Source organism: Camellia sinensis, unplaced genomic scaffold (genome assembly GCF_055761805.1).
Source record: "Camellia sinensis isolate YWXY unplaced genomic scaffold, ASM5576180v1 Unanchor12, whole genome shotgun sequence".
NCBI lineage: Eukaryota > Viridiplantae > Streptophyta > Magnoliopsida > Ericales > Theaceae > Camellia > Camellia sinensis.
Genome location: NW_028128998.1, coordinates 4,161,387 through 4,233,475, shown reverse-complemented (window position 1 = coordinate 4,233,475; position 72,089 = coordinate 4,161,387). Strand labels below are relative to the sequence as shown.

The window sequence follows — 72,089 nt, the reverse complement described above, 5'->3', positions numbered from 1 at the left end:
AATGACGACTCCTTACTTAATTAACCTTAAAAAAAATTAAAGAAAAGACTACTATTAGCACCTATCTTTTTACTTTGGCCCGCTAATTCTTTGAATCACCACCCGGCAAAATGAGTCCTCACTATTTTCCCTTTGAACCCCCACCTTAATACCAACTATACTCTTAACTCCAAACCCAAACCCAAACCCAAACCCAAATCCAAACCCTAGCCCCTACTCTTAACTACCACCTTCGGCACCACTGCAGTTGCCTCCGACAACCAATCCACAACTCACCTTCGACCCGTCTTCTTCTTCTTTTTCTTCTTCCTTCTTTTTCACCCCTTCTGTCTTAGCTTCGACAAACCAGCATTGCACCACCGCAATTTGAATCCACCAGTCACTTCCACAACCACCCACTCATCTGCTTCCTCTCTTCTTCTTCTTCTTCAGATCGTGACCCAGCCATTACCAGTTCTCCCATTCCTACACCTCCAGCCTCTCATTCTCTTTCCCACCAGCTCTTCCTTTGACCTCCTCTCTTCTTCTTCTTCTTCTTCTTCTTCTTTCCTCAAAACCCTAGATTTGAAAATGGAAATCAGGCCGCGATGGTGGTGTGCTGTGACGGTGGTAACAGTGATAACGAGGTAGATCGCAATGGCTTGTAGATGTAAGGGTTGCGATGGCGATGGTCAACGATCTCTCTCTCTCTCTCTCTCTCTCTCACACACACACACACACACACGCACATACACACACATACACACACACACATACACACACATACACACGCACACTCTCCGATAGATGATGGCAGCAATAACAGTGACGCTGGAGGTGGAGTGGTGACCAAAACTCAATATGAAGCTTACAGTGGCGTCGACAATGATGGTTGGTGACAACGCCGCTGATGGAATTAGGGTTAGGATTTGGGAAATTTGGGTTAAAAAGTTAGGAATAAGGGTAGAAATGAAATTTTATGTTTGAACAAAATTGGAATTAAAAAAAAAAAAAAGGAAGAGAGGAGGGTCCTAAGAAAATAGTTAGATGCTAATAGCAATCCAAAAAAAAAATTTAAGTTCCAATAAATTACACTGATCTCCCTGAGAGATTTAAAAGAAGAAAAAAATATGGCAAGTTTAATATTTTTGGTATAATTACACTGACTTCCATTTGAATTTGGGTAAAGTGACTGAAATAATGCAGACGATATAAAGACAAAAAGATAAATGAAATAAAATTTGTATTTAGCATAAAAGATATGACAATACTATTTTTTTGGGCAAATTACCAACACCCGCCTCAAGATTTGACTAAAATATAGACTCCCCCTGAGGTTTGAGAAATTACAAATTGCCCCCTGAGACTTATATTTGCATAACAAATGAGGGGACAATTTGTTATGCAAATATAAACCTCATGGGACAATTTGTTATGCAAATATAAATCTCAAGGGGCGAGATATAATTTCTCAAACCTCAGGGGGGAATTCGTATTTTAGTCAAATCTCGAGGAGGGTGTTGGTAATTTGCCCTATTTTTTTTTCTATTCATATGATTAACGTATTATTGACAATATGAATTAAAATTTTAGTAGTGTCAAAAATAATCAACAATGATTCAGAGAACTAAAAAAAAAAAACAAACAAACAAACAAACAAACCAAAACCAAAATATCACATCACAGTAGAATTAGAGCTGGCTTTAGAACTCAAGATTTAGAGCTCCAAACCATTTTCCCAGTATAATTATTTCAAATTTATATGATTTATTATATTATTTTCAAATATCACGAGAGATCCATGTATTGACAATTGGCTAAAATAGAAAAAAATAATCAAAAAAATTAATACAAAAATTTAACTTATTCTTTTTTTATATATCTTTTCATAATAAATCAAAAAAATTATTAAAAAATCAGTTCCCAAATAAATTCTTACCAAAAAAAATCAAATTTGAAACAAAAATCGTGTATAACAGGGGTAGAAAATTAGTACAGGCAAGTAGACAATAGGCATTATCATAGAAAGTGCATAGTCGGAAAAAGTTTTACTACCATGACTTGTTAATCGGTGGGTCAACATATAAAGAAGAATTAATAAAAATTTAAAAAGACTAATTTGTGGCATGCATATGTGCATCATGCATGGTCGACTTATGACTTACTCTGATTTTTTGTGGGGTTTGGTTTTTTAAAAAAAAAATTATCATTTAAAAAAAAGGTACAATTTTTAATTGGATGGTAACTTTTCATATTTAACTTAAAATTCAATTTTCAACTTAGTAAAATGTCAACAATGAGTGAAATCTTACATCATGCAATGCTTGAAAGGTGCAAAATTCATAGGTGACTTGACCATTAGATCAATTAAACTGTCGACTAAGGTCCATTAGAAAATTTTCAAAAAAAATTTAGTGTTGGAGACTTTAATTTTTTAAAGACTTATTTAGATAAAATTTTATTTTGATATTCAGTTTAAGAAATCTAATAATCTTGAGTCGCTAGTGTTAATATCATAAAATTTCTCAAATTAGTATTTACAAAAATAGGATAACTTTTACAAGTGTGGAATGATTTTTATCATGTGGTGGGTCAAACTCAAAAGAAAATAATGATAAGAAAGTTTAAATGCTATGTCTGTGCAAGTGCAGTGGACCATGGAAATTCTAGAGTTGAATATATATATATATATATATATATATAAATTAATGCCACAGGACTTTTATAACTTTGTTCACACGCACGTTTTATTGGTGGAATAATACACAAAGTATAATTAGTATAAAAATTTAAACTTCATATTTAAAGCAATGTAATGATTTTATCTTACTCTCCGTTTATTTGAGTGAAAAATATTTTTAAATGGTGGTGAAATGAAGAAAATATTTTTTAAAATATTTTTTTTTTTTTATATTTAGTAATGGTGGTGAAAGGAAAATGGAGGTGGAGGTGGAGGTTGTGGCATGGTGGCTGGACGGCGGCGGTTAAGTGGCCATGATGATGGTGGTGTGGTGTGGTACTGGAGGTGAGAGTGGCAGTGGAATGTGATGACATTAGTAAGAGTTTTGTTCGAAAAATGTTTTTAAAAGTGAAAAATATTTTTTGCCTATGTAAACTTATTTTGTGTTGACCACAAAAAATGTTTTCCATTGACTTTTATTTTTCATTGTACCAAATATCAAAAAATATTTTTTTATCCAAATAAACGGACAGTAAAATGACAAATCTTTACTAGTTTATACCAAAAAATGTGTACTGTTGACATATACTCATACGGTGAACAAGTTCAGCTCTTTATCATGGTGGTGGGTCAATTTGGATGTAACATGTCATTTTGTTTTAAGCATAATTCAGACTCATTAAAAGTAACTAATCAACAATTTAAGATTGATTAAAATTTTGATTTGCAGTCCTATTTTTCAAAATGTGTGATCTATTTTGATTTTAAAATTTTTTACATTATTATATATTGAATTGTCTAAAATATTATATTATATTTAAATATTTTTAGATTTTAATTCTTTATACATTAGAAGATATATTTAAATAATATATGTTTTGTAAAGGAAGACATTTATAGAACAATTTTACTCACTATAAGAAATTAAGGTTTTAAAGACAAATTTTTAGGAACAAAAATAATTTATCAGCAAAAATTATACTTTTAAGGACAAAATGAAAGAATTTAAAAATATATATATATTTAATCATGTTAGTACATTTTCTAGACAAATTTATTTGGTTGTAAAAGGATCAGTCACTTTTACCTACAATTTTAGTTGGTCCCTAATAAACCCAATTCATATATTATTTTATTTTATATATTAATTTTTGAACTCAATAGTTGAGACTATCAAAAAAAAAAAAAAAAAAAGCATCCAGGTTTCATCACTCACTCTCTCTCTCTCTCTCTCTCTCTCTCAAAATCCCTAATTTCTTTTTCTCTCGCAAATGCAATGGTTCTTCTCTACGGATCTTGTTGATTGCTTCTGATCTCGGCAACAATTTCATCCCCGAGGAGTCTCGTGGCATCTCTCTCCAGGGCTGGATCACTCCATTGCCGCCTCATCTCTCCTCGATTCTTCGATTTCTTGGTGACTCTCCGGTAGCGATTCCAATCAGGTACCATGTATATATGTATATACATACATGTATGTATCTATACAATCGATTTGATATTTTAGCCCTCGGTTTCGTACATGGTTTTGTATACATGTATAGATTCATGTGTTTGTTCAATCAATCTATTTCAGTGAGATGTTTATAGTAATCGTCAACAATTAAGCATTTTTCGTTTTTAGGGTTGAGAGGGAGTTTTTATGTGTACTAGGGCCGAGCTAGGCCAAGGCGTGGTAATGGGCCGTTCTGTGGGCCGCGGTAAAAAGGGCAGAGTGAAAGGACATTGTAATTAGCTTGGTCCAAGAAGGATTGTAGTCACTACGGTTGGAGTGGTGATAATTAGCTCAGTCATGGAATTTGGAGCCGAGGTATCGTGGCTTCTTATGGTGGACCTCGCTCTGGTTAGCGCGGTCAAAGCTTGCTGTAAGTTAGCTCGATCTCAACAGACAAAACCGAGGTTCAAGTGAAAGGGGAGCCAAGCTATGTGTTGCATATGAAGGCATTGGATTAAGTATGACAAAGGGTCAGTGTTAACTCGGTCGTATTGTCATCCAACAGAGGTAAAACCATCTCACTTGGTTCAAGCAGTGAGGGGGGTGTTGAAGGATAAGCATTATCTTTCAGGAGTGTGATTCCTAGGAGGACTCTATATGGAGGAATAAGAGTCCTACTAGGATTATGCCATGCAGAACCCATAAAAGCTCACAACATAACCTATGTAGAAGTAACACAACTTTGATTCTCAGAATACACAGAGCTTTTTGTCTATTTGTCTATTTTGCTGACTTAGGCATCGGAGAGGTATCCAACACACACCCGCCGGCTAGCTCATGTTTGTGTTTTCAGGGGGCAAAGCGACGACGTACGGAGGAGCGCAGACTTGATCAACAGGATTATACGAGAACATTATTTCGTGCTCATACAATTGGCACCGTCTGTGGGAATTCCAGAACGAACGAAACCTCTTGGTCGAATTTTCCTCTCTAGTTAAAAGCAATAGCGCACAATGAAGACTTGCCGCAATCAGCCATTGATGGGCAGACCCCTGAGGGGGGTGGGAGGCACGAAGATTTGCCCTCTATCCCTCCCATGGCGGATCTAGAACCCCAGCGACAGAACCCCCGGAGGGATGCAAGGGGGAGGCGGGCTAACAGCCCCCGTCGCTCTCAAAGTCCTGAAAGATAGAGGCGGAGGATCGACCCTCAAGTTTTGGAGGATCACATGAAGGAGTAGGACAAATTAATAAGAAGGATGGCGGCAGACATGGAGTTGATGAAGCGCCAGATAAAAGGAAAAGGGGTGGCAACAGGAGAGGGGCGCAAAGGCAACACACCCCATCACCACTCGGAGGATCGTGATAGGCGTACCACACCATCGCAAGCAGAGAGTAGGAGCCTTAGAACAGGCGACACTCAATCAAGAACTTCCAGGACTCGTTACTCCAGGTCTGAAAGAACGAGAACTGAGAGGTCATATACTGAGGGACGCACCTATCGGCCCTCGTGCATGCACCAGACGTCATCTAGGTAGACGGAGTTGCCTAGATCGTCCGACTTGCGAACTGTGCTTGAAGAAAGGGCCCGATGGAAGGAGGATACCAGGGCACGTGACCCGCGCAGAGTTTCAGCCCTTCAGCGGTTAGCCCCTCAGACACATGGGAGCGTCGAGGTAGGAATGCCAATGTCGTACCTTGCTTACGAACCAGCAGACAAAGTCTTAGCAAGGCTACAAAGTTTGTCTTTCGTTCTGGCGATTGAGAACGCGCCATTACCTTCAGGCTTCCACCAGCCTAAGTTCATGACTTACGAGGGGAAGACAGACCCCTACATGCACCTAAGCCACTTTCACCAAGTTATGGCAGTATACCGACGGAACGAGGCCTTGATGTGTATCCTGTTCCCATCCAGCCTTGGTGACCTAGGTTTAACCTGGTTCGAAAGACTACCAGAAGGCAGCATCACCTCCTGGGTGCAATTTGCAGAGGCGTTCGTAACTAGGTTCAGAACGAACACCAAAACACCAGTGGAGATTGATCAGCTACTCTCCATTGACATGAGTGACTGTAGACACCCCATTTTCGATCGACCTTAAGACTCATACGTCATTGTTTGAGCGCTCAATGATGACACATGTTGTGCTCATTCTGAGGTTACAGAGTCTCGGCTGAGAGCCTTGCCTCCAAACCTCAGGACTCTTTTGTGCTTTGCCTCGGTTTGCAAACCAGGTTCTGTTTTCTCTTCCCGAAGGGAGGGAGAGGTCTTGTAGACCATCTCTCAATGGTCGTAGGCTACTTTTTGTGGTCATAGACCACTGTTCCTGTTTAGAGACCAGTTTTTGGTTTTCGGAGTCATCGGTCGTGCACCTCGGTTCGGGACCGCTTAACTTTCTCCGTTTGGCACGGTTTTTGGAGAGGTTGAACATTTTGAACCTTCATTTTAGCTTCTTAAGGCAGCTTGAACCTTTTAAACCCTTGTTTTAGCTTCTTGAGGAAGCTTGAACCTTTTGAACCCTTATTTTAGCTTTTTGATGAAGCTTGAACCTTTTGAACCTTCATATTAGCTTCTTGAGGAAGCTTGAACCTTTTGAACCCTTGTTTTAGCTTTTTGAAGAAGTTTGAACCTCTTGAACCTTTGCTCTAGCTTCTCCAAGAAGCTTGAACCCTCTTGTTTCTCTATAAGAGAGGGCCTCCATCTCCTTTAGAGAGGTTGAAAAAATTTGTCTGAGGAAAAGCACATATATCTCTCTATATCTCTACATTCTAGGCTTAGAAATGGTGTTTGTTCTTGGCCTTTGACACCACACCTCATAGCCACACACCTCATCCATTGATCTAAGGTTCTTAGAGGGTCTTGAGAGGCCTTAAAGAGCTGGTTTTTGGTCCAAGAAGCTGCTGGTTTTGCTGAAGCTACAAGGGTAACACACTATTCCCTCTTTTAAGTTTTATTTTTCTCCATCTTTTAGCTATACTTTCAAGCATATTTGAGCTTTGGTGTAAACTGAAAAAAGTCTTATTTTGAGGCCCTTAACATGTTTGTTTCAGATCATTTTTCTGTTGGGGGTCATCTACCCCCTTGCATGCTTCATTTTACCTTGTTTTGAGCCATGCCTTAGAGCATTTGTGTTGGCCTTTGTTTGGCCTTTTAGCCATTGAAATCTAGTGGATTTTCAGTGGCTACAATGTTGTTTTGAGTGCCAAAATCAGAGAGGGTGACCCTTTCTCTCCTTGTTTTGTTTTCTAGCATTTTTGGCCTTACAAAGGAGCCCTTATTTGCATGCTTCCAAGCCATGTTTCAGGCTATTTTCAATGAGTTTTAGGACCTTCATAGGCTCTGTCCAGAGCTTGTTTTGCCATATTGGGTGTCCATCTTGCATGCGTAGAATAACCCTCTTCATAGCCTATCAAAGGAGCATGTCATTCTTGCTTGCATTGACCATGTTTCAATTGGTTTTTGGGCTTTATTTGGCATGTCATACCTCTGTCTTATGCTAGTTTAGTGGCCTCTTGAATGCTTCGCATGCTTGTACTGTAAATCCTCTTCACTAGCTTGTAATGTATGTTGTTTTGGCCTTTGATTCTAGGATATTTTGGCCATGTTCTAAACTGATTTTGTGCATGTTTTGGACTGCCTTAGCTCTATTTTTAGGTCTCATGGTCGAATGATGTTTTCTATCCATGGTTGTAGTGCAATACCCTTGCCTAGCTTTGAGTTTTGAAGCCTATTGCATGCTTATATTGAGGTGTTTGCATGTTTTGGGGTCATTGTGCATGGTATTTTAGAGCATGTAAGGTTGCCATCTTCCCATGTTTATCACTCTTTAAGTGCATTTGAGAGTTGTGCTTGTATGCCCTATTTATGAGCCATTGCATGAGCTTCATTTTTACGCACTTCAATACATCATCTTAGTCCATTTCGCCACTGTTTTGGGCCTGCATAGGGACTGCTTGGGGCTGGTATGGTCATTTGTGCATTGCTTTGTATACCTCTAGTGTAATGTGCTTCACTAGTTTCGGTATTTGAGCCATCCAACATGCATTGTGTGAGTTGTTTGCATGATTCGGGACCATCTTGTATGCCATTTCAAAGATGGAACTTGTGCTATTGTATGCCCTATTTCATCCTTCCAATGCTCTTGTAGAGTTGTGCTTTGTGCCCTAAACTCGGAGCCATTGCACCTTGCGTGTTTGTGCGTGTGTTGTTGCCTCATTAACATCATGATTGGCCACTGATTTGGGTGTGGCTGAGGCCCATTCATTTTGGTTTAAGTCCATTTTTGCATTGAGTATGCCATTGTATTCCATAACATTGAGTATGCCATATTGTCGCATGATTGATCATTGCATTGTGCATGCGTTGTTCATCTCATTGTGTATGTTAGTTCTTAGGTGCATTGTGTATGCTAAGTACCACGCGCATTGAGTATGCCATTGTTAGTTCATAGCATTGTGTATGCTAGTTGCATGTTTGCATGTCATCCTTTGCATGTTTGCATCACTTAGTTGCATAGCATTTAGGTTGCATACTTAAAGTCGTATTGTGCATGCCAATGTTTGTTGCATTGTGTTCAGAATCGGAGTTAGTCCGAGCACGGGAAACGAGGGACGTTTCGTACTCAAAGTGACAAAACGTGTCTCGATTCCTGGTCGCTGACACTCTTGACTACCCATGACGAAGTTGTTGGCTCTAGTTGTTTATATGTGCATTCATGTCCCATTGAGTCGTGCAATCCGACTCCTCGGCCATCATGCATCGAGATATGTGATTGGTGGCACGAGGATCGAGGACTACACTCCCTGGAGCTTGTGCAATGATGGGGAGAGTGGTCATGCACACATATGTTGAAAATACTTTGCCATGCCCCTTTCTCGCTCTCTGTTGCAGCAAACAGGAAACCAGCAGCAAAAAATTGGTCAGCAGCCTTCTGGAGCTTTGTACAGTGTTCTGGGACCAGTTGCAAATAGAGGCAAATCAGGACATCACGATGGATTTCCCAACAAGGTGACTTGAGCATGTATACATCTATATCATTCGGAACAGAGCTGAGGCAATCCATTTTGTTTAATGTGCATGCTAGTTTCCTTCCTTACTTAGTTAATTCATTAATTAATTAATCTTGTGTAATAATTAGTTTAATTAGCTTAGATTAGCTAGTTTATTCTGTACTATTCATTCAGACCCTCCGAGGAGGGCAATGTTGTAACAAGTGTGCGTGTGTGTGTGATGCATGCCTTCCAACCCCACGTCTTTCTCCCTTTTATTTACCAGCTTATGATGGTTAGTTTAGGGCACATTTCAATTAGCATCCTTATGCTCGCATGTTTGCATCCATTTCATCTGTCTTGCATGCACAGGGCTCGGCGCCTCATATTAACTGCATTGTATTTCAATTCCAAGTTGAATACATGTTATCTGTTGCATTTCATATGCCATGTTTAGAATAGCCAAGCCTATCTTAGTTGCATTTTTGCATGTGTTGCATTAGGCATCCCAGCATAGTTAGGATTCATGCATGCTTTCTAATTAGCTTCTTTCTTTGGCTTGGAGTACTCGGTAAGTGTTTATGCTTTAGCATCCTTGCATGCGTGTGAGTGACTGCCATGATAGCATGCTTACCATGAGGCTATATGCTTATGTGATATAACCGTCTGAATGCCTGTGGGTGAAGGTTGGGTTGCTTGAATTGGAATAATTCGTCGAAACCCGTGTTTTAGCCTACTTACGAGTAGCAAACTTCAATCCATTTTCAAAACAAACGGATATGCGATGCTGTGTTCCAACTTAGGCAATCTAGTCTATACTTGTATGTTGTGCGCATCACATAGTAGTTCTAGGTTAATAACCGGAATAAGAGCACATGTGTTTTCAAAAACAAGATATCATGCTTAGTAGTGGCCGATTTTTGATCGGACGAGCGGGGGTGCTTATGAAATGACCTTCCCCAATCGTACCCAAGTTCCCGAGGCGAGGCAACTTTCGTGATGATGGACACGTGGCCTTAGGCACGAGTCAGGGTTTCCTAAATTTCCCCAAAATAAAATATTTAGGTGGCGACTCTGTATCTGGCAAAGCAGTCCATGTTTGGCACTTCTTTCTAAAAATTAGTTTTTCAAAATGATTTGCCAGATTTGGACTCTTTGATCATTCATCGGTCTTGCATTGCACTCCGCGAGATTAGATACAGGACCGTGACATTGAGTCCTGAACTGTAGTAAGCCTAAATGAACAAAACGGGATTTCTCACGGGACGTTCGGGGACGTCTATAGCGACAAGGAGACGTTGAGATCCTACAACAGTCGTTACTGGAAAACCTTCAACCAGATTGTGGATTACCCTACAAACCTTGCCATTACACAACACAAACGGGCGTCCCAGTCGGCAACAAATTGAGGGACTCGATTACTGTGACACCCCCTCTCACGATGGAGGCCTTAATGGAGAGAGTGCATCAACATATTCGCGTGGAGGAAGATAGCGCCCATGCTAAGACCAAACCTGGCACAACAGGAATACCAGATAAAAAGACTACAGCAAAAGTCAACACGGTAGAATGATCAAATAGGAATGGATGAGGCCGGCAGGCCAACAGAGAGGACCCAGACAAAAGGTGGTTAAGAGTTCGCATTGCCATTACCACGGTGTTTAAAAAACTGATCTACAAAATTCTCAGTGAAATACGCAATGAACCTTTCGTCAGATGGCCAGCAAAATTGGGAGAGGCACGAAAAGACTATGACGAGAGGTCCCGGTGCACCTTTCATGATGAAAAGGGGCACACTGAAAATTGCACACCGTTAAGGCAGCATTTGGAGGAGTTAGTGGCAGCTGGGCACCTAGACCAGTACATAGAAGGAGGAACACAGCTTGCCCCCCAGAACCACAACAACCCAAATGGGATGCCGATCGACGCTCCACCTCAAGGCGTAATAAATGTAATACATGGGATATTCGAACCTGAGCAGGTATGTGAGCTTAGGGGAATGATAAAAAAGGCTGAGCACTTAAGGGAGGTATTAAGTGCACAACCTGCCATAAAAAATGGGAGAACAGATGTAACAACCCTCACTCTACTCTAGTCATGCTTGCATATATTACACGATCTTGTCTTGATATGTTGCATTTTTGCAAAACCTTGATTTGTTTGCTTAAGTGTTCCTCGCATGTTTTGTACCTTGCTTGGTGTGAGTCTAGCTGAGGTCGTCTTCAGTCTAGAATTATCTTGGAACCACTTTGTTTGACCTCCACCTTCGCCCTGACATATTGGCCGAGATGTCATTATCTAGGCTGAGGTGTTCATCACCAAGGCCGAGATGTGTATTATCTAGGTCGAGATGTTACCTTTGCACCTAAGTGATCTTATCCTGGAGTGGTATGACCTAGACCAAGGTGTGGCACATCTAGGCCAAGGTGTGGCACAGCTTAGTCAAGTGTTGTCCTTCCTAGCCGAGATCATTGTTCCCTTACTTGCCGATGCCTTGTTATTAGCCGAGATCATTACCTGCCGGAGTGCCTATGCCATCTTGCTTGTAGAACACATTTTGTCATGGTCTTGTCTTTTCACTCAATAACCTTTTTCAGTAGAGCCAACCAGCCATTGCCACGTGTCCCAGCGGAGTGTTAAGTCAGCCAGCAGACCCAGAAATGTATCATTTACTATATGTCTTTGTTCTTGAGGAGAGAGAAGCTCTAGAAGAGGGAGAAGGAGTTCTTATAGGAGGAATAGATTTCCAAGCTTGATCCTTAGAGTTCAAACCGTTTGATTCGTGTTTTGAGGTTAGAATCTTAATCTACTCTTGTTGTTCTTATTGATCATCTAGCTGCATTACATGATCAAACCTGATTTGTAAGCCATGCATCGATTTAAAGTTTGGTTTTAGAAAGAGAAAGTGATACTCATGTGTTCTTGAATAGAAGCCTTGTTTGATCCGAAAGCTTGCATCAAGATTCATGTTTTTGTGTTTGTTTTCATGAAATCTTCGAGTATGGGTACCCAGGTCCATGTTTTCGAATTCATAGCATGAAATCTCAGATTTTGTAATGATAAGTTATGATCTTTGCATCCATGTTCTTCATGTTCATGTTCTTCAAGAAAGGGAAACCCAGATTTTCCCGACTTCATTTCCTTGAATGTGGCCATCGAGACCACACCTCGGCAAGGAGGTGTGGGACCTCGGCCAAGATCTGGTTGGTGCCCATTATGTTTTCCCGAGATGAGAAACAGTGTTTTGTTTTGGTTCGACTTAGTTTTGAAGGAATGCCGAAATCATTTGCATTCGTGTAAAGCTTGTTTGAAAGTGCATTCAACAGACTTTGCCATGTGTTTGTAGGACTTGGACTCTCGCTTGACCCCGACATTGAAGAACTATGTGAGTGGTATTTTAAATAAAGCTATGTTGTAAAGTTTTGATAAAGCTTTGCCTTGTTTTGAAAAGTATTTGTTAAGCATCAATGATTATCCCTATTTTGTGTATCAAGTGTTAGTCTCGTTTTGGATAACAACCTTTGAAAGTCCGTACGTGCTAGGGGACTATAAGCATTTGTAGCACAACCTTTGAAAGTCTGTGCGTGCTAGGGGACTATCAGCATTTGTAGCACAACCTTTGAAAGTCCGTACGTGCTAGGGGACTATAAGCATTTGTAGCACAACCTTTGAAAGTCCGTGCGTGCTTGGGGACTATAAGCATTTGTAGCACAACCTTTGAAAGTCCGTCCGTACTAGGGGACTATAAGCATTTGTAGCACAACCTTTGAAAGTCCGTGCGTGCTAGGGGACTATAAGCATTTGTAGCACAACCTTTGAAAGTCCGTATGTGCTAGTTGACTATAAGCATTTGTAGCACAACCTTTGAAAGTCCGTACGTGCTAGGGGACTATAAGGATTTGTAGCACAACCTTATTTAATGTCACCCCTTGAAACTTGAAAGCCTTGAAAGACTTTGATTGATGAAGCTTGAAAGACTTGTTAGCTGAACTTGTTTTGTCTTTGACTCTGTGCAAGATATAATGTGTATCGCTTTGATAAAGATCTCGTATATTATTCATGCAAACTCCTTTATTATTTGTACCATTCACTAAGTATCCAAGCTCACCCTCTCTATATATATGTAGGTGATGAGCAGGACGGCAGTGATGCCTAGATGTGCTTTGCAACTGGTTTTGGACTCGTATTTTGTAGCATCTTGAAGATCATGCTTCTTAGCTTGTAATTCATTGTGTTTTGTATATGATGGCTTGAGAAGCCTTTTAGTCAAGATGTATTTTTGTAGTTCATTTTATCGTACCCAAGTTGTAAAGCTATGTAAAGATATATGCCATTTCATGTGACTTATGCACAGCTCTTACGGACTAATTAGATCTAAATTTATTGCTTCCGCACATGTGAGCCCCATATATATACTCTGATTGTGTGTGAATTCTTGTAAGTTGGCCTTTGGTAATCTCGGATTACTGGCCATCACGGCACCATTCTACTAGGGGCGGAATGGGGTCGTGACAGATTGCTATCAGAGCACAAGTTCCTTATAGTACGCTATTCAAACACTTTGAGTCCTAAAGAGCATAGGATTTCCCTTAGAAAGATATTAGAATTGCATCTTATTGTTTGCTACTTGACAATGTGTGCATCATCTCGGTGTGACTATTTGTTATTTGCATGCATATTATTTGATCGTTTTGTTTTAAAGTCACATTTTGCATACTCTTAGCATCATGAGAAGGGGTAGACCACTAGTTGGCCGAGATCATCCCAAAGACAGATTGCACAGATTAGAGAGACTGGTCGAAGGTTTGGTCCGTGAGTTGAGACAACCTAGGCCATAAGACGCTAGTACTACTTCTACCCAGGCCGAGCAGACAAACGGCCAACATGCAGTTTCGCCTCCACCCCCTCCAACGCCGCAAGTGCCTCCACAGCAAGCTTTATATGGGGACGGCACCATAGCCCTGATCCGAGAGTTTAAGAAGATGAAACCGCCGAGATTCTTCGGGGGTATAGAGCCGATGAAAGCCGAGGCGTGGGTCTTGGAAATAGAGAAACTGTTTGAGATTTTTCCCAGCACCGACGCCCAGAAGGTGTCATTGGCCGCGTTCACATTAGACGACGATGCGCGAAGATGGTGGATGATGACCCGAGAGAGCAACCCATGTCTAACTTGGGCCAAATTTTTGGAGTTGTTTTACAACAAACACTTTCCCCTTAGCGTTCGAGACCGCAAGACTACAGAGTTTCAGACTCTAACACAAGGTAGCAGGACAGTGGCAGAATATGACCGTGCTTTTACCAAGTTGGCGAGGTTTGCACCTCACATGGTCGATGATGAATATAGAAAAGCCAAGAAGTTTGAAAGTGGGCTTCGTGGGCCGATACAAGATCGAGTTAACATGCTCAACATGCCGACTTACGCCGGAGTATTGGACAAGGCCATTCTTGCAGAAGCTAACTTGAACCAATACCAGAATTCAGGAGAGAGCCAGAGTAAGAGACAGAACTATGGCACTCGCCGAGTTCCGTTTAACACCAAGAAGAAAGCGAATGTGGGCAGCTCCAGCAACTCGAACCAGGAAGGTAATGCTAAGCCGACGTGTGCAAGTTATGGAAAACCGCATTCCGAAGTTTGCCGTTGGGCATCAGGAGCCTGTTTCGAATATGGCGAAATGGGTCATCGCGTGAAAGACTGTCCGAAGGCAAGGACTGATGATGGTAAGAAGAATGGGAATTCCTCGGGCTCTGCACAGAGAAATAACATCGGAAGGCCCCAGACGAGACAGGGCAGAGTTTTTGCATTGGTACCAAGAGACACTCAGAATGTTGAGACAGTCGTGTCAGGTATACTCCTAATCTGCTCTCAAGATGCATACATATTGATTGATTCGGGCTCTACACATTCATTCGTATCTGTTAAATTTGCCTAGAAGTTAAATAGAGAACAAGAACCCCTTGATTATGTGTTATATGTGTCTACTCCAACTGGGAGAACTATGATTGTTGTATCCATTTATAGGGCGTGTGTTGTTGTGATTGAGGGCGTAGAATCGTTAGTTGATTTAATGCCGTTAAGCATGACTCACTTTGATGTCATATTGGGAATGGACTGGTTAGTAATGAATCATGCATCTATTAACTGTGTTTCAAAGATTGTCACACTGAAACCCCCAAACCAAGCCGAGGTTATTTTCCGGGGTAAAGGAGTAGTACCCCCACCTTACTTAATCTCATCCATGAAAGCCTATAAGTTGATCCAAAAGGGGTGTCAAGGTTATCTGTGCAGTATACTAAGTGAATCGAATGGAAATGTTGAGTTAGCCAACATCCCAGTGGTTAGAGAATTCCCCGATGTCTTTCCAAATGAATTGCCTGGCCAGTCAGTGGATAGGGAAATAGAATTTACGGTTGATGTTATGTCAGGAACCCAACCTATCTCCAAAACACCCTATAGAATGGCCCCAGCCGAACTCAAGGAACTGAAACTACAATTACAAGAATTGTTGGACAAGGGATTTATTAGGCCGAGCACTTCACCTTGGGGAGCACCAGTTCTATTTGTCAAGAAAAAGGATGGTACACTTCGTCTTTGTGTCGACTACCGAGAACTAAATAAGTTGACCATTAAGAATAAATATCCATTGCCGAGGATTGATGATTTACTTGATCAACTACAAGGGGCACGGGTCTTTTCTAAGATTCATCTGAGGTCGGGCTACCATCAGCTGAAAGTTAAGGCCGAGGATGTCGAGAAGACTGCCTTTCGGACAAGGTATTGCCACTATGAATTTTTGGTGATGCCTTTCGGAGTGACCAACGCTCCTGCAGCATTCATGGATTTGATGAACAGAGTTTTTAAGCCGTACCTAGACGAGTTCGTGGTTGTTTTCATCAACGACATACTGATCTATTCCAAGAGTGGTGATGAGCATGAGCAGCATTTGAGACTAGCCTTACAAATCCTAAGAGATAGGAAATTATATGCCAAGCTTAGCAAGTGTGAATTTTGGCTTTCCAGCATTTCATTTTTGGGCCATGTGATTAATGAAGAAGGAATCTCTGTTGACCCAAGTAAGATTGAAGCCATCGTGAATTGGCCAGCGCCGACTAATGTTTCCGAGGTTCACAGCTTTCTGGGTTTAGCCGGCTATTACAGGAAGTTTGTGAAGGATTTTTCAAGGATTGCAGTACCACTGAGACAACTAACTCAGAAAAGAGTGGCGTATGAATGGACCGAGGATAGGGAATTAGCTTTTCAGGAGTTAAAGACGAGGTTAGTTACAGCACCGATACTTATACTACCGTCAGACAAATAAGAATTTCAAATTTATAGTGATGCTTCACATAAGAGATTGGGTTGCGTGTTAATGCAAGAAGGTAGGGTTATAGCGTATGCATCCCGTCAGTTGAAGCCTCATGAAAAGAATTATCCTACCCATGATTTAGAGCTAGCAGCTGTGGTGTTTGCTTTGAAGATTTGGCGACATCACTTGTATGGGGCTTCTTGTCAAGTTTTCACAGACCATCAGAGTTTAAAGTACTTATTCACTCAGAAGGAGTTAAATTTAAGACAGAGAAGATGGCTTGAGTTATTGAAAGACTACGACATGCAAATTCATTATCACCCAAGTAAAGCAAACTTAGTAGCCGATGCATTGAGCAGAAAATCAGTTGGAAGTCTAGCATGCTTAACCATGATTTCAGTGGAGCCGACCGTTATAGAGGAAGTGAAGGCCAGACAAATGGAAGACAGATTCTTCAAGAAAGTTGCCGAGGAGATTGTCACTAAGCCGAGGTCAGGGTACACTATTGAAGATCAGGTACTTAAGTTTGAAGGAAGATTGTACGTGGCCGACATCCCAGAGTTGAAAAGGAAGATTCTGCAGGAATCTCATGGTTCCAGATTTGCTGTTCATCCAGGGAACACTAAGATGTATCAAGATGTGAAACAAACTTTTTGGTGGCCGAATTTGAAAAGAGAAATAGCCGAGTTCGTATCCCAGTGTTTACACTGTCAACAAGTGAAAGCAGAACACCAGAGGCCAGCAGGACTACTTCGACCTTTGCCGATTCCTGAGTGGAAATGGGAACACATCTCCATGGACTTTGTGGTTGGTTTGCCGAGGACACAAAAAGGCATGGATTCAATTTGGGTTATCATTGACAGATTAACCAAGTCAGCACACTTCTTGCCTGTTCAAACTACATTCAATGCTGACCGACTTGTTGTACTGTATACGAATGAGATTGTGAGACTTCATGGAGTGTCGATGTCCATTGTGTCAGACCGAGATCCGAAGTTTGTTTCTAGACTTTGGCAGAGTTTACAAAGAGCTTTGGGAACCGAGTTGAAGTTTAGCACAACTTTTCATCCCCAGACCGATAGACAAACAGAGAGAACGATTCAAACACTCGAAGATATGCTCAAACTATGTGTGTTAGATTTCAAGGGAAGTTGGGAAGTACATCTACCGTTAGTGGAATTCGCTTACAACAACAGTTATCAAGCTAGCATTGGCATGGCGCCGTACGAAGATTTGTATGGAAGGAAGTGCAGATCACCGATATGTTGGACTGAAGTGGGAGATATAGCTTTGATTGGCCCCGAGCTAGTTCAAGTTACTACTGAGAAGATTAAACTCATTCGACAAAGAATCAAAACTGCTCAAAGTCGACAGAAGAGCTATGTCGACCAGAGAAGAAGAGAGTTGGAATTTGAAGTTGGGGATCATGTATTCCTGAAGGTTTCACCAATGAAAAGACTTCCAGATTTGGGAAGAAAGGTAAGTTAGCACCTCGTTACATCAGGCCGTTTGAAATACTTGAGAAGGTTTACCCAGCTGCCTATAGACTGGCTTTACCACCGGAACTAAGTCAAGTTCACAATGTGTTCCATATTTCGATGTTGAGGAAGTATATTCGGGATCCACTGCATGTAATTGATTATTCTGGGATTGTGGTTAATGAGGAATTAGGCTACGAGGAGAAGCCGATGAGAATTATTGACAGACAAGTGAGACAGTTGAGAAACAAGTCGATACCGATGGTAAAGATTGGACAGAAAGAGCATTACGGCAAGGTTGCTACGTGGGAAATGGAAGAAGAAATAAAAATCCATCATCCTGGGTTATTTGTAGAGCAAGGTAATTCAAGTTCGGGGACAAAACTTCTTTAAGGAGGGTAGGATGTAACAACCCTCACTCTACTCTAGTCATGCTTGCATATATTACACGATCTTGTCTTGATATGTTGCATTTTTGCAAAACCTTGATTTGTTTGCTTAAGTGTTCCTCGCTTGTTTTGTGCCTTGCTTGGCGTGAGTCTAGCCGAGGTCGTCTTCAGTCTAGATTTATCTTGGAACCACTTTGTTTGACCTCCACTCTCGCCCTGACATATTGGCCGAGATGTCATTATCTAGGCCGAGGTGTTCATCACCAAGGCTGAGATATGTATTATCTAGGCCGAGATGTTACCTTTGCACCTAAGTGATCTTGTCCTGGAGTGGTATGACCTAGACCGAGGTGTGTCACATCTAGGCTAAGGTGTGGCACAGCTTAGTCAAATGTTGTCCTTCCTAGCCGAGATCATTGTTCCCTTACTTGCCGATGTCTTGTTATTAGCCGAGATCATTACCGGACGGAGTGCCTATGCCATCTTGCTTGTAGAACACATTTTGTCATGGTCTTGTCTTTTCACTCAGTCACCTTTTTCAGCAGAGCCAACCAGCCATTGCCACGTGTTCCAGCTGAGCGTTAAGTCAGCCGGCAGACCTAGAAATGTATCATTTGCTACATGTCTTTGTTCTTGAGGAGAGAGAAGCTCTAGAAGAGGGAGAAGGAGTTCTTAGAGGAGGAATAAATTTCCAAGCTTGATCCTTAGAGTTCAAACCGTTTGATTCGTGTTTTGAGGTTAGAATCTTAATCTACTCTTGTTGTTCTTATTGATCATCTAGTTGCATTGCATGATCGAACCTGATTTGCAAGCCATGCATCGATTTAAAGTTTGATTTTAGAAAGAGAAAGTGAGATTCATGTGTTCTTGAATAGAAGCCTTGTTTGATCCGAAAGCTTGCATCAAGATTCATGTTTTTGTGTTTGTTTTCATGAAATCTTCGAGTATGGGTACCCAGGTCCATGTTTTTGAATTCATAGCATGAAATCTCAGATTTTGTAATGATAAGTTATGATCTTTGCATCCATGTTCTTCATGTTCATGTTCTTCAAGAAAGGGAAACCCAGATTTTCCGGAATTCATTTCCTTGAATGTGGCCATCGGGACCACACCTCGGCAAGGAGGTGTGGGACCTCGGCCAAGATCTGGTTGGTGCCCATTATGCTTTCCCGAGACGAGGAACAGTGTTTTGTTTTGGTTCGACTTAGTTTTGAAGGAATGCTGAAATCATTTGCATTCGTGTAAAGCTTGTTTGAAAGTGCATTCAATAGACTTTGCCATGTGTTTGTAGGACTTGGACTCTCGCTTGACCCCGACATTGAAGAACTATGTGAGTGGTATTTTTAATAAAATTATGTTGTAAAGTTTTGATAAAGCTTTGCCTTGTTTTGAAAAGTATTTGTTAAGCATGAATGATTATCCCTATTTTGTGTATCAAGTGTTAGTCTCGTTTTGGATAACAACCTTTGAAAGTCCGTACGTGCTAGGGGACTATAAGCATTTGTAGCACAACCTTTGAAAGTTCGTGCGTGCTAGGGGACTATAAGCATTTGTAGCACAACCTTTGAAATTCCGTACAAGCTAGGGGACTATAAGAATTTGTAGCACAACCTTTGAAAGTCCGTGCGTGCTAGGGGACTATAAGTATTTGTAGCACAACCTTTGAAAGTCCGTCTGTACTAGGGGACTATAAGCATTTGTAGCACAACCTTTGAAAGTCCGTACGTGCTAGGGGCCTATAAGCATTTGTAGCACAACCTTTGAAAGTCCGTACGTGCTAGGGGACTATAAGCATTTGTAGCACAACCTTATTTAATGTCACCCCTTGAAACTTGAAAGCCTTGAAAGACTTTGATTGATGAAGCTTGAAAGACTTGTTAGCTGAACTTGTTTTGTCTTTGACTCTGTGCATGACATAATGTGTATCGCTTTGATAAAGATCTCGGATATTATTCATGCAAACCCCTTTATTAGTTGTACCATTCACTGAGTATCCAAGCTCACCCTCTCTAGATATATGTAGGTGATGAGCAGGACGACGGTGACACCTAGATGTGCTTTGCAACTTGTTTTGGACTCGCATTTCGTAGCATCTTGAAGATCATGCTTCTTAGCTTGTAATTCATTGTGTTTTGTATATGATGGCTTGAGAAGCCTTTTGGTCAAGATGTATTTTTGTACTTCATTTTATCGTACCCAAGTTGTAAAGCTATGTAAAGATGTATGCCATTTCATTTGACTTATGCACTGCTCTTATGGACTAATTAGATCTAAATTTATTGCTTCCGCACATGTGAACCCCATATATATACTCTGATTGTGTGTGAATTCTTGTAAATTGGCCTTTGGTAATCTCGGATTGCTGGCCATCACGGCACCATTCTACTAGGGGCGGAATGGGGTCGTGACAACGGAGGCCACGAATGTCATATCTTTCTCAGATAAAGACTTAGCAAGGATATACTGCCCTCACAATGACGCACTAGTTGTCGCTTTACGCATCAAGAATTACGACATCAAACGGATTTTGATTGACCAAGGGAGCTCATGTGAGATAATGTATTACGAAACCTTCAAACAACTGAAACTAGAGGACAAAGATTTGGCACCTGCAACATCTCCCCTGATCGGATTCAACTCAATGCCAGAGTGGCCAGTGGGCAAGATAATCCTCCCAGCCAGAGCAAGAAGCATGACGAAATAGGTGGAATTCTGGATATTGAAAGTCCCTTCCACTTACAATATAATCTTGGAAAGAACATGGTTGCACGCCATGCGATCGGTAGCGTCAACCTACCATCAAGTATTACGGTTCCCCAACGAAACCAGAGTAATTGAAGAGGTCTTTGGAGACCAAATTTTGTCCAAACCATGCTTCGTCACAGTAAATGGCAGTCGCGCTGCCAAAGGGTATGTACAGATGGTGGAAGAACCTGAGAGCAATGAACTGTTCGCGGATGTTGGCAAGGCCACTGAACAGAAAACAGTGGAAGACTTGGTACAGGTAAGGATAGATAAAAAAGACCCAGAAAAGATCTTTTTGCTTGGCTTATCTTTGTCTAGCACTAAGAGAAAAGAGATTATGAATTCTTAACCTCTAACATCAAAGTGTTTGCCTGGACGCCATATGACATGCCTGGCATTGACCCAAACTTCATCTCTGGAATGAAGAATGCGACCGCGCCCTAGAAAGCTTGAAAGAATACATGTCCTCTCCACCATTACTAGTAACCCCAATACTTGGAGAAGAGCTCTTTTTGTACCTGGCAGTTTCACAGCACGCAGTCAGCGCAGTGTTGGTCCAAGCGGAAGGAATCCAACACCTGCCCATCTTTTATGTCAACAAGACCTTGCTGGGCACAGAAACCAGGTACTTACCATTGGAAAAACTGGCCTTAGCCTTGATGATGGCCTCTAGAAAGCTGTCGCATTACTTCCACACCCACACCATAATCAACCTAACAGCTTTCCCATTAAAAGCTTTGTTTGAGAGAGTGAACTTTTCTGGGCGAATCTTGAAGTGGGCGGTGGAATTGGGACAGTTTGATATGAAGTTTCAACCTAGAACTGCAATAAAAGCCCAAGCTTTGGCAGACTTTGTGGCAGAATTCACACCAGGAAGTCATCACATCTGCCCAGCCGACTTGACTGATACAACTGAAATGGGGACAGAAAGTGCCGCAGTAAATGCGCAACCCCTAATACAAGATACTCAGCCACGTTGCGAACCACACAAGCATGAAGATAAGCAGGAAGAGGAAGACCATGCTACACCAGGAATGACTCATCAACAAACAATAACTTAGTACAATCAGATAGTAAGGGGCAAACAGTAGGTGTGGATTTTGAAGAAAACATCGGCAACTCGCATGACCCCAAGACATCATCCGACCCCTCCACTTGCTGGAAGCTATTCGTTGGAGAGATGTGGAAGCTCTTTGTGGATGGAGCATCTAATAGGCACGGTGCAGGACTTGGCATAGTCCTCATCTCACCAGATGGCCTAGTAGTGGAACAAACAGTCAACCTTGGCTTCCCAGCATCAAACAACGAGGCAGAGTATGAAGCGCTCTTAGCAGGCCTGAAATCAGCACTTTTTATGAAGGCAACCGAGCTAATAGTTTACAGTGACTCCCAGCTGGTAGTGAACCAGATTTCAGGTGACTACGAGGCAAAACATGTGAGGATGGCTAAGTACCAAGAGTTAGTAAGAAGAGAGATCATGAAATTTGAAGTAGTGTGGATAGAACAGATCGGCCGAAAAGAAAACAATAGAGTAGACGAACTAGCAGGCTTTGTGTCGATGGCGGATACATCCGTCCCACATCCATTACTGATCGACTACCTACCAAGAGCAAGCATTGAAGAACCTGAAGCAACTGAAGTATGTTGCGCTGAACTAGGCCCTTCATGGATGGGTCCCATTATAGTATTCTTAAGAGACGGCGTCTTACCCGAAGAGAAGAAAGAGGCCAACAAAATAAGAGCCAAGTCACAGCGATTTTGGCTCTCCCCATCTATGGCCTTGTATAAGAAATCCTTCACAGGACCTTACCTAAAATGTGTTCGTCCCAGCAAAGTCGAAGCATTCTTGTTTGAGATACATGAAGGCGTATGCGGAAGCCACCAAGGAGGAAGATCATTGGCCTACAGAGCAATTTCACATGGATATTACTGGCCATACATGCAAGCAGATTCGGAGAAGTATGTCAAGAAATGCGAGAAGTGTCAAAAGTTCGCACACCAAATACATCAACCAGCTAGAGAACTTCTACCTTTAACTAGCCCATGGCCCTTCGTAATGTGGGGCTTGGACATAGTAGGACCACTTCAAATGGCACTCGGCAACAGAAAGTTCTTTTTTGCAGCAACAGACTACTTTACAAAATGGGTAGAAGCAAAAGCTCTCGCCTCAATAAAAGAGAAAGATGTGAAGAAGTTCATCTGGCAGAATATCATCACTCGGTTCGGCATACCCAAGGCTCTAATATCTGACAACGACACTCAGTTCGATGGCAAAATTTTTAGAGGCTTTTGTGAGGTGTACAAAATAGAATTCTACAACTCTACACCGGCGTACCCCTATGCAAACGGCCAGGCGGAAGCATCAAATAAAGTCGTCTTGGATGGATTGAAGAAAAGGTTAGAGAAAGCAAAAGGCAAGTGGGTTGAGGAGCTTCCTCATGTTTTATGGGCTTACCGTACCACTCCTCGACGGTCAACTGGAGAAACGCCATTCTCCTTAGCCTACGACATGGAGGCAGTAATCCCACTGGAAGTCGGCTCCCCCACAATTAGAAGTGAAAATTTTGACAAAGACTTAAATAGAGAAGCCATAGCCTTGGAACTCGACCTTGCGGAAGAAAGAAGAGAAAGAGCACTGGTTCACATTGCCTCATACCAGCAAGAGTTATCTAGAAAATATAACAGGACTGTACATCCAAGGCAATTCAAGATTGGAGATTGGGTGCTGTGCAAAGTAATGGGAAATACTCAGGTACCCGGAGATGGCAAGTTAGGGCCTAATTGGGAAGGACCTTACAAAGTGGTTGGATTAGCAGGAAAATAGGCATACCACTAGGAGGACGGAGACGGCAAGGCCATTCCCAGGCCATGGAACACTGCCAATCTCAAACAATTTTATTTGTAGCTTTTCTTTAAAGTACTTGTAATTTTTCCTTTTCAATAAAACAAGTAGTTTCCTTTTCAGCATAATTGTTTTCTTCTAAAAAAGTTATTTTAGTAAGCTAGGGGCATTGAAAGCAGAGTTGGCCGGAATAACCAACTTTGAGTTCTCTTCAAGCCAAGATCAGGATCTAGGCTGAAGAGGTTGGCTGGAAAAACCAACACTTACTTCTCCTAAGCCGAGATAAGGATCTAGGCTGCAGGAAGTTTGGCAGGAATAACCAAACACTTCACTCTAGGTTGGCAGGAATAACCAACTTTGAGCTCTCTTCAAGCCAAGATCAAGATCTAGGCTGAAGAGGTTGGCTGGAAAAACCAACACTTACTTCTCCTAAGTCGAGATAAGGATCTAGGCTGCAGGAAGTTGGCAGGTATGACCAACACTTCACTCTAGGTTGGCAGGAATAACCAAACTTTGAGCTCTCTTCAAGCCAAAATCAGGATCTAGGCTGAAGAGGTTGGCTGGAAAAACCAACACTTACTTCTCCTAAGCCGAGATAAGGATCTAGGCTGCAGGAAGTTGGCAGGTATGACCAACACTTATTTCTCTTCAACCAAAATAAGGATCTAGGTTGAAGAGTGGTTGGCTGGAATAACCAACTTTGAGTGCTCCTCAGCCGAGATAAGAATCTATGCTGAAGAGTGGTTGGCTGGAATAACCAACTCTGAGTACTCATCAGCCGAGATTAGGATCTAGGCTGAAGAGGTTTGCAGGTATAACCAAACAGATTACAAGGTCAAGACCGAGATAGGTATCTCGGCCAGAAAATGTTATACATCATGCATTTATGGTAAGAAAATAAGCACAAGCATAGAGTTAATCGAACAAATAGTTAAACAAAAGAAGATTTCATTGAAAATTCAAATCAAAGGTGCAAAAGATGGGGCCTCATCCCGGTTACACATTCTTTCCAAAGAAGTAAAAGGAATAAAATATGGGATCAAGAAAAAAGGTCGTTAAGATTCGCATCCAGATCAACTCGAAGCCCTGTTTTAGCAGGTAGCTCGGCCACATTTTCAACGAAGTCTTCCACCGGTCGCTCCACCCGAGCTGACTGAACAGCGGGATCATTAGCAACGACCGGGGCATTGTTGGGCTCTGATGTCTCTTCTTCATCCTCACCTTGAAGAAACTTTTTCTGAATGGCATTTGCATACTTTACCATATAGCTCGGTATAAAATGTGGAGGAGGGTTCAGGAAGACCTCGGTCTCTTGGCTATGACCGAGCTGCGCCACGGCTGCCTTCCACCCACATTTGAAAAATATATCCTTAGCAACTTCGCACTGCAGGATATAGGTGGCTTCCCCTTCTTTGTAACTGCGGTCTTCCATATCTTCCACCTTCTTCTCCAGCTTGGTTATCTCGGCGTTCATCATCTTCTCGACTTTAGCAAGCTCACGCAGATAACGGTCTTTCAACTCGGTCAAGGCCTTTTGTTTGTCCACCACTGCCGAATTTACTAGCCCGGTGAGTTAGCAACTTCTGATTGAAGCTCGACCATTTTTTGTTTGACTTCATTTAGCTCAGCCGTCTTACTATCGACCTTAGCCACGGCAAGCCTTGTCGTCTTGCGCAGCTCCAGCACACGCTTATGTGCAATATGGTTTTTCTGCATGGCCTGTATGAGGGCAGTAAGCAACTTTGAGTGAAAATCGAGCTAACAAATAGACAAAGGGAGAAAACAAAGGAAAAAGTACTCACCAACACCATCGATTTGGTGGCCGAGCAGATGGCTTTAAGCTCGGTGAGATGGTCATGATGTCCCATGTCAGGAGGCAAACACACGCTCTTGGCCAGGTTGAAAACGAGCGTGTGGTCTTTGTCTGCCACCATTGAATCTGTGTCTCTTATTGCTCGATTCCGATATGATAACTTCGGGGCCCACTCAGAAGAGCTAACCCGATCAGAATGCTCAGGTTCTGGGCTTGGCAAAGTGATTTGTGGAAACACGGTTTCATCCTCATCTATAAGGCGTGGCTCGGTTGTGGAAATCCGAGCACGCTTGCTTGGCCGAGATGATGATGGCTGAGAGGTTGGAAGAGCTACCACGGCCTCTTGTGTTTGGCCGGCTTGTGGTACCTCGGTTTGATGTGTCTTGGTAATAAGGGCCCTTACTGCTCTCTTCTTGGCCATTTCTTGTTCTGCAGTTAATGGGATCAGGTTGATTTGAGGAAGTGTTGGATCTAGTTCTAGAGAGGGTTCCAGAAGGAAATCTGTCACTCTGGTTTTCCTTCTACTACTGTATCTGTATGTCGGCTCAACGTTGAGTAGCTCGGCCCAACCTCGATCGTGATATCTTAGTGCGGCGCGGAGTGCATCAAGATTGGGGTAACTGTACTGCGACTTTAGATGGTTCAAGTCTGGATAAGGAAAAAAGGACAATGATTAGTTCGGTTCAAAATGAGACCAATGGAGTAAAGAAAGCACAAAACTGAGCCGAGGTATATATACCGGCTACTTCTTTATTCTAGTTAATCCAGTCTCCTGGTATTGGGGCTTCTTGGTCTTCGAAGTTGCCCGAGACCCAGAAAAAATCATCATCATTTACATCTTTGTCCGGGGTATTTTTGATTATTTTCTCTCGGCGACGTCTTATTCTTAAATAGTATACCCAGCCATCTTCATTCTGGCCGAGGGAGTACTGGTGAAAAAGCTCGGCTAAACCGAGGTTGAGGCCAAGCTGGCGGTTTAGCTCGGCGATGCCATTTATTATTCTGTGTGAATTTATGGAAATCTAGGTAGGGCAAAGTCTTGTTTGTCTGAGGAATTCACAAATAAAAGGCTCTACAGGGAATCGGAGTTTGGTTTCTACAATAGAAAGAAGGGTGAAGGGAACGAAGCCCGGTTTACCCCAGGGAGTAGTGTCTAGTTCGGCTAAACTAAGGTGAACATCATCGGGGATGTTGTAGTCCCTTCAGAACTCGGCCATAGCCCCTGGAGAGTTTACCAAGAATCTATACATCCCCATGTGGACTTAAATTACGTATAATTTAGCTCGATGCTGAGATGACCCTTAGTATCTCGGCTGAGCATGCAATGGTGTGCCTGGCCAACCTAGTCAGTCTGCAAAGTGAAAAGGAAAAGTGTTAAGCACAGATCGATGGACCGTGCTAAAAGAACCAAAGGCAAAATAAATGGATTCCTAGCTCGGCTACGTGCTATGCCATCTGTTCTTAGCTCGGTTGAGACGAAGGACTTCAACATGGTTAAGTGGAACGAGAGGTTCCTAGCCCGGTTGATGCTTAGGATGTGGTATTCTTGGTTCAGTTTTGACTAAGTCAAAGAGCTGGATTGGTCCCAAGTGATGGCCCGATCATTGGTTAAGGCTTTCTAGTTCGATAGTACGCACACCTAATACAGTTCCGTAGTTCGGCTAAGTGAAACAGAAAGTAAGACCTATTGGAACTTAATCTAGTTCGGCTGGGTGCACACCTTAAGTACAAACAGGTTCCTAGCTCAGTGGGAATTTTATTTTGGATCAAACGCGTCGTTCTTCAGATTGTTCGTGAATACAGTGGTTCTATTACGTAGTGTTTTCCTAGAAAAATGGAAGCAAAAATAGTATATGTGTTTTGAGAAGCGCACGAGTACTATGCTACATACTTCATAAACTATACAAACAAAAAGGAAGTGGGGTTGAGTTACTTACAGTTTGAAGACAAGAGGATGAAGATCGAGGTCGCAAAGAAGAGCTTCGCAGGCACTGAGTTTGGAAAAATGGAGGCTCAGAGAGAGAGAGAGAGAAGATGATGAATAGTAATGGTGGGTTCAAAACGTATGGTTTTTGTGTAAAGAGAGTGAAAAATGTGGGACTGTTCAAAATTCGCAAGATACAAAGTCGGCGTTGACAGCTGTACTTAACAAGTAGGGACCTGCCACGTGTCTATGGAATAGCAAGCGATTCAGATGACAATGTGGCTGAAGAGACGTTTTTTGACCGAACCAATCGGTAGCCCGGCAGCATTTAGCTCGGTTGAAAGGGTAAAGTTTTTAGCTCGGCTAGTAACAGGTAATCCCAATCATGCTATGCAGATGGAATTAAGGGGCAATTGAGAGGGAGTTTTTATGTGCACTAGGGCCGAGCTAGGCCAAGGCGTGGTAATGGGCCGTTCTGTGGGCCGCGGTAAAAAGGACAAAGTGAAAGGACATTGTAATTAGCTGGTCCAAGACGGATTGTAGTCACTATGGTTGGAGCGGTGATAATTAGCTTGGTCTTGGAATTAGGAGCCGAGGTATCATGGCTTCTTATAGTAGACCTCGCTCTGGTTAGCGTGGTCAAAGCTTGCTGTAAGTTAGCTCGGTCTCAACAGACAAAACTGAGGTACAAGTGAAAGGGGAGCCAAGCTCCATGTTGTATATGATGGTGTTGGATTAAGTATGACAAAGGTTCAGTGTTAGCTCGGTCGCATTGTCATCCAACCGAGGTAAAACCATCTCACTTGGTTTAAGCAGTGAGGGGGGTGTTGAAGGATAATCATTATCTTTCAGGAGTGTGATTCCTAGAAGGACTCTATATGGAGAAATAAGAGTCCTACTAGGATTATGCCATGCAGAACCCATAAAAGCTCACAACATAACCTTTGTAGAGGTAACACAACTTTGATTCTCGAAATACACAGAGCTTTTTGTCTATTTGTCTATTTTGTTGACTTAGGAAACGGAGAGGTATCCGGCACACACCCGCCGGCTAGCTCACGTTTGTGTTTTCCGGGGGCGAAGCGACGACGTACGAAGGAGCGCAGACTTGATCAACAGGATTATACGATAACATTATTTCATGCCCGTACACATAGTATAAGAAAATCTCTGAATCGTGCATTTTTTGATCTTATCACATCATTATCAGCATTTTGTTATCATACATTTTTTAGTGATCTTTTTATAGTGAATGTTGTTGTTATTAGAAGCAATCGTAATTTGTATTAGTTGATTAGTTTTCACAATTTTTTAACAGGGTGATGATATTTCATAGATCCTTGAAGGTGCATTTGATTTCTTTTGTATGTTGTAGGTCTGTTTTAGAATCATATGTTGCAAAAATGAGATAAATTTATATAAAACTAACAAATGAAAAGAGTGGGTTTGAGATGTGGAGTATAATTTTTTTTTTTTTTTTAACCATGGACCACAGAAGAACATCTTTTGAATATAAGATCCAAACAAGGCATATATAGTCGGTGATACTCCACTAATTATTTTTTTAGGGTATCACTTATTTATAATTTATGCTTTATTTAATATTTTTATTGTAGAAAATTTGATATAGATGCATTTGTGGATATGAATCATGTAAGAATTTGTAATTCTAGTTAGATTTTCCATAGAAAAGAAGTAGATGATAGTACTACATGGTTTGGGTATTTGTGTAAGGAAGTAGGAAGTAGGAAGTAGCTTTTTAAGTTGACATTTGTATTTGGAAAAGCTATGTATGAAGAATTCGTAGAATCTCTATATTGATGCTTAATCTGATGTTTCTTTTGCTTTGATGATATGGTCTGATCTAATCCTGATTTGTTTGATTGATTATATTTGTGTTATTTGGAAATGTAGATGCCAATTCAGTTGATTGCATTGTTCAATTTATTTTGATTCGCTTGTTTTATTAGAGTTGAAAATTCTAGCATCATATTTCTTATTTTTAGTATATCCTATTTTTTAAGCTTTTACCTTTTTTTCTTTTTTTTTTCCCCTCATTCTTCTTTAGTTCTTTTGCACCATGGATAGGAGTTGCCTGCAACTTCATAATAGAAGGTCACCTCAGTACATTGATGGGGTGAGGGAATTTATCTTGTTTGCTCATGATCATATAAAACCAAGGGCAGATAAGATTTGATGTCCATGTTATAGATGCAACAACCATATTCAAAAAACCATAGAGGAAGTTGAAATTCATTTGTACGCATATGGGGTGGTCACAAGTTACACTAGGTGGGTGTATCATAGGGAAGGTTTTGAGTTGAATGATAATGATGACTCACAAAATGAAAATGACGAATATCTCGACAATGTGACAGAGAAGTCAAATAACCCCAATACTGAGGTGCGAGAAGTTATTCATGACAAACGAAGTGGAACAACCATATTTGGTTATGTGGGAGAAGCATCTAGTAGTTGTATTTACTTAGTAGTTGTGGTGGAGAAACAAATAAATTTGCAAGATTAATGAGGGATGTAGAGCAAGATTTGTATCCGAATTGCCAACAATTCTCCAAACTATCATTCATGGTTAAGTTGCTACATCTAAAGATATTTAATAGATGGAGCAACAAATCACTCATGATGTTGCTGGAATTGTTGAAGGAGGCACTTCCTATTGGTGAAACACTTTCATGCTCTTACAATGAGGATAAACAAATAATGCAAGATTTGTGCCTCAACTATATCAAAAAATACATGCATGCAAGAACGATTACATACGTTTTTGGAAGGTGTATGAAAATAAAGATGAGTGTCCTACTTGCAAAGCACCAAAGGTTCTGCGATACTTTCCTTTAAAACCAAGGCTACAAAGGCTATTCATATCAAGGAAGACGGCTACTGATATGAAGTGGCACAAGGATAAATGTCTAGGTAGATATAACTTCAATTACAATCTATTCATTGAATAGTTGAATGCTACAAACAATGCTTATGACACTAACCTTAAAAATTGGAAATGATACTTTTGAAATCTCTGTTAGTTTATGATATACAATCAAGATATTACATACTAATGAATCATAGCATGGTATTTGTTTGTTATTGAAATATCTTTTGATTAAGCCTCTTTGAATGTGATGAGCATTTTTTTTTTCTCTTGGTGTAGTTGAATTTTAATTTGGAGATGAACACATGGTCTGGTGATGTGTTTCATATTTTATGTTTGGTTATTGTGAAATCAAGAAAGGAATATAAGTTGATGTTCAAACTAGTATTTTTAGAGTAATTGTTACAAAATCAAAAAGCCAAATAAATAAATAAATAAATAACTATCAAACTTTTAGAGACCAATTTTAGTTGTCTCAAAAAAATTATAACCTTTACACATCACTTTCATTTGTCCCAAAAAGTAAAACTTTTAGAGACCACTTTCATTTGTCCCAAAACCTAAAACTTTTAAAGACCAATTTATGTCATCTCAAAAATCAATTTTTTGTCTACATAACTACTTCATTTGCTCTGGACTGTAATTAGACTTTTAGAGACAAATTTTGATTGTCTCAAAATCAAAACTTTTTGCAACCACATATTTTTGTCTCTAAAAGTCTATTTATAGTAACAAATGCAAAATTTTGTCTCCAAAAGTCATTTTTTGACTTTTCCGGACAGGCCATTTGGGACAACTTCGCGAAAGGAAAAATTAGTTGGCTAAAGTTTTTTCCAACAAATATTACACTTTTAGGGACGGAACAAATTTGTCCCTAAAAAGCTGATTTCTTGCAATGACTCTTTTTTTTCTTTATTTATTTTCAAGGTAAAATTTTACAAATTTTTATAAAACCCGTTAAAATCTTGTGAATTATTTCTCTATACCAAATCAACAAAACTGAATGGTAGTATGTGGTGTATTTGAGTTTATTAACCAACAAAACCAAATGGTTGAATGGTTTGGTTCAATATTAAATTTTTTCTCTATTTGACCAAACTGAACCGCTTATGCCTTAATTCAAAGTTTAGATTTCAGATAGAATTAATTCAAATATATTAAGGTGATCTTGAAAAGCCAAAGGTGTATTTTGTGAGTTGGAAATTTTCTTTCTTTCTCAAGATTCATGTAATTTTTTCAATATATTTAGAACCTCTAGCTTCACTTATTTTTTTTTTAAGGTATACCATATCTATATTTTATATCTATGTATACACTATGTAAGAGGGGATTTTTAAGGAGAAGTATTCTCATAGCCCTAATGTCTCAAATTAAAATTCTTAAATTTTTATTTTAAATAATAAAAAAAAAATCTATTCGCTAGCTCTCATTTAAGCATTAAAGAAAACTCAATATTCCTTGATTTATGGCTTTTAGAAAAGTAATTTAATCTATTTCAAAATTAAAATTTGAGAGCTAATAAATATGACAAGTAACCTATTAATTTAAATTTAAAGTTAGCACAATATGAATTTAAAATTATAATGATCTATGTCATTATTTATGAGTTTTATAATGAACTAGATTTTAAAAAATAATAATAATAAACAATAAGATAAGATAAGTGTGTCAACTCTAGAAAAAATTTATATCAAAACCTCAAATTCACATCAAGTATGCATATTTGATTATTAAAATTGTCAAAATTAATGATTTTATTGATAATAAAAAAGTTCATTATATTCTAAAATAGAATATATGTATTTGTTTATTGGTGTAGAAAAAAAAATTCTTCATTTTTTGTTTTATTTATTTTTAAATCTTATTAGTTTGCCCATCAACCAATAAAATTTATAATTTATAATTGCCAACTCTATCACATAATTTATGGTTTGTATTGTGATTTATTTATGGATAAATTACACTTTGTCCTTTTTATGTTTGGCCATTTTCTTACTTTGGCCCTTCATATTTTAATTTACTCCAAAAGCTAATTTATATCTAAAATTAGACAAAAAAATGACGCATTAACAATCACGTGACATAAGAAAATTTTATTACTCAAATCCTAATCTCTATATAATAATATATTTTTTATGTTATGTGGTAGTTAACGTGGTAGTTAGGAGTAAATTGGAAAAAAAAAACCTTGAAACATAAAAGGTCAAAATGGGAAAAAATAAATTTCAACTGCTACAATAAAAAAATGACAAAACATAAAGGGACAAAGTGTTGCCCTTTATTTATTTAGAGCATTGCTATTAACCGCTACCTTTATTCTTTGAACCCCCACCTTCTTCATTTTTTTTTTTTTTTAATTCCAGTTTTGTCTGATTCTAAAATTCCACTTTTACTCTCATTCCTATTCTTCTAATCCTAATTTTCCAAACTCTAACTCTAATCCTAATCACCTCCAGCAATACCATCATCTTCGACAACTCCTCATCGCCGCAACCACCATCATCTCCAACCACCCCTCACTTTTACAACCACCACTCCCTCTGTCACAATCAGCCACTACCTCTAATGATAAGCATATAGCGACCTCGGTCTTTTCCCATTTGATTATTGTATCCGGACTTAGGTTCCGTAGATTCTGTCATTGTATAATTGTTGTTGTTGTCCTTTATTTTCTCATTTGGAGTTATAGGATGTGTTGGGCGGGTTTGTTTCAGGTTGGTTGGGTTTAGAAACCAAGTGTTGTTGTCCAGTATTTTGGATCTTCGCTCGAGCGAGGAGTTGTTCGCTCGAGTGAGCTGTTGTTTTTGGTTCTTCGCTCGAGCCGGGGTTTGATCGCTCGAGCGAGGGTTTGCGTCTGGTTTAGACCTGAGGGCAGGGCTTATTCGCTCGAGCGAGATTTTCTTCGCTCGAGCGAGCGAGGTGTATGTTTTCGAGTTCCTTGCTCGAGCGAGCATTCTGTCGCTCGAGCGTGCTCCAAGGTTGCAGACCTGAAGCATTGCATTCTTGGCTCAAGCGAGCATTTCGTCGCTCGAGCGATGTTCTCTTGTGTTTGGTCGCTCGAGCGACCATGTAATAATCAGCTCGACCCCCGTAATAATCAGCGAAGTGGCAATCTTGAAAGCATTAACATCACAAACTTCTCTGCATGGTTCGATTCGGGTTTGGATTCGCATCTAATAAACTCATAGCCTCACTGAAATAAAAGTGCAAAAATAAATACATCTGAAAGGAGTTTTGTCAAACGGGGTTGCCAAGAATAAAAACCTAACATATATGTTATGTGTTTACATACATTATTTGTGTGGGAGGAGATAGGGGATGTACTCCACAGTTTAGGGGAAGATAGGGGATGGACCTCTAAACCGGATTTTGTTTGGGAGGAGATAGGGGATGAACTCCATTAGCATCACTTTTATGTGTGCTTATTTATATAGAAGTGTTTTTATTGATACAACACTAAAATGTGTATCAATCTGGAAGTATGAAGTGTTTTGATTTGAGCTTGAGTCTCATTTGTTTGTTGACATTGGAAGAATGTGAATATGATATATATAATTCACTGTTGTAAGTTTGGCCAGGTTCTGAGCCATATTGATAAAGTTGGAAAGTAAAACGTGACTTTGACAATAGTGTCATGAGACTGTAAAATGAAGTAATTGATTATATTGGTTAGCCATCTGTTGAATGCTATTGCTTTATTCATTGCTTATATGTGGTTTAGTATATTTCTACTGGGCTGTGGCTCACCCTTTATGGGAACATCATTTTCAGGTTCAGGTGATAAGCTACCTCCAAGGACCTAGCTTGGAAGGACTTGGATTTTGAAGACTATTTCTAGTTATTTGTTTTTCATTGTTAGTACATGTAAACACTCAAGCCTAGGGCTTTATTTATATTTGAGATAGAACTCATACTTTTGTGTCCAAGTGTTGGCTTGGAAAGATGTAAGCCGTTAGGGCATTTAATTTGATGTTACATGTAATGCTTTTGTTTAGTAAGACTCTGATGAATATTATAAGGAATTATTAAAGTGTTTTCTTTAAATAATGCATGTCAATGATATATATAATGGGTTAATTTTTAGGGCGTTACAAAGCACCTCTAGCCCTACTGTAGATCTGAATTAGAGGAGAGAGATCGACCCATTCAGCACTGTGTTGCCAAATATTCAGGATTCGTTTAGCACCATGTTGTCGAACCCACTCTGCCATCGTGACCTTCCCATCTATTGGGAGAGTGAGTGAGCAAGAGAGAGAGAGAGAGAGAGAAAGAGAGAGAGAGAGAGAGAGAGAGAGAGAGATGAAAATCTAAGGTTTTCAAAAGAAAATAAAAAGAAAAGAGAGAAGAGAGAGAAGGAGAAGGGCAAGACATATGACCATGAAATCACTTGCCATAGCTTGTGATAGTGGTTTTAATAGGGGTGTACATGGTCTGGATTGGTTCGGTTCTGAGAAAATCCAAGAACTGAACCGATCCTAACGGTTCTGTGATTTTGAGAACTAGACTAGATCGTTACACTTGTAAAACTGGACCAGAACCAAACCGAAAAAACAGTTTGGTTTCGGTTTGGTTTACGGTTCCAAAAATTTTTATTTATAAGAATAAATTGTTAATATTAGCAAAATAATTTCTCAAACTATTTACATTTAACTCATGATAAAAACTAATAATATTAAGGCATTACTTAATATTACATATCTATACCATCCTAATATCATTAAAATTATAACAAACCAATTAATAAAAATAAAACTTGATATTTTATATATATATATCACTACAAGAAAAGTGGGCTTATGAGACGAAACCAAGGTTCTGAAAAGCAGTTGTGGTCGCTGTAACGGTAGCGGTGGCACGGTTGCGGTTGCGGGGGGTGTAAAGGCCGCAGCGTGACGGTTGCGGTTACTAGAACTGTGAATTTTTTTATTTTTCGCACAATTTGTAAAAAACTTACCGATACGCATATTTTTTTTTTTTAGAATCATATTTATTGAGTTTTAAAATAAATTTTGTTAAATTTTTCATAATTTTTAAGTATGATCCAATATATTTCATATTTTTAAATCACTAGAAAATGGATTTTTTAAAATTTTATTTCAATAATTAATGACTTTATATGTCATAAATCCATATTGCACTTGTGGCAATTTTTTTTTTTTATTGGACTTAGATGTATAAAATTATTTTTAATTATTATACTTGTGGAAGCATATGTACATTTTAACTCAAATAGTTTTTAAAAAGTATACATTCTTAATTGAAGAACTTGACAAAGTACATAACATCATAGCATAAATCACAAATAACAGAGAGTAAATTTTACATAATGTTATTACTAAAATTAGGACAATAATGCACTTGTCCTGCTTGATGTGCTAAATGTTGTTTGAAACGCGTAATCCCACCTTTAATGTGATGTCCACAAAATTTGCAAATAATACGATGCCTAGTGCCTTCAACTTGAGTTTCAAATTTCCAACCAATATCATCACTTGGGGGTTTATCATTGGCACCTTTTTGTCGTGGCATTTTTCAATTTCAATTCTGCATCATTGATACATTTTTTTAATTTATTTTAAATGTTTACAAAATTATTTTTCAGCAAAACTTGAACTAACTAAATAAACAATATTTACATTTATTAAATGAAATGATTGTAAAAAAAAATGCAATAATATTTAAAATTATTTATAAAAATTTATAAAATGCAATAATATTTTTAAATGAAATGATTGTAAAAAAATATTTAAAATTAAATACTAAGTAAAATAATTATAAAAAAATGCAACCACTATTTATACATTTGGATTTTACATGCCAATGTAATCATATAAAAATTAAAAAATAAATTATAAAGATATTTTTAAAAAAAGAAAATTTTGCCATAAAAATTGTTGTCACAACAAATTGTCATTAAAAAAAAATTGTTATCACAACACATTACAATAACAAAATAAAAAAATATTTATAATTAAATGTTAAATAAAATGATTATAAAAAAAATTCAACCATTATTTATACATTTGGATTTTACATGCTAATGCAATTAGGAATAAAGACATTTTTTATGGCATTGTTTGAGCTATTGTTTTTATTTTTATTTTTTTATTTTATAGAAAGACATTTTTTTAAAAAATAAAATAAATTTGTGCCATCAAAATTGTTGTCACAACACATTACAATAACAAAATTTTAAAAAAAATTATATTTCAAATTAAATACTAAATAAAATAGTTACAAAAAAATGCAACCACTATTTATACATTTCGATTTTACATGCTAATGTAATCATATAAAAATTAAAAAATGAATTATAAAGAATTTTTTTTGAGGTATTGATTTTTTTTTAGAAAAGATATTTTTAAAATGAAATTGTGCCTTTAACAATGTTGTAATAACAAAATAAAAAATATTTATAATTAAATATTAAATGAAATGATTATAAAAAAAAAATACAACCACTATTTATACATTTGGAGTTTACATACTAATATAATCATATAAAAAATAAAAAATAAATTATAAAGAATTTTTTTGAGGTATTGATTTTTTTTTTCTTTGAAAAGATATTTGAAAAAAAAAATAGTGACTTCAACATTGTTGTCACAACACATTACAATAACAAAATAAAAATATTTATAATTAAATATTAAATGAAATGATTATAAAAAAAATTACAATCACTATTTATACATTTGGAGTTTACATACTAATGTAATCATATAAAAATTAAAAAATAAATTATAAAGAAAAAAATTCATACATAATTGTTTTTTAAGCTTCAATCACTTCAGTATTTATTATCTTTTTGAATAACCTGCAAGAAAAAAAAAATCAATAAAAACTGACATATATACAATATATTAATACAATTATAGGTGTTATGATTTTTAGATATTATAAAAAAATCAATAACTAATTATTATATATAAAATACTAAAAATAAATACATAGCTCCATATATATATATATATATATATATATATATTTAAATTAAAATTGCTAAATATACTACATAAATTTTGTAAGTTTTACAAAATTTAAAACCCAAAAATCATTGTTAAAAACAAAAAAATAAAATAAAATAAAAATGGTCAGTTGGAGACCACGGTGGTCCACACAAAAAAAAAAACAAATGTTATATTATATATCTTCCAAGGTTAGCAAATGTGTATCTTCCCCAGGAAGGAAGCTGAACAAAAAAAAATTAAAAAAAAAAAAAAAAAAAAAAACCAGATCAGAGGCGCTTCGTTTTCAACACAAAGGGGCAGCCGGAGACCAGTGACTCTCAACACATAACAGAGGCAGCTTGAAGATTCAACACAGGTTCATCTCCTCTCTTTTCCCTCTTCTCTCTTCTCTCCTCCTCCCTCTTCCCTCTTCTCTCTTCTGTCTCTCTATTTCTCACTCATCCGTATTTCTAGATCTGAAAATTTGTGATGGAATCTCACCTCGAAGTGGTTCATGTGCTGTAAAGACAAAAGAGAAAAGCTCAACAAAGGTGTGTACCACATCTTCAGAACCTTACTACCACATCTTCTGCCTTTTCTTTTTCTTTTTCTTTTTTTAAATAATCAGTGAAAAAAGCCCCATAACGAGTGTAACGGGCCGTTACAGTTACGACCGCTACGTCGGCCGTAACGGCCGATACACTTGTGAATTTCAATCACACCGCAAAATCGGGGGTAACGCGTGGTGCCTATGGCTGAAACCGTTACGTAACACCGCATTTTTAAACCTTGGACGGAACTTTTTGCGACGGCACATTTGCCGTCGAAAAAAATAACTTTTTGCGACAGCATAACTTGCCGTCTCAAAAAATGTGACTTTTTGAGACGGCACAACTTGCCGTCGCCAAAAAATGTGACTTTTTGAGATGGCACAACTTGCCGTCACAAAAAATAGAGTATTTGCGACGGCAGAAATTGCTGTCGCAAAAAAAAAAAAAGAGTATTTGCGATGGTACCAGTTGCAGTCGCAAAAAAAAAAGAGTTTTTTGCGATTGTAATACATACCGTTGCAAATATATATATATATATATATATATTGTGGCTTTAAGACGGCTTCATATATATATAGTCATAAAATGGTTTAAATAAATGCAACAGTATTTTTCTGTTACAAAAAAAAAAATAAAAATGACGTCGTCGTACTCTTTTGAACATTTCTCTTTTTACCCATTTTTTCATCTTTCTATCTCTCTGACTCTGTCTCTCTTCTCCTTCTCTCTCTCACTCATAACTCTTCTTTGTCTGTTTGTCTATCTCTTTCTCTATGTGTCTCTGTCTCTCTTGTCTCTCTCTCTCTCACTCATCACTCTTCTTTGTCTGTCTGTCTCTTTCTTTCTCTCTGTCTCTGTCTCTCTCTCACTTATCACTCATCACTCTTTTTTGTCTGTATGTCTGTCTCTCTCTCTCTCTCTTTCTCTCTGTGTCTCTCGTCCATCTTTCTTCTCTTTATCTCTCTTCTCTCTCTGTCTCTCTTCTCTTTATCTCTTTCACTCTCTCGCTCATCTCTCTCTGTCTCTCTCTCTCTCTCTCTCTCTCTCTCTCTCTCTCTCTTTTCATCCATTTTTTCATCTTCCTTTCTCTCTTCTATTTCTCTCTCTCACTCATCACTCTTCTCTGTCTGTCTGTCTGTCTATCTGTCTCTCTCTCTCTCTATGTCTCTCGCTCATCTATTTCTTCTCTCATCTCTTTTCTCATCTCTTTTCTCTCTCTGTCTCTTTCGCTTATCTCTCTTCTCTTTATCTCTCTCACTCCTCTCTCATCTCTCTATCTCTCCCGCACTTTTAGCGACCACTTTCTCTCTTTCTCGCTTATCACTTTGTCTCTCTCTCTTTCTCTCTCTCTCTCTCTCCCCTATATGTCTCTCACTCATTTCTTTCTCTCACCACCCATCTCCTCTACCACCTTTACCACTACTACAAACGCCATTCCACCACCACCACCACTACTTCCACTGTCGCCACTTCACCTCTACGACTACCATTACTACTACCATCACCACCACTCCACTACCACCACTACCATTACTGCCACTACTACTATCATTACCTCTCTTTCACCCCTGCCACTCCATTTACACTACCACTATCACAACTTCACCACTAATCTCTTTCGCCATCGCCATCACCATCACCATCACTGCAACCATCATCTCTTATCCACAACCTTCACCACTACTACCGCTCCATTTCCTCTACCACAAAAAATTAGTTCTTGATTTTTAGTAACAAAAAAAAAAAAATAGGCCGCAGAAAAATGTTTTTCATTGACTATAGAAAATTAACTTTTATTTTAGTGGAAAATATTTTTCATTAAAATATTACCCCTACTTCTACCAAATAAAAAATAATAATATTTTTTTTAATTAAAATAAAAGTGAAACAAATAAATTTTCAATCTTAGTAACTAAAAAAAAGGGAATTTTTTTTAAAAAAATTCATTAACTACAAAAAAATATATATTTTAACAAAAAATAATTTTTTTTTACGACGGCAACCCTGTCGCAAAAAAAAAAAGAAAAAAAAATTAAAAGACATTATTTTATTATTTAAATTTCCTTTATGACTAAAAAAAATTTTATTTTTTATTCCCCTCCAACAAAAAATCCCCAATCTCTTCTTACCCCTCTCTCTCTCTCTCTCTCTCTCGCGCGCGCGCGCGCGCAATCGACGGCGAGCGGCGTCGGAGCAGCCCTGTTGTGAGGCCGACTCGTCACTCGATTGTTTGCGAGGCTGCTCCGAATAAGAAAGCCAATTCGGCTACGAAGAGAGCTCGTCAAGCAGAGAAGAGGCGTGTCGACAACAAAGCTCGGAAATCCGAGGCGAAGACTCGGATGAAGAAGGTATTTTATATGTGGGTTTGCTTGTTTCTTAATTGTAGACTAAAGTGGTATTTGATTATGTTGAGTTTTACAGGGTTATTTCAGTTTTGAATTCATGTTTAGGCTTCTTGATGATAATGTATTGAATTTGCTTTTGTGTGTGTGTGTGTGTGTGTGTGTGTTGGGGGGGCGCTTGGGGAAGTAGATTATTGGGGGTTTTGGCTCATTTTCTTTATGCAATTAGAGTGATTGAATAATTGTGCATTTGTTATAATGATGAATTGTAATTTTGGTGGCTTTCCTTTTGCTAAAAACTTGGATCTTGAATTTGTTATAAGGGGAAGGAAAAGTAAGGGGAAAAGAAAGGAAAAGGAAATGAAATGAGAGAAGCTAATTTCTTACTTTTGTTTGGTTGGCTGAGAAAATTACAAGAAATTGAATAAGCATTTGTTTGAAAATCCTTTTTTTATTTTTTATTTTTTTTTAATTTTTAAATTCTATTGCTCGATTAGCTCAGATCTAGCTCTGTTTTTCACTTTCCATACCTTTTTTTTTTGATAAATATGTATATGCTCTCTCTAAATGGATAATTCCATATTTAGTTGGATAAATGAAAGTCGAACTAATAATTCGGTCGAACTAATAATCTTTCATATTTATCAAATGGATTTAATTGATTTTTACTTAATGCATTTAATTTTTAGTATTGAATTAGGTTATAAAATATTACCTCAGTTGACATTTGACTCTTGTAATGGAATTAAATGAATAAGAATGAAAATTAGAGTTTTTAATAATAAAAAAATTAAAGCCTAGGTTATTTAGATTTCACTTAACATTTTAAAATTTAAGTCATGACAACTTGTGAGCACCTGAATTGAATTGAAGAGTTACTACACTCCATCTATACCTTCGCATAGGGCAGAATCAAGGGTGGAATTAGAAATTATACTTAGGAGGGGCCAAGGTAGAAATTTCACTCTCTCTTTGTTCTTTCTATATACATATATACTGGTACTGCTCCATATATATATATATATAGTGTTGATTCATTCAATATCTTATATATCCTGTTCATATCTTGATTCATTCAATTTATAGTGTTGAAAACACAAAAAATAGGGGACATTAATTTTGTTAGTGTTTTTTTTTTTTCTTTTAATTTGAATTGTTAAATTTACATTTGGTGTTTTGTGAAGGCTGGAGATTGAAAACTTTTGTTATCTTTCTTCTTGTTAGAGTTTAAAACATCAAAAGAAATGGAAGTCAGATCCAAATTATACCAAATCATGGTATGACAGAGGTGCAAAAATTTGTCAGGCTGAAAAGTTTAGGAAGGGTGCTTGTGAAAAGTAAGTGAAAGTTGCTTTCTTTCTCTTTATGTGTTCTCTATTCTTTTCATTAATTTTCGCAATGGCTAGTCATTGACACGAAGATGTAATCAATATAGATTTTAGTTGTAGAAGAGTTTCATGTAATCTGCTTGTTTCAGTACCAAGGTTTAAACTATGGAGGTTCTACCCTGCCTTATGGATGAGAACTCTGCCTTAGGGAGGGAAGAAGAGGTATTGGTGGGATGGGGATAGTGTGGCTGGGGTTGGTTGTGGTTAAGATATTTGTGTTAAAATTTTCAAGATATTTGTGTTTCTCAGGAGCTCTGTACGACTTTTGAGTCATACAACGCCACAAAGTTTTTAATTTTTCTTATTCACACAAACGTCATATTGAATTTTTCTATTGTTGACCTTCGAGTCGTACACCCCCATAAACCCTTAATTTATCTTATTTTCACACATCATATTGAGTTTTCTTATTGTTTTTTAGTACCCATCATGTTCTGTTAGCGTCCTAAACAGAATAAATTATTATTTTTCAACATGGTATTAGATTCTAACACATGGATATATAATCATGAATATATATATATATATATTGTATTTGTGTGTATATTCTTCTCATTTGTTTTTGTTCTCTCTAATAAACCAGCCTGGATTTCAATAGATTACCCATAATTCTATTACGCAACTGTTTTGGTTCAAAGCTGAATATTGTTTTTCAATTTAAAGATCGACATAAGAAGAACAAGAAGAATCAAAACCCAATAATTTTTACCTCGAAAGGTATCCCAAAAGTGAAGGAGTATAATGTAAATTTAAATTTGTGTAACATGAACTACATCTAAACTGATGTATTCCGCACATTTTCTAAGTAATTTTCCGAATAATTTTTCCAGGTACGTATTGTTGTTGAATTTGAAATGTGTTGGATCTATCTCTCAGGAATTAATGGAGGCATGGAACCACCTGAGGAACCACCTGCTGTCAATTTTGCATTTGTCAGTGTAAGTTCATATGTTGCATTTTTAATTCTAGTATCTACATGTAATTTCTTTTTTTGAGGAACGATTAATTTATGTGCTATGTAGGTGTGCAATGGAAGTTTGCTAATGAGTTTTGTGTTTTTTGAAGTCTGTGTTGCTTCCTGATGGAACACCGGATGTGCACTTTCGAGTAGCTTGTGGTGGGCAGAAACTTAGGGACATTATGTTGGATTCTAATATTGAATTGTATGGACCATATGTAAGTAAGGCCTCCCTCTCTCTTTTCACATTCTGCAACTACATTAACAAGTTTTGAAAGTGAAGAAAGGCTCAATCGTTTTGTTTTGAAAGTGAAAAAAAAAATGATTAATTATACCCACTGTTCCTATAATTTGCCTCTTGTGTCCATTTTGTCTTTGTAGTTCATTATATCAATTTTGCTTGTCAATTTATTCAAAGTGATACACTGAAAGTGCAGTGTTTGAGCTAATGAATAGCTGAAATATGGTTTATGCGTTTTGAATTTTCAGTCCAGACCTCTGCTAAATTTTGGAGAAGGAGGAACTTGTGGGACATGCATTGTAGAGGTGAGTTATTGATTTCGAATTTATTATTACTAACCAAGCAGAGTCCTAATCATAATTCTTAAAAAAAAAAAAAATAGCACAAAAAAGTAAATGTGTTGCCAAGTAAGATGAATTTGAAACACACATTGATTTTTTTGCGCACGTTTCTATAAAGTTGTGCATGTAGCATTATTACTTATAAAAATGATGTTATTATCACTGACATCATTTGGGTATAGTTTCATAATTGTTGGTGCAATCTCACGTGGAAGGTTAAGAAATGTGACAATGCATCACTTGTGTTGTGATGGTTTTTTATTTTTTATATTCTAAAGATTTTTTCTTTTTTTGTCTTTGTTAGGTTGTTGAAGGGAATGAGCTACTAAACCCTCGAACAGACAAAGAGAAGGAAAAACTTAAAAGGGTATTTAACAAATCATTTGCAGTCATCTAAATATACCACTAAAAATATGTAAAATAAAAAAAAACCTTTAATTCTATGAGTCTATGATGTTTGTGTTAGTTTACTTGGTTCGGCAAAAAACGTGTCTAATGTTTGTGCTAATTGTACACAACTAATTGCAGAATCCAAAAAATTGGAGGCTTGCTTGTCAGACTACAGTTGGAAAACCAGATTCGAGCGGCTTGGTTTGTAGTCCATTGTCTTCCATTTTTAATGAATTATTTGATTTTAAAACTTTAGTCTAAAGTGTATCTTATTTATTTTCTAAGAAAAAAAGATTTTCAAAATTTCACTGGATATTATTATAATTATTTTTATTTTATTTTAAATATAATTGTTGTTTTTGTTCTGTAGGTTGTAATCTAACAACTGCCTGAATGGAAAGGGCATGAATGGAATTATAACAAAGAACCTCCTTCAGAATCAGAACCCTGAGATTCATTCATTCATTCATTTAATTATGTACTTTCTTTTGTTTTACTAACTATATACTTAAATTTATGTAAATCTTCCTTTTAAAGAAAATGCACACTAACTAAATCTTTGTTTTCTTTTGCATCGGTTATTCTGTCATCGCAAATAGTATTTATAGTAGCTTAAGAGTGAACAAACAAAAATGTTAGACACAAAAATCACTTTTTTTGGGAAGTTCTCTTGTCGCCAAAGTTCTTCAATATTCCATTATTTCTCATCAATTTTAACGTATTTTGATAATGTATATATAGGGACGAAATCCAAATTTCATCATCAGAAAGGCAAAAAAAAAAAAAATTTATTATATCATATATACAAGCACATATATTTATCTAATATGATATATAAATTATTTTTTATTTTATTTTATTATTATTTTTTTGAGACGGCACCTTACTCACCGTCTCAAATAGGGGTTTTTTGCGACGGCAGTAATGCTGTCGCAAAAGATAGGGCATTTGGCTGAAAATGATGACTTTTAGCGACGGTGTAATTTGCCGTCACCAATAGTACTTTAGCGACGGCAACAAGTGCTGTCTCAAATAACCCTTTAGCGACGGTACTTGTGCTGTCGCAAATACCCCTTTTAGTGACGGCAAAACAGTGTCGTCTCAAAAAAAGTCAGATTTTCATGCGTTAATGGCGACGGCATTTTTCCGTCGCAAAAAGGTTTCTTCGCCGTCGCAAACCAAAGGCGACGGCGTCATACCGTCGCTAAAGCCTTTTTGCAACCCCCTCTATTGCGACCCCCCACGTGCCGTCGCAAAAGGCCACTTACAGTCGCAAAAAATCTTTTGAGACGGCGTTTTGGGTATTTGCGACGGCATTTTACCGTTGCAAAAAATCAATTTTTTTGTAGTGTATTTTTTAAAATTCGGTTCGATTCGGTTCGGTTCGGACCGCGGTCTTTTCATAAAATCCATTAACCGAACCGTTTTTACGGTTCTCATATTTCTTAATCCGAAACCAAACAAATTCTTAATAGAACTGAACCAAACCGTATGATTCGGTCTAGTTCGGTCCAGATTACCGGTTAAACGGATTTTTGAACAACCCTAGGTTTTAATTGTGGCCATTGTTGATGGGTGTTTCCTCTTGCTCTGTTTCTTACTCATACTTGATTGGAATGCAAGAAAACAAAGAAAGAACATAGAGTTGGGGTTTGGGTTTGGGTTTGGGTTTGAGTTTGGGTTTGGGTTTGGGGTTAGGGGTATAGTTAGTATTAAAATGGGGGTTCAAAGAGAAAATGAAAGGTTTCATTTTGTTGAGTGGGGGGTTCAAAAAAATGGGTGGGTCAAAGTAATTAGGTGGGGGCAAATAGTAGCCCTCTTTATTTATACATGTAAAATAGAAAAATCCAATATCTATCTATACCTATTTCACTATATGTAACTAATCTATGTCTCTATTTTTTTTCTCCGTTAGCCATCATCACTATCTGTAACTAATCAAACTATATTGAGGTGATGCTAATTTTTTAACAAAAATATAAAATAGATGAATCAATAGACAATATAGAAAGATTGGAAATGAAAGAATAGTGAGTAAAGTGGAAGTTAGAATGGGCAAGATTTAGACACGAATTTATGAAATTTACATTATTATTTTACAAGTTTGAAACAAATTTCACACATGAATTTTATCCATTGTTATCTATTTCATGCTTTCTGTATTTTTATTTTTAACCTCTCTCATTTTCGTTTTACTCATAATACATGATATTGTTTGCAAAAATACACACAAACAAATTCAATAAATTAAAAAAGAAAAAAAATACAACCATATTTCACACGAAGAAAGCAAAGATATTTTAAAAAAATTAAAAACAAATCTACAATTTGTTATTTGAGTTTACAATTTTTTTAATTTTTATATTAAAAAAAATACACATAACAACTCAATTTATTTATTTTGAGGTTTTTAGTTTAAAGTTCACTACAACAAAAAACACAAACGGCGACTAAAAAAAAAAAAATCGTCGCTGAAAGTGCATGAAATGGCGACTAAAATGGAATTAGTCGCCGAAAAGCAGGGTTTTAGCGACTAAAATGAAGTTTAGTCGCCGACTATAGGGTTTTTAGCGACTAAAGTTTGTTTCGTAGCCAAAAGTCACAGTTTTTGGCGACTAAAATACTTTAGTAGCGAAAAGTTATGGTTTTGGCGACAAAAAACAGGTTTAGTCGCTGATTATAGCAGTTTTGCCGACTAAAAACAATTTAGTCGCTGAAAGTGGGGGTTTTGCCGACGAAAATCCATTTTAGTCGCCCAAAGTAGTGGTTTTGGCGACGAAATTTCTGTTTAGTCGCCAAAAGTGCTGATTTTTATTTGAGGACTTTTTTTTTAGCGACAAATAAATAATTAGTAGCCCAAAATAATACAATTAGCGACTGAAAAATGGTTTTAGTCGCCAAAAGTCGCCTAATTTTTTTTTTAGAAAATGATTTATTTTTTGACAAAAATTATATTGAATTAAAAAAATTATATTTATAAATATTATTTTGTATTAATTGCGGTTAATATAGTATATAAATAATATATATTGCATATATGATCATGAGATGATGTACTGGCATAGTGGAGGGAGTGTTGTGCAAAGGGTTTGGCGTGTGCAAAGGGTTTGGCGCAAGTTCGAAACCTGTTGGGAGCAACAGCGGAGGCAAAAAAATTTTTTTTCCTGAAAATACTTTCAGCGACTAAAATGAATGGTCGCTAAAGGTATAAATAATAAAATAAAAATGAACTATTGGCGACTAACAGTTTAGTCGGCAAAGGTATAATTTCCAATAAAGAAATTGACTATTGGCGACGAAATCTTTAGTCGCTGAAGACATATATATTGGCGACTAACAGTGTTTTAGTCGCCAAAGGCATTCGCGACCGTTTATAGGCGACAACACGGGCGACTAAACTTTTTAGTCGGGAAAAGTGAAATTTTGACATTTGGCGACTAAAATAGGACCTTTGGCGACTAAAAATTTAGTCGCCAAAGGTGTTTTTTCTTGTAGTGGTTCCTGATATTAAGATTTTATAAAATCAAAGACATGCAAAATTTTCATAATAGTTGAGGTCCCTTAACATTTTCACAAAGAAATTTTTAGTACAGAGAAATTTTGAGCATAGAGAACTTTCGATTCACAGAGAAAAATCAGAGTGAATGAGAATTTTTTGTGTTATGATCACAGAAAAATTCAGAGAATTGTCACAGAAAAATTTCAAAAAATGAAGAATAGTGATAATGATAATAGCAAAAAATAGTAGATTTTTTTGTGTGCTTATTTTGGCTTTTTTATTTATTTTTTAGATTCTTCTACACAAGGGGGAAAAAAATTGACATAATTTTGAGAAAATATCACTAAAGACCAAAAAAAAAAAAAGAAAAAAGAAGTGTCTTATTTGGGATTTCCCATACAGCTGGCATTCTTTTCAACTATATAATTTAGGAGGGTCATTTTCATGAAATTCAAAAAAATTACTTAATTTTTTGAATTTATTCCATGAGATTACAAAGTACACGAAATTATATATATCTTGTTACATATTTTTTTAGCTATGTTGCGAATTTTTATAATAAATTTATCAAAAATAAAATTATACGTTTTGTAACAATATTGCATATTTTTATAGTAATCTTACACTTAAAATACACAAACCAAAAGGATTTCGATTTTAAAATCGTTTGTGTATGTAAACAAAACTTATTGTGTGCGCATTTTTTTTTTACCAAACAAAGGTGTGGGAACGTGAAAAACATTTGAAAGATAAGGACCCAAGATTCTCTCCAGTGATATTTCTAATAATAATTCTTGAAATAGTGATTTAAGGATTTGTTTGATTAGTAGAATTATAGTGTAAGATTGGAATTGTTAGTTTATGGACTCACATTTTCATATTTGGTTATATGTTAATCGAATTGTATATATGATGAGCATTCAATCTCATGAAATTGACAAATTTTTAATATTAAAAGGAGAGGGATCATATTCTCAGGCAAGAAAAAAAAAATGAATACATAAAAAATAATTATCTTACTAATATAATTGAATAACTAATCATATATTAATTCATGAGATTATTAATGTCTTTGCTGTGAATACCGCTAATCAAACAGGGCCTAAGAGTGGTTGTAATAAGGGTGATGTCAAATGCACTTTTTCATTGTCACGAAATCTCTGGATTTCACTTCACACCTCACCTTTATTCTATCTTCTTCTTCTTCTTCCCTTTCAGCTCTAAATGTATAGACATAGACCACCACCAATGGGCCTGTGTTGTTGTTGTTGTTGTTGTGGTTGTACTATTTATTATTATGTTGCTGCTCCTGCTGTTGCTATTATCACCTTTTTCACAGCCTCTTCACCCTTCAACAATGCCCAGCCTCTATCTTTATCTCCATCTTCATGTCCATCTCCAACAGCGAAGTTATCTACTTCTTGGATCAACGACCCTCAATTTACACCCAATTTGATGACTTACAACTGGCACCTGCCCTTGACCGATTATTCGGTGGCTCAGCCCCACAATTGGTCTGTGGCTTCTATTGCCATACTTAAGAAATTAATGCTTCATGCCTCTTTGGTGTTGTAATCTTCGACAGCGTTGATTATGGCACGATAAATGAACCGGAACTAGTTTGGTCTGCTAATCGGAACGACCTGTTTAAATTCACTCCACCTTACAATTCACTAAATATGGAGATTTGATCTTGGAGGACTCCGATGGCACTTTTGTATGGTCTACCAATACCTCAAGAAAGTCCATAGTCGGCTTGAAATTAACCGAATTGGGAAACTTGGTACTTATTGTGCAGACGTTGGTTCCTGGGTAGAAGCTCACCTCCAGCACTGCATCCAACTGGAGTCGCGGTTTGTATTCTCTTACAGTTCAGGATTACAGTTTATTGGCTTATGTGGAATCCAATCCACCCTTGCCCTATTTTGAATCATATTTATTTTTTTATAAATTATGTCAAATTCGAGAATGGAAGCTTCAACAGGCAGCTAATCACTGCTGCATCAACATCATCACCTTAGTTCATGCGGTTGGAACTGGATGGGCATTTGAAGGTGTATCAGTTAGTAGACTCGAATTGGACTATGGTGGCAGATCTGCTGGCATCACAAATTCGTAGCGGTGAGTGTGGGTATCCCATGCCGTGTGGCAATTACGGTATTTGTTCTTCAAATGGACAGTGCAGTTGTCTTGAGAAAGCCACTGGCAGCAGCACTTTCAAGCTAACAAATTATACGCAACCCAACCTCGGATGTTCCCTTGTTATACCCATTTCTTGCGACCATTCGCAATATCACACCCTTTTGGAGCTTAAGAATACTAGTTACTTCAACTCACTACTAAAATTTCAGCTTTTTGTGATGTGAAAATACCGTCGCTAATACTCTTAATGCCGTCACAAAAAACTTTTTGTGACAGCAAATAACTTTTTGCGACGGCAAGAGAGGAGTCCCAACTGGGGGCGTTGCAAAAGAGTTTTTGCGACGGCACAGTGCCGTCGCTAATGTTTTGCGATGGTATTTTTGCCTTTTGCGACGGCACTTTGCAGTCGCTAATAATGTCTGAAATTTGTTGACTTTTTGCGACGTCACTATTCCACCGTCGCTAAAAATGTTATTTGAGACAGCAAAAAATGCTGTCGCTAATAGTCTTTTTTTTGCAACAGCAAGAACACTATTTTTGCGACGGTGTGGTGCCGTCGCAAAAAATATTAAAAATATGAAATTTTCTATTTTTGCGACAGTGTACTACCGTCGCAAAAAGTATTAAAAAAATAATAAAATTTCTATTTTTTTCGACAGTTTAGTGCCGTCACAAAAAGTAAAGCTTGCAACAAAATCAATAAAAATATTAAAATTTTCTGTTTTTTGCGACGGTGTAGTACCGTTACAAAAAAGAAAAAAACATCCTGCCATAAAATTATTAAAAATATTAAAATTTCTCCATAATAATTACATAATAATATAAAAATTCCTGTATAAAAATAACAATTTCTCCATAATAAAATATTCTTCCATTCATAATTACACATCAACAAAATTATTCCACTACATAATGTTCCATAATACATATATAATGTTTCAATACATGATTTTGTTCATAATTCAAAATAACATAAACCAAAATTAAATGTTTTTCTCATCATTTTTCGTAGATAACAAAAACAAAAGTTCATCATGCTAATCCTTCTCTATTTGCTCTAACATCATCTCTAATCTTGCATTTTCTTGTCTCACTTCTATCATCTCAGCTTTTGCTGATTCAAGTTCATCATGCTAGACGAACAAAAAAATGTTATATATAAGGTAATCAATTATGGTAAATTCAAATGTATATTCCAAGTTTCCAACATACAATCTCACAAACCAGAAAAGAACTAGAGTATATATAAGAAGAACAGATTAATTTATGAGAAGTTAAAGAATTCAACACAAAAAAAAAAAAAATGTAATGAAAGACATCGTTTACCCTTTTTTACTTCGGCTACATAAAGAATTTAGTCCACAACTTATCTAATTTGTGTTTAGATGTTCCAAACACCTCCTTCCTTTCAAATTTTATAACCGAAAAGAGGTACTTTGGTTGAAATTTAGATAAAATTTGGATAGAAACAGAGTTGGAACCATTTAGATCAATTAAATTGACATAATTGAAATATTGTAAACCAAAATGAAACATAAGGCATATTTTAAGGACAGACTATATTTAAACATTTTTACTTTTGTGGTTTGCAATAAAATTTGAGGTATCAATCACTTGGGAAAGATAACCCTTCAATTTAATGCTTCAATTACTTATATCAATTTATCTAAAACTTGCCTAATGATTCAAACATCTATATAGAGTTGATGGGCTCTGAAGACCTAGGGATCCTAAGATCACAAGAATTCAAATCAAACAAATTTTTAATACACAAATTCAATATTCTTTTGGTGAAAAAAATGGGCACAAAAATTTGAAGTCATCACATGGCAAGACTAATTAGTATATTCATATTCCTAGAGCATTCAACAATGAGATACCAAGAAAAAGGGTAATCAATGGTTTTGGTCAATTATAACCTGCTGATAAATAAAATATGACACAATTCATAAATGTTAAGGTTTTTTTTATTGCAATTGAATCGGACTTTATCCATTTTGTCTAACTATTTTTTACCTATTATATTATCACAATGTTAAAACAAGTTCTTGATTAAGGCCCTTCTTGTCTTTTTTTTTAAACGCACATAACTAATTACAAAATGGATTACAGAATACTATAGTCATATACATCAGACACACGCCACGGAAAAGGTTCACTTCACCATTATGTTCCGTGATTCTGTGTCCATAGAATTATTGTTCCTCTTTCTTTTCTATCAATCTGCTTGTTACCTAAATTATGAAAACATGTAAATTTATTGTCTGATTTCAATAATTTGTTTAGGGTCTGTTTGAATAGAGTGAAAAATATGATGAAGAATGAAAGAAAATTTAATTTCACACGTGCATTTGGTTAAGATGAATTGTTTGTGAGAAAGTAGTAAGAAAATTGAGACGATAAGAACAAGCTAGAGAAGAAAAAATATATATGTTGGAAGAAACTAAAAGCCAAGTTACAAAGGCCAAACTTTCAAGTTCATTTTGAGGTTTAGTGAAGATGGTTTCGTGTCATTGTAATAGCAAATTCTGTGTTTAATTGCCTCTTTCCTAGTGCCTGAGCTCTTGAGATTTGGTGAAGATGACTTTGAAGTGCTTTCTTCACATAATTGTCCTCTAGTTCCACCCTGAAAACACGTAAATGAAAATTTTATGCCATTGATCTTCAAAACATTGATATACAAAGCACTTTCTTTTTTCCTTTTTTCTTTTTTTCTATTACAATTAGTAGAAAAGGAACAGGAAAAGAGAAAATTGCATCACTTCAAACGCACTTCAAATATACAACCTTTAAATAAGATGACAATTAAAAAAAATGAAATAAAAGACCTAGGAACAAGCAAGGAAGATTTTAACCGCCAACAACACGTTTGATGGGATCAATTTGTAATGTCTCTAATGAACGCAATGATAATTTCAAATTTAAATGGCCTTAAACATCAATCAGTGAGTCCATATCTAGTTTAAATGAAAATTTAAATTGAAGAAACAAAACCACTTAAAAATTTCAGAAGGATATATCATATTTTTTTAGATAACAATAGCAAAAAAAAGAGGAAATACCATGGAAACAGATATCTCTCCACCAAACATCTCATCCAAGGACACCGCAAAGACGATCCGCGGTTTTAAAAACCTTTCCCATAAGAATATATTTTCCATTCAATTGCAATCAACACATCCTGATTCAGCACATTAAGAAATTTCCTTATTGTCGTCAAATAGATTACTAAATGACATGGGGACAATAGTAATACATACCAGGTATAGTGGTGTGTAAGACATGCTCTTTTGACACCTTGTAACCCTTTGGTTTTGATTTTTTCGAACCCATGTTCGTTAAGAAAAGTTCTCACTTGCAAGTCATTGTCTAAGACATACTTGTCTCACAGTCAACACAAATCAAATGAAACAACTCCAAAAAAATAATAATAATAAATATTTTTTTTAAAAAAAAAAACACAGGAGTATGGATAGCATTTCATGGAAGCTGAAATGATTAGAAACTTCAGTGAAGTACCATATGGATAGCATTTCACAAGTATCTATCTTTACTTTTAATGTGAAATATAAATTTCACTTTTCTAAGACAGAATGAGCAACAAAGGAAGAGAAAAATACAAACTACCTCTTTGAGGTGCCATTCCCAAATGTGATTGAAAGAGATGATATAATAAAGCAAATATATTGTCTTTATCAAACAAATAATAAGAATCATAATAATTAAAAGACACATGCAGATAGTTGGAGTAAATGGAACACCCAAGTGTGAATATCATTGATACCCCTAGTATCATAAAGTTCACGGGTATTAGTACATGGAGAATTTGAACAAAAGAAGGGTATTTTGCAACTACCTAGAGTCCGGAAAATTTGAAGCTTTTTTATGGCATGTTTTGAGAGATAAGATTTAAAGATATAAAAAGGTTATCCATACATGACTCCACACTTGACGTCAATATTATGGGATAAAGTGATTGCAATATGAGTAAGAACTACCAAAACGGTGAAGAGTAACAAGCCAAAATATGAAGATGTAACCAGAAAATAGAGGAAAAAGAGATAATATTAACCAGAAAATAGAGGAAAAGGAGATAATATTAGTAATAAATACTTATCTATCAAGCTGTTCAAGTTTAAATTAACGATTTTGTTTTTTTCAGTAGCAGGTATCCTATCTTTGATGGATTTCAATGTGACTACAACATGACAAAAGAAAGTAACTGACCAAATAATGACCAGTAAGAGACTCCCTATGGGGGCTTGCAAGTTGCAGCAAAAAAACAAAGGTTACATTTTACAAAGATTTTAATGTAGACTAAAAACAATCTCACACTTGAAACAACATGCTGATCTCACTCTTTCCCAGAAAGAACAACAGGACAAACCAATGCAGTTCACACAAACTAAACTAGTCCAGTAACGCCTGCATCATAAAAAATATCCATTAACCAATTACAAAGTTTAGTACTAGCATAATGAAGGATCGTGCCCACTACTATACCCAATTCTAACAATATTAAGCTTCATCGGCTGGAACTCATTCATCCAGTTTGCAATAGACTGAACATTTTCGCAAAATTTTGCACCTGTAAAAGACACTTTCATCTGAATTGAGCAAATCAAGTTAAAAGCATACTTTGTTACAAATCCCTTGGTTGATAATATTATCACATTGTGTCTATGGGGTTGCCATAGTCAAAGATAAGCGAAGATGAAAACAAGCAATAGGCCGAATAATTACCGGACCTCATCCTCAAACCATTTCAGTTGTAACAGTCACAAATTATTATTCTAAGAAAAAACCAAATTTCCCCTTTTCTTGTTATCAAGTTAGTCTCAAATGTAATGCATATCAAAATGTACTTGTATTTATGCCTGTGTCAAGTAAAATTTCTGAGAAGAGGGACAAAGGTACTCACTTTAAACCACCAATTTTACACTACAAAATGCTTGACACCACCGAATGACCTCGCAACCTTACTCCAATACTTGTAATGCCTCCATTCGTCCCTTAAACCAAAGTCGGGGTCTGCTTGAAAGAATACCTTCCCATCTCAAAACAAACAATACTAATCGAATGGAGATTCGGAGTACAAATCTGAAACCACCCGAATTCGAACATCCCTAATTCAATCTGAAACCACCTTGTCTGTCAGGAAAACCTGATCGAGATACACTGATTGAATTGATGCGAATTGCATGGCAGACAAATTACCCCGTAAAATTTGGTTACCATCACAGAGTTTCAAAACCCTAACACAGCTATTTCTTAGGGCAGAGAAATCGAAAACATATAAGCAAACAATGACCAAATTGTGGGTAGTCTCCATTGATAGAGAAGTCAATATCGAGCTCAGCTGCGCTGTGAGAGAAATAGAGATATTCGCGGAAGTCAAACTGGAAGCAAAGCATGAGGAGGGGAGAGAGGGGTTGGCGAAAGATTAGTGCTTGGTCAACGAAGTTGGTGAAGAGACGACGGGTGTCGGAGGGAAAGTCGGAGGGAGGGAAGAGAGGGTAGTCGAAGTTGAGAGAGGAGAGAGAGAACCAGAGGTTTCGCCATTTGTGAGAGAGATAGGTGGTTCGAATGGCATCAAGAGTGGGGAGAAATGAGAGGATAAGGAGGAGGATGAGGTCCGGGAAGTCATTCAGGCTAGGAACGGTGGTGGAGTCACCGGTTGTCTCCGCCGCTTGCCGTCGATCGAGAGAGAGAGGGGGGTAAGAAGAGATAAGGGATTTTTGAGTTTGAGATTGGGGATTTTTTGGGTGGGTGGGGAATGGAAAAAAATGGAGCGGGAATGAAAAAAAAAAGGGCGGGAATAAAAAATTAAAGAAATATATATTTATTTATTTTTTTAAGATCAGAAATAAAATTTAAATAATAAAATAATGTCATTTAATTCTTTTTTTTTTTTTTTGTGATAGGGGTTGCTGTAGTCAAAAAATTTTAGTTTTTGTTAAAATATATATTTTTTTGTAGTTAATGAATTTTTTTAAAAAAAAATTCTTTTTTTTTTAGTTACTAAGATTGAAAATTTATTTGTTTCATTTTTATTTTAATGAAAAAAAATATTATTATTTTTTATTTGGTAGAAGTAAGAGTAATATTTTAATGAAAAATATTTTCCACTAAAATAAAAGTTAATTTTCTATGGTCAATGAAAAATATTTTTCTGCGGCCCATTTTTTTTGGTTATTAAAAATCATGAACTAATTTTTTGTGGTAGAGGAGAGGGAGCGGCAGTAGTGGTGAAAGTGGTGGATAAGAGATGATAACGGTGGTAGTGGCGATGGCGATGGCGATGGCGATGGCGATGGCGAAGGAGATTAGTGGTGAAGTTGTGGTAGTGGTAGAGTAGATGGAGTGGTAGGGGTGAAGGAGAGGTAATGGTAATAGTAGTGGCAGTAGTGGTAGTGGTGGTAGTGGAGTGGTGGCAATGGTAGTAGTAATAATGGTAGTCGTAGAGGTGAAGTGGCAATAGTGGAAGTAATGGTGGTAGTGGAATGGCGTTTGCAGTAGTGGTGAAGGTGGTAAAGGAGATGGATGGTGAAAGAGAGAGCGAGAGATGAGTGAGAGACAGATAGAGAAGAGAGAGAGAGAGAGAGAGAGAGAGAGAGAGAGAGACAGAGATAGAGTGATGAGCGAGCAAGAGAGAGACAAAGTAGTCGCTAAAAGTGCATTTTCCTGTAGTGGATAGATAAATCGAGAGGGAGCTCAGTAAATAGAGAAGACGAAAGGAAGAGAGTGAGCAACACGAACACAGTGGGAGAGAGAGAGAGAGAGAGAGAAAGATAAAGAGATAGAGAGTGAGAGACAGAAAAAGAGACAGAGAGAGAAGAGAGATGAACGAGAGAGAGAGAGAAAGAGATAGAGAGAAGAGAGATGAGCGAGAGAGACATAGAGAGAAGAGAGATGAATGAGAGAGACAGAGAGAGAGATAGAGAGAAGAGAGATGAGCGAGAGAGACATAAAGAGAAGAGAGATGAACGAGAGAGACAAAGAGAGAGATAGAGACAAGAGAGATGAGCGAGAGAGACAGAGAGAGATGAGAGATGAGAGAGATAGAGAGAAGAGAGATGAGCGAAAGAGACAGAGAGAGAAAAGAGATGAGAGAAGAGATAGATGAGTGAAAGACACACAGAGAGAGAGAGATAGATAGATAGATAAAAAGAAAAGAGTGATGAGTGAGAGAGAGAAAAAGAAGAGAGAGAGAGGAAGATGAAAAAATGGGTGAAAAGATATAGACAAAGAGAGAGAGAGAGAAAAAAAGAGCGAAAATAGATAAATGAGAGAGAGACAAAGAGAGATGAGCGAGAGAGTTAGAAGAGAGAGAGAATAGAGATGAGAGAGATAGACAGAAAAGAGATGGACGAGAGACACAAAGAGAAAGAGAGAGACAGATAGACAAAGAAGAGTGATGAGTGAGAAAGAGAAAAAGAAGACAGACAAAGACACAGAGAAAAACAGAGAGATAGACAGACAGAGAAGAGTGAAGAGTGATAAGTGAGAGAGAGAGAGATAGAGAGATAGAGAAGAGAGACAAAGACAGAGAGATAGGAAGATGAAAAAATGGGTGATAAGATAAATGTTCAAAAGAGTAAGACGACGTCATTTTTTTATTTATTATTTTTTTTAGTTTTTGTGACAAAAAAATACCGTTGCATTTATTTAAACCATTTTGTGACTATATATATATGAAGCCGTCTCAAAGCCACAATATATATATATGTATATTTTCTTTTTCTTTTTTTGAGCAATGGTACCTATTACGGTTGCAAAAAACTCTTCTTTTTTTTTTTGCAACTGCCGCTGGTACCATCGCAAAAACTCTATTTTTTGCGACAGCAATTTCTGCCATCGCAAATACTCTATTTTTTTGCGACAGCGTTTTATGCCGTCGCAAATACTCTATTTTTTGCGACGGCAAGTTGTGCCGTCTCAAAAAGTCACATTTTTTTTTTGCGACGGCAAGCTGTGCCGTCTCAAAAAGTCACATTTTTTTGCGACGGCAAGCTGTGCCATCTCAAAAACTCACATTTTTTGCGACGGCGAGTTGTGCCGTCTCAAAAGGTCACATTTTTTGCGACGATAAACTGTGCCATCTCAAAAAGTCACATTTTTTGCGACGGTAAGTTGTGCCGTCGCAAAAAGTTCCGTCTTTTAAGCCCACTTTTCTTGTAGTGACTTCAACTCAAAATACACATTCTCATACAACAACATTTACTACTTGGATGGAAAAACAGAGCTAGAGGATTATAAGATGAGTTGCTTGAAAAATTGTTCGTGCAAAGCCGCTTTCTTTGCGTATCATGTGGGATATGATTCAAAGAAAGGTTGTTTATTACTATCTGAAGTCTTATCGCTTATAAAAAATGATGGAGCAGTTGATAACATTACTGTATTTCTTAAAGTGCACAAATCTCAGGATACACAGTATCTTAATCCTTCTTCGCCAACAGATTCTCGTCAAAAGAAATCAAGGCATGTCAAAATCATATTGGGATCCAGTCTTGGAGCTTTCTTTGGTGTATTTTTTATGGTTGCCTTTTGCTTTTTCTTTTTCACAAACAAACAAGAATTCGAAGGATTTGATGAGTTCTTTGTCGATCAAGTATTTGGGATGCCTACTAGATTCTCCTACGAAGAGTTGAGAACCATGACAAGCAATTTCGATAAAAAGCTTGGAGAAGGGGGATTTGGGTCAGTGTTTCAAGGGACATTGATTGAAGGCACTAACATAGCAGTGAAGCGTCTCAATGGTTTTAGCCAAGTTAAGAAGTCATTCTTTGTTGAAGTTGAGACAATAGGCAACATTCACCATGTCAATTTGGTGAGATTAATTGGATTTTGTGTTGAAAAATCATATTGGCTTCTAGTTTACGAGTACATGTCCAATGGATCCTTGGATACATGGATCTTCCAAAGGCACCATGAGCTCACTCTTGGGTGGCAATCCAGAAGGAAGATCACTATGTATATAGCGAAGGGACTAACCTATCTCCATGAGGAATGTAGGCAAAAGATATTTCACCAGGATATCAAACCCCAAAACAACCTCTTAGATGAACTCTTCAATGCGAAAATTTCTAATTTTGGATTGTCAAAACTAATTGATAAGGACCAAAGCCAAGTTGTAACAATGATGAGGGGAACACCAGGCTATTTGGCTCCCGAATGGTTGAGCTCAATTATCACTGAAAAAGTAGATGTCTATAGCTTTGGTGTCGTGGTCTTGGGAATGTTGTGTGGGCACAAAAATTTGGATAGATCTCAACCTGAGAAAGATATGCATCTACTAGGTCTGTTTAAGAGGAACGACTTTTGGATATCGTTGATAAATACAATGATGACATGCAAACACATAGAGCAGAAGTTGTGGAGATGATGAGGGTTTCTGTGTGGTGTCTACAAAGTGATTTTTCCAGGAGGCCTTCTATGTCGGTGGTGGTGAAGGTCTTGAAAGGTTCTATAGATGTTCGAAGAAATTTGGATTATAGCTTTACAACTCCTGTTGCACCAAGGCAATCACAGTTGCTAGTAACCAAGAGGATCACATTGGTGCTGCTACTTCTTTATTTGCATCAGCTTTATTAGGACCAAGGTAAAGAAAGTAGACTACAAACAAATTTGAGTTGATAGTTTAAAGTTTTTCTTTTTCTCTCTCATTTTTTTGCTTTTGTTTTTCTGTTTCTTTTTCTTGGACTGATAAGTTTAGGATTTCGATTTACAAACATTACATTACAAGGGAAGAAAACTGTCAAAACATGCCATGAAGGCTTTGTAAAATTCCCTGTTCACACCATTCTAACTTAAGTCTTGTACAAATTTTACTAGTAAATCTTACAATCTAGTTGTGGTTTGAAATTTGTACAAAACTTATCTAAGAGTTGTATTTCTGCTTAATTTAGTGAAATGTCTTGGTAAAATTGCATGTTCACTCACCCAAATCCTCTAAGGTCTTTTATGTATATATATTGTGTAGTGAATATATACTTAGAGTGCCTAATTGGGTGCCTAAGTTGCCTACCCCTTGAACCACCACTAGTTTGCAGTAGATATGGTACGATAGCGTGGCCAGTGTGGATTGCACTTGCCCTATTTGATGAAGATAAATGATAAGCACCATAATCTTGGATGTTCTGAAATTACTCCTTTATCCTGTAAAGCTTCACAATGTCACAAGCTCATAGCGCTAAACAATGTTACCTACTATTACCCATATAATATACATAGTTTTTACAATTTTGGGGAGTGCAACCGCTCCCCTTTGCCCTCCCTAGATCCATCCATGTCAGGTCAAATACTATGAATACACAAACACGATGAGTAGTTCAAGCAACATGTTTAAGTAACTGCTCTTCCCAGGCTGCTCTGTTTTGAAGTGTGCAATAAAAATCCAAGTGGAAAATGCTCTATATATACTAACAGAGATGATCTCAATGAAGGTCAATATAAAATGCAGAGTCAACAATCAGATTTGTAATCAAACTGGTATCCAGCCTTGGAGCATTTTTCTTTTTCTTTTTCTTTTTTTTTTTTTTTGTTGCCCAGTCTATGTATCATATATAGTTTATGTCTGTGTTTTCCTTTTTCAAGAAAGAAAAGAGGAAGTGATGAACCTGAGAAGGATTATTTAGATAAAAAAGTGGCAGGAATGGTCATGAGATTCTCTTGGGATTGAGCTCAAAGTCACTGACTGATATAACTTCAAAAGGAAACTTTGGCAAGGATGATATGGATACTGGTCTTTGAAGGAACTCTCTTCTAGGCAATGGCAATAAAGCTGCAGTGAAGCATCTTGATGGCTTAGGCCATGTCAAGAAGTCTTTTTCTTGGCTGAACAAGTCGAGATAATAGGCAACACTCACCATTTGAACTTGGTAAGATTGGTGGAACATTGTGTCCAGAAATCACTGATTTCTAGTTTATGAATGACGCTATTTGGTGTAGTTTATGGCACTATTTATAGCTGTCTCTGTTTTATGTTGAAAGTTTATGTTTGTTTGGTACAGTTTTTACTTGCAACTTATAAGACAAACATAGCTTAAATAAGTTGGGTTTAAAAAAAAAAAATTATTATTATTATTATTATTATGAAGAAGCAAGGGGAAGGTGTCATGGTATTGGAAATCCTTTGTGAATGGACAAAATTAAGAGGGTGTACTTCTTGTTAATTCCACCAGTTGGCCAGTGCTGCCTGCTACTCACTTCATTGCTGTCATCTATGCTTTGCTACAAAATGTTGAGGGAAATTTTATACAATAAACCATAAATATTACTATGAAAAAATCAATAACTATATCGTAAATATGTAAATCAAAAGTAAAGTAAATAAATCTTGACTTGTGATTATGAGAAACACATAATCACTTTTCCAAAGTCGTTATTATCTACTTACGTGAATGTATTAACAGACACTAGACAACTAAGATACAACTCAAATTACTATTAGTCTTGCCGACGTTTGGGCACATTAAAAAGATTAATAAACCGTTTATGATAAGAAATATATATGAAAATAATCAAATAAACAAGAGATGAAACCCAAATTAATATGTTGAAAATTAAAGAACTTTAATGTCTTATATAGACATTGTCGTGTAATTTTATTAGGGACACATCCCTTAAGTTTTAAAAAAACATAATTATTTGTTTATGTCAAATTTATGTGACTTATTATATATATTTTTAAATGTCCCAAGAGATCCACATAATTTACACAAAAACAGGAATCAAATTTCAAACAAAATTCATGTATAACACGGATAAAAAATTACACAAGCAAGTAGAGATAGGCATTATCCTAGAAACTGCATAGTCGGAAAAAGTTTTGTTGCCATGACTTCTTGTTAATCAATGGGTCAACATTAAAAGAAAAATTAATAAAAATTTAAAAAGATTAGTTGGTAATGTGCATCTCTGCATCATGCATGGTCGACTCATGACTAGGGTTGACTTCTGACTTAGGGTTGGTTTGAGAAATAGTTTTTTAATAATTTTTTAATTAAAATATAAAGTAAAAAAATTAAAATGTTTGAGAATAACTATTTTGTTTTTTGTTTTTTTAAATGTACAAAAAGTAAAAAGAATGAAAATGAATTTTTAAATTTTTTATATGATTTTAATCTTTTAGTAATTTATTGACTAATTCAACCTATTACCACACGTAGCCTTTCTATGATTCTTTTTTTTGACAGTAGTAATGTGATGTTTGGTTTTAATTTTTTTTTTTATTATTAGAGAAATGTTAGGGGTCATGAAATTTTTTTCATGAAAATGATCATGAAAGATTTGTGACCCTTAGATTACCTTGATTAGTGTGTGGTGCTTTATTCTAAGTGTAATCCAAAGGTCATAAATCTTTCATGATTATTTTCATGAAAGACTTTTCATGATACCTAGCATTGTTGTTATTATTATATGTGATTAAAGTACAAATCAAAAGCACATGCAATCTTAATGCTAACCTAATTATTGAAGTCACCTCAATCAGGCAAATTAATATCATTAAATGAATTCGGGTCAAAACTCAGGAGAAGTGAGTCAACCAGAGGATTGAACCAGATCTGACCCAATTGGGCCAAATGGGTCGTGAGCAAAGTCCAAGAGAACTTGTTGAGGTGCTATTTGCCGTATAACGTTCCGGGTTTTGACCGACAGTTTTGTATCGTTGCTATTGTGTTTTTACCTCTTTCTCTTTCTGTTTTGTACTTTACTTTCTGCTGGGTGAGCATGAGAAGCCCTACATTGCTCATAGGAACAGACTACAGCATTTTTTTGATTTAGCTGGTCGCGCCCGCGGAAGGCCGCGGTAGGCCGCCATCAAAATGCACCTTCAGGTCCATGTATGGGGCAAAAGTGCGTGGGCCGTGAGCAGGCCGCAGGGGGGGCGCGAATGACACGGTCACACTTGCAACCATGTGGGTTGCCCCCGCGATGGAGCTAGTTGGGTAGCTCACGCCCACGAGCTCTAGTTCGCGTCTACGATGGCCTTCAGCCTATATAAACCTGTGTAACCCGAAAATATCTATTTTTCATCTCTTTCATCTCCCAAACTGCTCCAGACGCCATTTTCACCTTTTTAAATCTAGCTACACACATCTCCTACCCTACTCCTTAAGGCTTTTGTGTGGAGCGAAGTTGGGCTACGTATTAATCGAAAAATTTCTACTTTTCACTATCGTTGATTTTCGACTTCTCTTTGGTTGATTCTCGAACTCGAGGGAGGGACTTTTCTACACTTTTATATGATTTTTAGCTTAGTTATTTGTCTTTTTAAAACAACTATGTGATTTGGAGATTTTTAGACAAATCTAGGATTTGGGATTAAAATTCAAAAGAGGGGTTTTCAAATAGATTATTGAAAATGGTTGTAGGATTGGAAATATAGTTAGAATGTGATGAAATAATGGATTTTATTCTTGGAATTGATTTATAAAAAAAATGGGGTTTTGCCCTAAAATCTTAAATGTTGATTTTTGTAAAGAGAATGGAGTTGATGATGGTTTTGTGAAATTGGATGGATGTTAATGAGGATGGCGGAGTTGGATATGTATTATCACTCCCATCTTGAAATTTTGGAAAGTATATTTTTATTAGAAATTTATTTATTTGTTTAGAGATTCCTGTTTTGGGCTATCGGTGGAGGATAGCTATGATTATTGTAAAAATTGTATGAGAATTAAGTAAATTGAAACTAATTTCTTATCCATTTGCATTTAGTATTGTTGCATATTTAATACTTTGAAAATGTTTATTGTTTTGAGAAAAAAGAGTGAATACTATGGTGAATGTGGGTAGGGGGTGTAGTTATACTATTATGTTGACCCATGTGTCCTTGGTGAAAGTCCAGAAACCCATGCGGTTAAGTGTCAAGCCTTCCGGTTAATACCGGTAAAAATGACAATTGGTAGTACTTGTATAGCCTACTTGCAGACACGTACCTAGAGATTTCCAGAGTTGTGATTCATTGCCCTATTTTCTATTGTAAATGAAATTATTTCATAATTTTGATATAAACATGGCATTGCATGGTTTTGGAAAGAGATGTAAAATGTTTTGGCACGAGCATTGCATATGCATTCACCTTATAGCTTTGTAAAAATTCATATATTGTGTTGTAGTATCTCTACTAGGCTTTGGGTCACCCTATGTGGGAAAGCCCATTTTTCAAGTGTTGATGATATCACTTCGCCAAAAACATGACTTGGGAGGACTTGGAGCTGAAGGCTTCTTTTGTTTATTTGTTCTATTTATTTTTGTACAAGCCTAGGGCTTTAAATGTATTGAGCTTGGACTCACTTTTGTTGTAACCAAGCATCATCTTGGAAAGTTGTAGCCTTTAGGGCATTTAATTATCTGTTTATCTTTTGATTTAAGTCTCTTATTATGGCACATGCTATAAATTCAAGGTAGGACTTATGAATGTATAATTGTATGTGTTATTTTTATACAACGGAATCACATGAATGAATAGATGTATATTCAAAATCTAATGTTATTTATTAATGTCACAGATGGTTTGATATTGTTAATTATTTCGGGGCGTTACATGTAGAGGTTTAGTTGCTGAGGTAGACCCTACCTTAGCGTTGTCCATTTTATAATGGCGCCGCCTTTGTCCATGTTAAGGGAAGGGGAGCGTGGCAACTCCAACCTTTGCAACTATCTTCTGAGGCACAACAACCTTCGAGATAGGCCTCCTCCATACAAGATAACGCATAGACACTTGGTGCTGATAACAAGCACCAAGGCACTAATAGCCAAGGGTTGATAGCAGGCCCGAAGCACATATAGTTTGGCGTTGATAGCAGGGCCTAGCGCTTACTAGTTGGAGCTGATAACAGGCACCAAGGATGCTAGTACACCATGGCAACCTCGTGAAGATGGGAGCAGGGTAGCTCGAAAATAAGAGACTCCCTTTCCATATACCCAGGTTAGGGACCTATCTCGGTTGTACAGGCAGGATTAAGGAAGCCCCCTTGGGCTTGGTATGAGGCACGACCCTTGCTGTGGCCCATGCTTTGGGAAACTAGGGAGTTTGTGGTTAGGTGGCTAAGGGTAGAGGAGTTGCTGAGGTAGACATCAGTATGGCTGATAACAGGTCGTAAGTCTTAAGAGTACATGTCTTAGGAACATAACTGAGAAGGCAAGTGTCGCAGAAACTAGGACATCTGCTGAGGTTCGTACCAAAGAGGTATATGTTGAGGCTCGTGCCAAACAGATAGTACAATGGCACTTGCTGAGTCTTTGTGCCAAACAAATAGTACATGCCAAAGGACATGTGTCTACCAAGGCCTGGAGGTTCAGGATGCAATATCATGCGACATGTGTCACCGCACTATTTGGTCACTTGGTATATTCTGATATCAAGGAAAAACCGATAAATAAGGCTCAATTCCCAAGGTTTAAAAGAGAATGTTTTCAAGATTGAGGGAATACACTACCTATTTTTTATTGCATTGCTATTTCCTTTTTTTCGATCACTTGCTCTGCCCTCACCTGGCTATCCACTCTCTGGTCAACCCAGATTATTGACTCATTGACATAGCTTTGCCTCTCTAAGTGATATTATTATTACTGTTCATTTTGGACCCCTTATAGTTTAAAACTTCCATTTCAAAATTCAAATATTAAAGTGATCTTGAAAAGCCAGGGTGTACTATATTTTGTGACTTGATTAGTTTCTTTCTCAAGATTAATGCAATTTTGCAATATATTTAGAACCTCTAGTCGATGTGTTAAAGACATCTTCACTTTTATTTTTAACGGTAATCAATATTATACCCGAAAGCCTATTTTAGATAGGGTACATCATGTCGTCAAGATTATGTGGTGTCACATTTTCACTCATTAATTGACACCACAATATTATGTTTTTTTTTTTTTTTTTTTTTTTGGAAAACCCCTCTCTATTTGGCCTTCTTTGATGAAAAGGACAGTCGATAAATTTTTCCTTCATAAACCTCCTCACCTAGAGGCCCATAGTTGATGGAGGACACAAAAAGATTTTTTTTTTCTTTTTGGACAATCTTGCCCTTCCATATATACGTAACAGAGAGAAAGAGAGAAATAAGATAGAGGAAATTCCTGACGAAGGTGTTCACGTCGAGCAGCTAGTGAGTTGTGTTGATTTGGGGGAAACTTGAGATGTCCATTGGGAAGATCTTATTTGGGAACCCCTTCAAGCATTTTCAGTACTTCACTCATGAGATTATCATTAGAAGGATCTAAAATTGTCTTCATCATCGAATATTTTTTTCTAATAAGAGAAACTAATTCTCCAACATCTTCATTCAAATACATATCCTTCGCAGGAAAAATATCTAGCAAAGTCGATAAATCAGCTGTAAGTTCGTAAACAGTATTGGAAATCGATTTGGTTTGCATGAGAAGCCCCATCTTGCTTCTGCTGGAACAATCTTCAATCAAAATCTTGACTCGCGGCAAAACTATATACAATTCTTCAAAACACAACAAAGCAGAAGGTGAAAAATAGGTCAATTGATTATGAATCAACTCTTCGAACAGGACCGAAAACAGCTTCATTAAGTTTGTTGATTGTTGTTTGTAAAGTTTCTTTCAAGTATGTTGAATTATTGTTGATTTGTTTGTGAACTTGTAGTGAAGGAACTTGTACAGCTTCCTTCAGTTCATACTATGTTTTCACTTGGATATCAAACACCAAAACATCATCTTAGACGAATACTTCAATGCGAAAATTTCTGATTTTGGATTGTCAAAACTAATTGATAAGGACCAAAGCCAAATTGTAACAATGATGAGGGGAACACTAGGTTATTTGGCTCCCGAATGGATGAGCTCAATTATCACTGAGAAAGTAGATGTCTATAGCTTTGGTGTGGTGGTCTTCGAAATGTTATGTGGGCGCAAAAATTTGGATAAGTTTCATCCTCAGGAAGATATGCATTTACTAGGTATGTTTAAGAGGAAAGCAGAAGAGAAACGGCTTCTGGATATTGTAGATAAATACAATGATGACATGCTGACACATAGAGCAGAAGTTGTGGAGATGATGAGGGTTGTTGTGTAGTGTCTACAAAATGATTTTTCCATTAGGCCTTCCATGTCGGTGGCGGTTAAGGTCTTGGAGGGTTCTGTAGATGTTGGAAGCAATTTGGATTATAGCTTCACAATCGCTATGGTACCAAGAGCAATCACAGTTGCTAGTCACCAAGAGGATGACATTGGTGCTGCTACTCCTTTATTTCCAATTAGCTTTATTAGGACCAAGGTAAAGAAAGTAGACTACGAACAAATTACAGTTGATTGTTTAAATTTTTTCTATTTCTTTCTCTCCCTTTTTTCTTTCTTAGACTGAATGTTTTAGGATTTCGATTTACTCTATAAACAGTGCAATACAAGGGAAGAAGCTGTCCAAACATGTCATCAAGGCTTTGTAAAATTCCCTGTTCACACCATTCTTAATTAGAAGTCTGGTACAAATTTCACTAGTAAATCTTACAAGCTGGTTGTGGTTATTTCTGCTTAATTTGGTCAAAGGCCACAGTAAAATTGCATGATCACACACCCAGATCCTCTGAAGCCCAATATTTAGTGAACTATAATCTAAGATTTTTATTTGTGCAAATCACACCCCACAATTCGAAGATTAATGGTGTTTTAGGAAGTGTCTTCTTCCACTGATAAAATTTCAGTTCTTTCAATATTCTTCCTTTTTATCTTTCTTCAAGTTCTTCAATCATCATTGCCACCGAACATATAGAACTTCATGAATGTATTGAGCAGTATTAGATTTCCCATAGTTTTAATTCAAACATTCTCAAGTTTTTTAGCGAAAGGGAAGAAGATAGATATTTTGTGAGAGCATGTGAGTTTCTCATGATTCAAGTAAAACAAGAGAACATCAATTAGTGGGTTACCATTCAAACTTTATTCTCTAAAAGATGTGTGAATAAATAGTAAATTACGTTTGAAGAAGGAACAAATCTAACTTATATTTTGGACAAATTCAGAGACATTTTATGACTAATTAATTTGGTTGATGGGAAATGTTCTTGAATTGCTTGGAAAGAAAACATTTTGTATGTCTGTTAGTCTGCCGAATGTGCTTCTTTTTTTTTTTTTTCTCACCTTGAGGTTGACTGGGAAAACAAAAAAAGTGTGACATGATGAACAAAAAAAATTCACATTCTACTTGACATGCTTTTCCCCTTGCTTTCCTGGAACCTTCTGATCTATAATAGCAAATGGATAAACTAAAAGCTGTGTTGCTATTTTCCTTGCTATTGCATTTTGCATCGATTCTGCACATTTTATCAATGTGCAACCTGTTGAGCATTCAGTCGTTAAACTGTTCACTACATGGATCAACAGCCCCTCAACTTTCATTAATTCCAATGAAGTGTAGATTGGCACCCATCCTTCTTTGAGGATTCATTGGCTCACAGTTTGTCTGTGGAATGAAACTGTGAGCCTCTTGGGAGTCCTCTTGCTCCAAAGCAGATAATTTGTTATGGAAGACACTTCCCTAAGCCATTGACCCCCCAAATCGTATTCCAAATATATCTTTATTTTTGGAAGTACATCACGAATTATGCTATGCTTCCTAGTGGAAGTTTTGCTCTCTTTATAATTAGTGTTGACCAAAATCAGACCATTTGGGGACGGATACCTGAGTTCCTTAGGCAAGCCTATTTGAGGGCAAGGTAGAAAAATGTAATTGGTGCCTTTTATAATTTTTTTATACTAGGAAATTTTTTATTATAAATTTTATTTAAAATTCATAACAATGTTCCTAAACTTTGCAGTCAAGATACTTAAGGACTCAATTTTTGTTTCTTCTTTTTTTTGTCTTGAGTAAGAGAATGCAAGAGGTGTAATGTGAATGTCCTTTTTGTATTTCTATCTTTATGCTTTGACCGATAGTCTAAGATAACTTATGAAGTGGTATTCTTGTTTGATAATTTAATATTTAATCATTTTTATTTGTTTCCAGAGAGATTTTTTGAGAATTATTTTGACTAAAAGGTCTTTTATGTATATATACAATACGTGTAGTGAATGTATAGTAATTAGGGCCCTCTTCTACTCAGAGTGCCCAATCGAGTGTCTAAGTTGCATACCCTTTGAACCACTACTAATTTGCAATAGATATGGTACCATAGCGTGGCAAGTGTGGATTGCACTAGCCCTATTTTAAGCAGATAAATGATAAGCATCATAATCTTGGATGTTTTGAAATTACTCCCTTTTCCTGAAAAGCTACAAAATATCACAAGCTCATAGAGCTGAACAATGTTACCTACTTCACTGTCAAGGCTGACAGGTCAAATACTATGAATACACAGACATGAAGAGTAGTTACAAGCAACTTGTTTAAGTAACTGCTCTTGCAAGGCTGCTCTATTTTGTTTAAGTGAAGTGTCCAATTAAAATTCAAGTGGAAAACGCTTTATATATACTAACATAGATGATCTCAATGAAGGCAATATAAAGTGCAGTTTAAGTCAACAATCAGATTTATAATCAAACTGGTATCCATCCTTGGAGCATTTTTTCCCTAGTCTATGTATCATAAATAGTTTCTGTATGTGTTTTTCTTTTTGAAGGAAGAAGAAAGGAATTGATGAAGGTGAGAGGAGGATTATTTAGATCAAAAATTTCTGGGAATGCCCATGAGATTCTCTTGGGATTGAGCTCAAAGTCACTAACTGATATGACTTCAAAAGGAAACTTTGGCAAGGATGATGAGGATATTGGCCATTGGAGGAACTCTCTTATAAGGCAGCACTCACCATCTGAACTTGTTAAGATTGGTGGAACATTGTGACAAGAAATCACGGATTTTTTGTTTATGAATCCCGCTGATTGGTGCAGCTTATGGTGCTGTTTATAGCTCTCTCTCTTTTATGGTGAAAGTTTTTATAAGAGTGTTTGGTACAATTTCTACATATAACTTATGAGACAAAAGTAGTTTAAATAACTTAGAAAACAATAGTTTAAATAAGTTATAAAAAAAAGGGTTTTATTGAGAAGCAAGGGCATGGTGTCATGGTATTCAAAATCCTTTATGGAAAAATCTAGAAGTCGTTCGCAGTGCTCTGCTACTCACTCCATTGCCGTCATCTGCTTTGTTATGTTGGGATAAATTCTATACAATAAATCATATATATTACTGTTAGAAAATTTGGAGGTTAAAACTAATGATTTTTTAAACACTTGCCAGTTTCTTAAAGTGTACACATAAATGAAGATGTGGACGGAATGACTAAATTGTGACTGGATATAAAGTGCATGGGCAAAATTATTCAATTTAAAACTATACGAACAAAAGTGAAATTTGAGTCAAAATATAAGGGTTATAAGTGTAAGATTATACAATGAGTTTCTTCATGAAAAATAAACATTATTGTGGGAAATTCCATTTCCACACACTATTTCCTCTCTTTTCACATCTTTTCTCAATACACACACTAAATGAATTTAAATTATCAACTTTCACTCAATACACATCCTCACATACCAAAAATACCCTTACCATCTTCATCCTCCAAACCCTAACCCTAACAAGCCACCACTGCTTTTATTTTTTCCAGCTAACTAGTATTGAGTTTCATCATCTGCAGATGACATAAACATTGTTTTTGTTTACATCTATGCAAATTGGCAATACCTCTTACAGTTGAAACAAATTGAAATCTGCATAATCATTCAAGAATCAAAATTGTTGCTTTGATTTTTCTTCTTTTTGTTCCAATTGCCCATCAATGAGACCATGAGGAAGCAAGTTCTCAAACTTCTCAAAACAAGAATTGGGATTACCAAATGTCAAATATTTAGTTATGGCATCATCTGGGTTTTGAAAGGAAGATTCAATTGTATTAAAGGATATGACTAACAGGAACAAAATAGTGATTGGAGGTGAAAGATAAAATTAAAAAAAAAATTAAATTAAAAATGAAAAACTAGCAAAGCAATGAAAGGTAAAATTTTTGCACCAGTTTAGATAATTCTCAGAGTGAAATACGCCACGGAGTAAACCGAAAACGAAAAGGCTGCTACCAGAATATGTTTGTTAGCTAGAAATGATGAGGCACAAAGTCAAAAAAGAAAAAAGTGAGATTGAATGAGAAAAATAAGATAATAATAATAATAAATTATGAGATGGATCACAGATTCACAAAGATAGTTTGAGAGATTTAGAGTTAGGGTTTTGGGAAAGGGATATTATAGCGACCCCGGTCTTTTCCCATTTGATTATTGTATCCGGACTTAGGTTCCGTAGACTCTGTCATTGTATAATTGTTGTTGTCATTCATTATTTTCTTATTTTGAGTCTTGGGTTGTGTTGGGAAGATTTGGAGCGGGTTGGTTGAGCTTAGGAACCAAGTCTAGTTGCCCAGATTTTGGCTTATCCGCTCGAGCGGAGGTTTGGACGCTCGAGCGGGGAATACACCCATCCAGTATCTCCTGTGTAGTGTTGGCCGCTCGAGCGGGGGATTGGACGCTCGAGCGGGAAGTCGTGAGTGACGCTCGAGCGGGGAGTTGGGCGCTCGAGCGGGGACCTGTCTGCAAAAACTTCTGGGAGTGTGCATTCGCCGCTAGAGCGGGAGTTTGGCCGCTCGAGCGGGAGTCTGTGAGTGGCGCTCGAGCGGGGGGTTTCCACGCTCGAGCGGGGCGACTGGTATAAAAATCCGAGATCCGACTTTCTGGATCATTTTTCATCTCCTTTTTGATTTTAAAACCCTAGAACCGTCTTCTCCCTCTCCCTACACACCTTCTCTCTTAGGTTTGATCTACTTTGAGTGTATTTCTACCCTAAGTCCTTTGTTAAAAAGATAGAGTGAGTCGAGGGCTTCCATTTAATCTGAACGTTTGGTGGTTTGGAGCACTTTGGAATTTGGGTCTTCATCTTCATCTTATCCATTCGAGTTCTTCACTTCAAGGTAGGGATTTCCTACTCCATTCTATAAGTTTTGTTCTAAGTTTTGGTATTTTGATATGTTGGGAGTACTTTGGTAATTTTGGGGAAAACCCTAGTTGTATTAATAAATTAATTTGTATAATTAATTTAAGGAAATTAGGGAAATGCATGAAATTGAGGAATTCATTGATTAAATGGTGTAGTTGGATAATTTAAACCACTCGCCTATTGAATTGTTGTTATATTTATTTCCAGTCTAGAAATAACTGTTTTGGGCTATCGGTGGAGGATAGTCGTGATTGTTGTAGACATTGCATGTGGATTAGGAATAACTGAAACTAATCACATTGGTTAAGTCATTAATTTTGACTATTGCATTAATACAGAAAATACGTGTATTGATTGAGCATTGCATTTGCATATATTGTTTTGTGTGGGAGGAGATAGGGGATGTACTCCACGGTTTAGGGGAAGATAGGGGATGGACCTCTAAACCGGATTTTGTTTGGGAGGAGATAGGGGATGGACTCCATTAGCACCATTTTTATGTGTGCTTATTCTATTGAAGTGTTTTTACATGATTATTGATACAGCACTAAAATGTGTATCAAATGGGAAGTATGAAGTGTTTCGATATGAGCATGAGTCTCATTTGTTTTGTTGATATTGGAAGTAATGTGAATATGATATATAATTCACTGTTGTAAGTTTGGCCAGGTTCTGAGCCATGTTGATAATAATGGAAAGTGAAATGTGTCTTAGACATTAGTGTCATGAGACTGTTTAATGATAAAATTGATTATCTTGGTTAACCACCTATTGAATGCTATAGCTTTATTCAATGCTTATATTTGGTTTAGTATTTTTCTATTGGGCTGTGGCTCACCCTTTATGGGAACATCATTTTCAGGTTCAGGTG

General features: G+C 37.0%; 1 protein-coding gene and 1 pseudogene across 1 annotated transcript; both read left to right on the top strand.

The window, feature by feature from the left end:
• The first annotated feature begins 41,499 nt into the window (after positions 1–41,499).
• Positions 41,500–43,883, top strand: LOC145814642 (photosynthetic NDH subunit of subcomplex B 3, chloroplastic-like). Its single transcript, XM_082911616.1, has 6 exons — positions 41,500–41,641; positions 42,569–42,630; positions 42,758–42,868; positions 43,140–43,196; positions 43,537–43,599; positions 43,761–43,883. Exons 1-6 carry the CDS (start codon positions 41,584–41,586, stop codon positions 43,881–43,883), a joined length of 474 nt encoding a protein of 157 aa, XP_082767742.1. The 5' UTR covers positions 41,500–41,583.
• A 5,262-nt stretch (positions 43,884–49,145) lies between these two features.
• On the top strand, positions 49,146–58,857 carry LOC145814641 (G-type lectin S-receptor-like serine/threonine-protein kinase SD2-5; annotated as a pseudogene).
• Positions 58,858–72,089: the final 13,232 nt, after the last annotated feature.

Bases quoted from the DNA above. Each gene is read 5' to 3' on its own strand.
- LOC145814642 (XM_082911616.1), top strand. From the start codon at position 41,584: ATGACAGAGGTGCAAAAATTTGTCAGGCTGAAAAGTTTAGGAAGGGTG. The intron at 43,197-43,536 runs GTGAGTTATTGA...TGTCTTTGTTAG, and splicing joins GTGGGACATGCATTGTAGAG to GTTGTTGAAGGGAATGAGCT. The intron at 43,600-43,760 runs GTATTTAACAAA...AACTAATTGCAG, and splicing joins AGAAGGAAAAACTTAAAAGG to AATCCAAAAAATTGGAGGCT.